Consider the following 72,089-nt stretch of genomic DNA (forward strand, 5'->3'; position numbering starts at 1 on the left):
GCATAGATAGGAGGTGAGTGGAGGGAGTGGGAAGAGAGGAGGGAGGGGAAACTGTGGTTGGTATGTAAAATAAATGAATAAATGTAATAAAAGGAAAAGAGATCGGGCTGTAGGCAAGCCTGAAGAGTATGTTCATAATTAGTGATTGATGGGGGAGGGGCCAGCCCATTGTGGGTGGAGCCATCCGTGGGCTTGTAAGAAGATAGGCAGAGTAAGCCATGAAGAGCAAGCCAGTAAACAGTACCCTCCATGGTCTCTGCATCAGCTCCTGCATCGCATCCAGGTTCCTGCTTTCTTTGACTTCCTGTCCTGACGTCCTTCAGTGATGAACAGTGATGTGGAAGTATAAGCTAAATAAACCTGTCCCTCCACAAGTTCCTTTTGATCATGGTGTTTCATCACAGAAATAGCAACCCTCAGACAGCAAGTTTATGAATTAAAACGACAAACTGGAAGGACAACCTACAGAACAGAAAAGCACATTTGTAAGTCATATATGATATGGCTTTTGTGTTCAGAGTAAACAACTGTAAAACTCAGGAAAACAGTGACCCCTACTCATCAGAAAAATGGAAATTAAAAGTTCTGTGAGACAACAGCTCACCCAGGTAGAATGGCTGTCACCCCAATAACTGACAGCAGTGCTGCAGAGAATGTGGAGAAAGAGGAACACTAGTTCACTGCTGGCGGACGTGCAAATTGATGCAGTCATTTTATAAAGCTCGTGGGAGTCCCTCACAGCATTAGAAATGCCACGTGACACAGCTATTGCACTGGGCATATACCCAGAGACCCTGTACCCCACAATAGAGATATTTGCACCCCCATGAATACTGCTGCTCTATTCAATATACAAGGAGATGGAGCCAATCTAGATGTCCATCAACAGATGAATGCATAATGGAAGTCTAGTGCACATAACAAATGAAATATTATTCGTCTCTAGAGAAACATGAAACCACAAAATTTATAGGAAAGTGGATAAACTTAGAATGTATAATGTTAAATGAAATCACCCAACATCAGGGGAAAAACACATGTTCTTTCTTGTATGTGGATCCTAGCCTATGATGTATGCATGTACACTGTAATTAAATATGCTGAGGTACAGTGCAACATTGAGGAAGGAGAACATGAAATTTTAAAGAGACAAAGCACTCCCTAATGAGTTCACATACATGCTGTACTTTGTGGGTCCTCTGAATGCTCTCTCAACATGTGCTAGGTTTAGATGTAAAGCAGGTCCTTAACAAGCAATATCCACATGTGACTCTATGCTGCCACCTTACTGGGAGGACCGTGTTTGATGTTATGGTTTTCATCCTTTAAATGTCTCTGTACAGGGCAATTCTTACAAGTACTACCAACTTAGGTGCATTGTGCACTAAACAATAATTCTAGTTATAAAAACTGTGGAGAGTGAAGGCTGTCCAAAGTATGCTTACATCATCATAATCGGGGAATTTTGGAGAACTTCTGGGAATGCCGACTTACTGGCCCTGAATCTGGATAACTAACACACTAGGAAGCTTGCACGATTTGGTTTGCTCTGATTTTTATTATATTTTATGTAATATTATTAAAGTGCGGTTTCTGGGTGGATGAATGTACTTCCCTTTAAAACTTAAAAGTCATAACAAAGCTATTTTACAGTGAGCAAAGGCCTTGGATATTCGGGTCCCTGAACGAGATGTACAGAAAGCTAATGCACACCCGGGAGAGGGGGTTCAACACCATCAGTCTTGGGGGAACTGCAGGTCAAAGTGGCTGTGAGTCTCACCTCAGCTGTTATAGTCTCTAGCAAAAGTCTACCTAGGTCCTCAAAGGCAGCTGCACACTGGGATCTTCCCTGGGAAACCTGGAACTCAGCTCCACTACAGCCTTTGGAGCTTGGCTACCATCCTTGTGACAGCCCAGACATGAGCTGCAGGTCTCTTCATGAACACCAGGGGGCAACAAGAAACCACATAATCAACAGGGAAGTTCCCTGAGACCTGAACATATTTTACAGCCTTGTCTCCATCCCAGTTCCAACAGACCTGGAGCTCCCTCGCATAATCATTTCCTGTGTCTCTGAGAACCCAACTCTACAAGGAGACCCTATGTAGTCCCCTCCCCATCACAACACCCATGAAGAAAGATGGGGAGGTCACAGGACAGTCACCAAGGAGAACAAAGGCATCCCAGAAGGGTCAGGGAGGGCATGGGCAGACCTGAATCACATTCAGACAGCACAGGGAGCTGGGGGGGAGGGGTGTCTTCCTGAGGCTCTCCATAGGGAGCTGGAACACACAGTCCTCTTTCTAGTACACAGGTCACCTCCTCCTGCATGTCGGATGTCAATCCCTGAGACAACTTGTATCAGACACCTGGCTGGTGACAGCAGTGACCATGGATCTTGTCCCTCCCCAGTCAACACTCAGACATTTTCCAGCCCCTAGAGATAACTGCCACTACTTCCTTGGAGTAACTCCCACTTTCCCTGAGCATTGAGATCACAGGACAGACTGAGCTCTGCTGGGTTTTTGTGTCACAAGGAAATACACTCTTGGCTATAGGAAATGCAGGGACAAGCCCCTGGGGTGAGCTGCTGTTCTGTAGGGGCACAGGACATTTCTCAGCCTAGGCTCCAAGCATGTTCTAGAACACTGAAAGAGAATGGAATAGAAGGATGGGGGCAGCACTGACACACAGACTCCACCCCAGGCCATGTGACTCCAGGAGGCATCCTCCTCTGAGAGGAGGCTCAGTTCTGGTAAGAATAGCAGAGCAGACACCAGGGCAGCCAGGCTTGTTAGCAGCCTGAGAGGCAAACCTCCTGTCCAGAGGAAGAGCCTAGACCACAGCAGAGACCATGGAGCTCTCCTCAGCCCCTCTCCACAAAGGGCAGCTACCCTGGAGAGGACTCCTGCTGACAGGTGAGGAGACATTCTCAGGGGTGTGGACAGCAGGGGAGCTCAGAGACTGGATGGGGTCTTCTGGGAGAGGGACTTTGTCTGAGGGGATACACCTGGTTTCTGCTTGAAGCCTGAGAGCAACAGGAAGCTCCCAGTGAATGTGAATTGGTAAGTGGGGAGGAAAACTCAGGGGTTCCCCACTGTGAGTTTATCAGCACTGGCCTCTGTACCCTGAAGACTGACTCCCACAACTGTGTCAGGGTGACTCTCCAAGTAAAACTCAAACTGGGGCCAGAAAACAGGATCATTTCATACACACGACCCTGAGGAATCCACAAATAAACCCCAGGCCCTGGGACAGTGATTTGCTCATAGGTGTCTGAACCTGTTCCAAGCAGTGGGGTTTAAACCAAAATCAAACCAGTTCTCCTGGACAGGAAGACAGAGCAGCAAGGAAATCTAGAAGTTGAAGTTGGGGTTGACAATGACTTCAGAAGAAACAGAGCTGGGAAGGTCAGAAAATGAAGGCTTTAGAGGAGGAGGTCAGAGAAGACATGCCTACACTCACCAAAGATTCTGATTGTGAGCAGGAATCTGAGAGGGTGAGGAGTTTGCTGTGCAGACACCCAAGAAAACAGTTTAATTCATTGGAAATATTCAGGAAATATTGAGGAATGGGAGTGATGTTGCTGACCTCCCGCAATACGACAATAACACACACACATACACACCAAGGCTGAGAGTTGAACACACTCAGGTCTCAATTTCTACCAAATGCAAAGAACTATTATTGATAGATTTTTCTCTCTTCCCTCTTAGCTTCACTTTTGATCTACTGGATCTCTCCCACCACAGCCCAAGTCACTGTGGAAGCAGTTCCACCCCACGTTGCTGAAGGGGCGAATGTGCTTCTACTCGTCCACAATCTGCCAAAGACACCCCGAGCCTTTTACTGGTACAAGGGAAAAAATAGAGATAGCAGTAATGAAATTGCACGATTTATAATGTCAGCTAATATAAATAGAGCAGGGCCTGCATACAGTGGCAGAGAGACAATATACCCCAATGGATCCCTGCTCTTCCAGAAAGTCACTCGGAATGACACCGGAGCCTACACATTGCAAATTCTAATGCAAAACTTTGATACTACGAAAGTATCCGTGCAGTTCCATGTACACCGTAAGTAATTCTCTGTAACCTCTGGATCATGGGTGGACTTAATCCTACTTCACACATAGAATTGTCAGTGCTGGATGACTGTGTTATGGTCCCCACATTGTGGCTCAAGCATTTAGTAAAGGACACAGAGTGGAGGAAACAGCAATAAATCAGGATCCCTAACTTGAATCCACCCTCAGAGAGAGGGGATGAGGTAACTCAGCCCAGGCATGTCAGACTCTGCCCATGGTCTTAGATGCTCATCATGAACATGGCCTTGATAAAGACCCTTCAGGACTCAGGTAGTGCCTGGGTGACGAAACCATGAGTTTTCACAGAGAAATGAACACCAGGTTTGTTCCAGATCCCCATTCCAGATTGGACCAGGAATGCTGAGAAGCTTATAGACTGGGCTGTATTTTGACCTCCTGTTGGAGCTGACAGGGGACAATGATTGATTGTAGGCTGGTAGCCTGTTGACCGTCAGCCTGTGAGAGCCATGTCTGAGGCAGGTTACCTGGGCATCTCCTCCTGAGATTCATTGTGCTCAGCATAGGTGGACGGGTATGAAAGGCAACCAGCCAGCTGTCCTGATGGTCTTCTGAGACCTCGCAGGAAGGTGGAGAGCCCTAAAGAGATGAGAGAAAAGTGTACAAATGGCAGCTCCCTGCCTCTGGGGGTCCAGCCCTGGGATTATTTCCTGCAGGCAAATAGTAAGAGACACTGCTTGGTGGAAGGTCAGGCCATTTCTCACATTTCAGGTTAACTTGCAGGCAACGTTCATTTACTCTGTGTCCTATTCTAGGGAAACTGAGACGGGAAACTCAGTCACTGAGTTAGGGTCACATAGGCCATGGGTGGCACAAGCTATCTGTCCACAGCCACATCTCCTGCCTCCCCACCTTGGAGACTCTATTAGGTACCCCTGAATCTTATATATCATTTCCTAGACTTAGGCTTCTTTTAGGGGTCCCTGATTCATGTCAATCAACATCAAACTCCTGACAAGAATGGCCCAGCTGAAGCCCAGCCTGACCTGAATGGCAGCCAGATCCTGATCTGTGTGCGATCTCTGACAGGCTGTCAGGTTCTCAGGGAAGCTCAATGGGAAGACTAATCATGACCTATCTCTAGGGAGTCCTGAGCAGCAAAGGCTTGGAGGGCGCTGGTCCTCACTGAGCAGTGGAGGTCAGGGCAGCTGGAGGGACTCGCACATTGTGTCCCAAGACACGCAATGGGTCAGTGAGGACCAGGAGATAACATGAGGTCTCTGATTCCAAGCCTCGAGTCTATCCATCACCACACACTGCAGCTCAGTTCCCTCCTGGGAAAGCCCTTGGTTCTCCCATACACAGCACAGGAGGCCGCATTGTCTCTGAGAGCTCAGCTACTCCATCTGCCTGGTTCTTTGCTTCCTTCCTGATTCTTTGAGGATCTGGGTTTGAGGGGAGATAGGAGACAATCTCTGTTGAAAGAAGCCCTGCAAGAATCAGAGGCACCACACAGGGCAACCTTCTCTCTGTTGTCTGCACACAGAGCACTGCTACCCAAGCCAAAATCACAAGCAACAATCCCAATCCCTTGGAGGGTGAGGACTCAGTAGCATTAATGTGTGATCCAAAGACTGAGAATACAACATACCTATGGAGGAGAAATGGCCAAAGCCTCTCAGTAGTTGACAGGCTGAAGTTGTCTGAGGGCAACAGGACTCTCACTTTACTCAGTGTTGTGAGGAATGACACAGGAGATTATGAGTGTGAAACCTGGAACCCAGTGAGCACCTCCCAAAGTGACCCATTCACTTTGAACATTACCTGTGAGTATTGTCTGCTTCATCCTGGCTACATCTGTCTATACAAAGGCTAGAGCTAGGAAACTGGGTGCTCTTGTGTTGATGACACAGACCCACCACACAGATGCCTAGGCTGACCAGGGCACAGCACAAGCACATGCATCCAGGCCCAGCACTGAGCTGGAATGGGCTGGAGAAACATCTACCTACAGAGGCTCAGAGTGATGGAGACAGGGGAAGTTCAGCCTCAGGCTAAGTGCACACGTGAGTGTGCAGTGGGGATGTTTGTGTGCTGTGCTCGAGGTGGATCAGGACTTGTGCCTGCTACATGAATATTCTTCTACTAATCTGCACCCAAGCTCTTGTTGGGACCTGCTCAGATGAGGTTATAGCACAGCTCAGAGATACTATGGCCTTCAGCACACCAGGATTGCCCTTCCCTCTGCTGATGTCACATGTGCCTTTGTTGTGTTTGCTCCAGATGGTCCAGATGTCCCAATCATGTTCCCCTCAAATACTCATTTCCATTCAAGGACAAACCTCAGCCTCTCCTGTCAAGCAGCCTCTAACCCACCCGCACAGTACTCTTGGTTTGCCAATGGAGAGCTCCTGTCATCCTCCCAAGAGCTCTTTATCCTCAACATCACTATTAATAATAGTGGACTCTATACCTGCTTTGTTTATAACTCTGTCCCTGGCCTCAGTAAGACCACAGTCAAGAACATTACTGTCCTTGGTAAGTGGATCTCTGAAATATCAGCGCCAGGTTTGGAGTGGAGTCTTTTGGCTTTCTGGGAAGACACAGAAGAATTTAATTTCCGGCCCTTGTCTATGAGAACAAAAACAACTCCATTCTCTCCTGAGCATTCTGCTCCATCCCTATGTCTGATCTTCTCCTGCTGCTCTGACTTCTCCTGGCTGATAGGGATGGAGCTTGGAGTGTGAGGAGGAGCTTCTCCCAGCCTTGGAAACCTCAGGTTGTGGGAGGGACTTCCCAGGGGAGGGAGAGCCTTAAGGTCACTATTTCTTTCTGTCACTAACACAAGCCTTCCTGTTCCCTCCATTTTCTTCTTATGACCTGTATGACATAGAGGAACACACAAAGCTTTACTGTGCTCACATTCCTTTCCCCCAAATGTAAGAAGAAAACTCCCTTCCCACAGACAGGGACCCTCAATTCAGAGCTCTGTTCCCAGCTCTGCTCCTGTCTCAGGGGTGACTTGCTTAGCTGACTTACACAGGAGGGGAAGGGAGGGTGGAGAAGGCACCTGGGACCCTAGTTCTGACTCAGGGTAAACCTAGTGACTAACAACTTGATGATGCTTTCTTCCTTACTCTTCTCAAGTTTTAAAAAAGAAATGTTGAGCTGGGCTGTAGTGGGCCATGCCTTTAACGCCAACCCTTGGGAGGCAGAGGCAGGCAGATCTCTGTGAGTTCAATGACAGCCTAATCTACAAGAGCTATTTCTAGGACAATTAAAACTGTTACACAGAGAAACCATGTCTAGAAAAACAAAAACAAAATCAAAAGTCCACTGAGTGTGGTGGTAAACACCCTTAATGCCAATACTAAGGAGGGAGAGGCAGGTAAACAATATGAGTTCAAGGCCAACCTGGTCTACATAGCAAATTCCAAGTCAGTCAAACCTACAAGTGAGACCATCCCTGAACAGAAAAGAAAAAGAAGAAAAGAAAGAAAAGAAAGGGAAAAAGTAAAATAAAATGTCACTGATGTACATAGAGCCCTTGAGGTCAGGAACAGGAAAGTCGAAAGGTGGCCTTCAGGTTAGTTGGCTCTGAACTGCGTCTGGCCACCAGCACACGAAGTGACTGCTGAGAACAGTGAACTGCACTTGCTTGGAGAACAGAGACTCCTCTGTCGAGTCTCCATGCAGAGGAGTACACAAGGAAAGTGTCCAGAGATATCTGTGGTGAGATCCAAGGATGTTGGATCATAGTCCTAGCATTTGGGAGATTGACACAGCTGGATCTCTTTTAGTTTAAGGTCAGCCTGGTCTACATAGAAAGTTCCAGGCTAGCAAGGACTGTAGAGTGATACCCTGTCCAAAAAAAAAAAAGTATGGAGGATTAGAGCTGCAGGCTGTGGTCAAGTCTGTGACCATTCACGTCTTCTCTGTGGTATTTAATTCATTTCCTTGCTGCAGGAAATAAATTTCTCTTCAAACAAATTATTTTATTTATTTATTATTTATTTTGTTTTTTCTTTCTTTTTCTGTTTTTCTTTTAAATTAAATCACTGCTTGGCCCATTAGCTCTAGCTTCTTATTGACTAAGTCTTATTACATCTTAATTTAACCCATTTCTATCAATCTGTGTATAACCACGTGGCAGTGGCTTACCAGCAAAGCTTTTCGATCTCTGGTGGTGGATCCATGGCATCTCTCTGACTCTTTCCTTCTCCCAGCATTCAGTTCTGTCTTCTCCACCTACCTAAGTTCTGCCCTATCATCAGGCCAAGGCAGTTTATTCATTAATGGTAATTAGAGCACACAGAAGGTACTCCCACATCACCTCCCCTCTTCTGTTTAAATAAAAAGGAAGGTTTTAACATTAACATAGTAAAATTACATATAACTAAACAGGTATCAAGCAAGAATTACAGTTTCAATATTTCTAATTACTTTATCTTTTATCACAACTAAGGAAAACTCTAAGTATAACTATCTATCTATTATTTAACTCCATCAAAGACTCCAGAAGGATATAATATTAGCTAAGTAAACAAGAAGTATATTGTAAGCAACTTCCAAAACTCTAGAAATTACAGAGACATCTCACTACCTGGACAGTCACCCAGTTCTGTATCTTTGGAGCATCCATCTTCAGCCTACAGGCCCATAGTATCCAGCAGACTTTTCCGCCAAACAGGAAATTTCAAAGACTGTTCCGCCTATACTGGCAGTTTGTCAGTCACATTTTTCTGTGTCCTACAGAATGCTAGCAGACTCTTTCTGTTCTTTATGAAGCAGGAATCCCGAAGGATCATCTCATCTTTAGGCAAGTTCAGCAGTCATCTCTCTGTGGTTCCTGCATATTCTGGTCTTGCAGTCCAGGCAAGAGCAATTTCTTGCCCAAATGGCTAAGCAGACTCTTTGATGCCCATCTTCCTCTCGAAGTAATTGGTGCTGTCAGGAGCAGATATGTCTCACGTCATGAAAAGTTATAATTTTCTAAAACATTTAAATACCAGATCCTGAAGGTTTCTGAAAGATTTGAAGAATATCCATTTAACTGAAATCTAATTCTATATGTCTAGAAAATCTAACTATTACAAGCTAACTATTGTAGATGATTATCTATTAACTTATATTTCTTAATTATACATTATATTTTTAAATGAGCTACACAAACATAATACCTTAATTAAGATCAGAAATACATATACATATAACAAAATTGACCTTAAATTTGTATTAATAAACCAAGATTCATGCCAATGCAAATCTCTATAGCATATTCCCCTTTAAATATAAACAATCATTTATGGACACTATTTGGGAATATGGGCATAGTTTTTTTCTCTCCAAACTTCTTCCTGCTGTTTATTGGGTAAAGTAATTTTTGAGGGGTGTATATTATTATTATTATTATTATTATTATTATTATTTTATTACATTAAAAATACCAATCCAAACTCCCACTCCCTCCACACACCCTCCCTTCTCTCCCTGCTCCAATCCTAAGGGAGGACAAGGCACACTGTCCCGTGGCAAGTTCAAGGCCCTCCCTAATATATCTAGGTTGAGCAAGATATGCATCCAAAGAGAATAGGATCCCCCAAACCAGTAAATGCTGTAGAGAAAAATCCCAGTGCTACTTACTGTCAGTGGCCCCTCAGTCTGCTCCAACTCTCAACCACATTCAGAGGGACTAGTTTGATCCCACGCTCATTCACTCCCAGTCTAGTTGGAGTTGTTGAGCTCCCATTAGCTCAGGCAAACTGTCTCAGTGGGTGAACCCTCACGGTCTTGACCTTCTTGCTCAAATCCTCACTCCTTCTATTCTTCAACTGGACCTTGGGAGCTCAGTCCTGTGCTCTGATGTAGGTATCTGCCTCTGTTTGCATCTGTTGTTGGATGAAGGATCTATGGTGATATTTAAGATAATCATCAGTCTGACTACAGGGAAAGGCCAAGTCAGGCACCCTCTCCTCTATTGCTTAGGGTCTTAAATGGGTTCATCCTTGTGAATTCCTGGGAATTTTTCTAGAGCCAGGTTTCCAGATAACCCCATAATGGCTTCCTCAATCAAGATATCTCTTTCCTTGCTCTCACATCTGTCTTTCCTCCATCTCGACTATCCCATTCCCTCAAGTTCTCCTCAACCCTCCTCTTCTCCCCTTCCTTTTACCCCACAACTCCCTTGCTCCTAATTTTGTCAGGCAATCTTGTCTGTTTCCGATTCCCAAGTGGGTCTATATATGTTTTATTTTGAGTTCATCTTAATACTTAGCTTCTCTAGAATTATGAACTATAGGCTCAATGTCCTTTGTTTATGGCTAGTATCCACTTATGAATGAGTGCATACCATATTCATTTTTTTGGTTCTGGGTTACCTCATTCAGGATAGTGTTTTCTAATTCTATCCATTTGCATGCAAAATTCAAGATGTCATTGTTTTTTTACCACTGAGTAGTACTCTAATGTGTAAATGTGCCACACTTTTTTTTTTTTTATCCATTCTTCAGTTGAGGGAAATCTAGGTTGTTTCCAGGTTTTGGCTATTACAAATAATGCTGCTATGAACATAGTTGAACAAATGCTTTTGTAGTACAGTTGAGCATCTTTGGGTATATTCCCAAGAGTGGTATTGCTGGATCCTGAGGTAAGTTGATTCCCAGTTTTCTGAGAAAACGCCATAATAATTTCCAAAGTGGTTGCACAAGTTTGCATTCCCACCAGCGATAGATGAGTGTTCCCCTTACTCCATATCCTCTCCAGCATAAGCTATCACGGGTGTTTTTTATGTTAGCCATTCTGACAGGTGTTAGATGGTATCTCAGAGTTGTTTTGATTTGCATTTCCCTGATAGCTCTTTTGGTCATTTGAAATTTTTCTGTTGAGAATTCTCTGTTTAGTTCAGTAAACAACTTTTTAATTGGGTTATTTTAAATTTTAAGGTCTAATTTCTTGAGTTCTTTATATATTTTGGAAATCAGACCTTTGTCTGATGTAGGGTTGGTGAAGATCTTCCATTCAGTAGGTTGCCTTTTTGTCTTATTGACTGTGTCTTTTGCATTATAGAAGCTTCTCAGAGGAGGTCTCGTTTATTTATTGTTGCTCTTATTGTTTGTGCTATTGGGGTTATATTTAGGAAGTGGTCTCCTGTGCCCATGCATTGAAGGCTACTTCCCACTTTCTGTTCTATCAGTGTGGTCAGATTTATATTGAGGTCTTTAATCCATTTGGACTTGAATTTTGTGCATGGTGATAGATATGGATCTATTTTTATTCTTCTACAGGTTGACATCCAGTTATGCCAGCACCATTTGTTGAAGATACTTTCTTTTTTCCATTGTATAACTTTAGTTTCTTTGTCAAAAATTAAGTGGAATAATATCCGGGTCTTCAGTTAGATTCCATTGGTCAATATCTCTGTTTTTATGTCAATACCAAGCTGTTTTGATTACTGTAGTTCTGTAATAGAGTTTGGTGTGAGGGATAGTAATGCGTCTGGAAGTTCCTTTATTGTTTAGGATTGTTTTGGCTATCCTGGATGTTTTGTTTTTCCATATGAAGTTGATTATTATTCTTTAGAGTTCTGTGAAGAATTTTGTTGGAATTTTAATGGGGATTGCATTGAATCTATAAATTGCTTTTGCTAGGATTGCCATTTTTACTATGTTGATCCTTCCTATCCAAGAGCATGGGAGATCTTTCCATTTTCTGGTGTCTTCTTCAATTTCTTTCTTCAAAGACCTAAAATTCTTGTCAAAAGGTCTTTCTCTTTCTTGGTTTGTGTTACCCCAAGATATTTTATGTTGTTTGTGGCTATTGTGAAAGGTAATGTTTCTCTGATTTCCATCTCAGCCTCTTTATCTTTTATGTATAGAAGGGCTATTGATTTTTTTTCGTTGATCTTGTATCCTGTCATGTCACTGAAGGAATTTATCAACTGTAGGAGTTCTCTGGTAGAGTTTATCGAGCTACTTATGTACACTATCATATCATCTGCAAATAACAAGTTTGATTTCTTCCTTTCCAATTTGAATCTCCTTGTTCTCCTTATGTTGTTTTATTTCTATTGCTAAAACTTCAAGAACTATGTTGAAGAGATATGCAGAGAGTGGAGAGCCTTGTCTTGTTTCTGATTTTAGTGGAATCACTTTGAGTTTCTCTCCATTTAATTTGATATTATCTGTATGCTTGTTGTATATTGCTTTTATTATATTTAGATATGATCCTTGTATCCCTAATCTCTTCAAGTCCTTTATCATGAAGGGGTGTTGAATTTTATCAAATGATTTTTTAGCATCTAATAAAATGATTATAAGTTTTTTTTTATTTCAGCTTATCCATATGATGAATTAAATTGATAGTTTTTTGTATGTTGAACTAGCCCTGCATCTCTAAAATGAAGCCTACTTGATCATTAAGGATGATTTTTTTTGATGTGTTCCTGGATTAAGTTTGCCAGTATTTTATTGAAAATTTTTGCATTGATGTTCATGAGTGAGATTGGTCTATAATTCTCTTTTTTGGTTGAGTCTTTGTGTGGTTTTGTTAGCAGCGTAACCGTAGCCACAAAAAAAGAGTTTGTCAAAGACCCTTCTGTTTCTATTATGTGGAACACTTTGAAAAGTATAGGTATTAGCCCTTCTTGAAAGTTCTGGTAGAATTCTGTACTAAAGCCATTCGGGCCTAGGCTTTTATTGGTTGAGAGGTTTTTGGTGACAGCTTCAATCTCCTCGTGGCTTATAGGTTATTTGAATTGTTCAACTGGTCTTGATTTAGTTTTGGTATATGGTATCTATCTAAAAAATTGTCCATTTCTTTTACATTTTCCAATTTTGTGGAGTACTGGCTTTTGTAGTAGGACCTAATGATTCTCTTAATTTCCTCAATTCAGAGGAATTGTCTGTTCTTATGTCTCCTTTTTCATTTATGATTTTATTAATGTGGATGTTCTCTGTCTGTCTTTTGATTAGTTTGGATAAGGGTTTGTCAATCTTGTTTTTTCTCAAAGAACCAGCTCCTTGCTTCATTGATTCTTTGTATTGTTTTCTGTGTTTCTATTTTGTTGATTTCAGCTCTCAATTTGACTATTTCCTATCTTGTACTCCTCCTAGGTGAGTCTGCCTCTTTTTCTTTCTAGAGCTTTCAGGTGTGTTACTAAGTCACTAATGTGAGCTTTCTCAATTTTCTTTATGTGAGCACTTAGTGCTATGAATTTTCTTAGCACTGCTTTCATCATGTCCCATAGGTTTGGATATGTTGTACCTTCATTTTCATTGTATTCAAAGAAGACTTTAATTTCTTTCTTTATTTCTTCCATGACCAGTTCAGTAGTTGATTGTTCAGTTTCCATTATTTTGTAGGCTTTCTGGGAGTAATATTGTTGTTAAATTTTAACTTTACTCAATGGTGATCCAATAAGACACAGAAGGTTACTACAATTTTTTTTTCATATCTTCGGAGGTTTGCTTTGTTATTGAATACGTGATCAATTTTAGAGAAGGTACCATGAGGTATATAAAGGTATATTCTTTTCTGTTTGGGTGGAATGTTCTATAGATGTCTGTTAAGTCTATTTGATTCATGACATCTGTTAGTTCTCTTATTTCTCTATGAAGTTTTTGTCTGGTTGACCTGGTGATAGAGGGGTGTTGAAATCTCCTAGTATTAGTGTGTGGGGTTTGATGTGAGATTTAAGTTTTAGTAATGTTTCTTTTACATATATGGGTGCTCTTATATTAGGAACATAGATATTCAGGATTGAGACTTTGTCTTCATGAATTGTTCCTGTCATGAGTATAAAGTGTCCTTCTCCATCTCTTCTGATTGGTTTTAGTTTGAAAATCAATGTTGTTAGATATTAGGAAAGCCACACCCATTTGTTTCTTAGGTCCGCTTGATTGGAAAACCTTTTCCCAAGCCTTTACTCTGAGGTAGTGTCTGTCTTTGAGGTTGAGGTGTGTTTCTTGTAAACAACAGAATGCTGAATCCTGTTTACGTATCCATTCACTTAGCCTGTGTCTTTTTATAGGTGAATTGAGTCCATTAATATTAAGCAATATTAATGACTACTGGTTGTTAACTCTGGTTATTTTTCAGTAGTAGTATTTGTGTGTTTCCCTTCTTTGAGTTATGCTGGTGGTGGTTATTGGATGTCTGTGTTATTGTGGGTATAGTTAACTTCCTTGGGTTGAGGACTTCCTTCTAGTATTTTCTGTAAGACTGGGTTTGTGGATACATGTTGTTTAAATCTGTTTTGGCATGGAATATCTTCTTTTCTCCTTCAATGGTGAATGAAAGCTTTGCTGGGTATAGTAGTCTGGGTTTGCATCCATGGTCTCTTAGTGTCTGCAGTACACCTATCCAATACCTTCTGGCTTTCATGGTTTTCATTGAGAAGTCAGGTGTAATTCTGATAGGTTTACCTTTATATGTTACTTGACCTTTTTCCTTTGCAGCTCTTAATATTCATTCTTTGTTCTGTATGTTTTGTGTTTTGATTGTTATATGGCAAGGGGATTTTTTTTTTGATCCAGTCTATTTGGTATTCTGTAAGCTTCTTGTACCTTCCTAGGGATATCCTTCTTTAGGTTGGGAAAGTTTTCTTATATGATTTTTTTGAATATATATTCTGTGCCTTTGAGCTGGAGCTCTTTTCCTTGTTCTACCCCTATTATTCTTAGGTTTTGTTTTCTCATGGTGTCCCAGATTTCCCGAATGTTTTGTGTTAAGAATTTGTTGTACTTAATGTTTTCTTTAACCAATGAATCTATTTCCTCTATAGTATCATTAGCGCCCGGAATTCTTTCTTCTATCTCTTGTATTCTGTTAGTTATACTTGTCCTTGTCATTCCTGCTCATTTACTCAGATTTTCTATATCCAGAATTCCCTTGGTTTGAGTTTTCTTTATTATCTCTATTTCAGTCTTCAAGTCTTGAACTGTTTCCATCACCTGTTTGCTTTTTTTTTTCTTTTCTTGGGTTTCTTTGAAGGATTTGTTAATTTTTTTCCAATGTTTTTTCTTCTCTTCTGTTTCTATAAGGGAGTTTTTAACTTCCTCTTTAAAGGTCTCCATCATTTTCTTTTTTTTTCGTATTCTTTTTTTTTTTATTGAAAAAAAATTTTCCACCTCCTCCCAGCCTCCCATTTCCTTCCCCTCCTCCCGCCCCTCTCCCCCTCGCCCCACTCCTCTTCTCCTCCCTCTCCAGCCCCAAGAGCAGTCAGGGTTCCCTGCCCTGTGGAAAATCCAAGGTCCTCCCCCCTCCATCCAGGTCTAGGAAGGTGAACATCCAAACTGTCTAGGCTCCCACAAAGCCAGAACATGAAGTAGGATCAAAACCCTGTGCCATTGTCCTTGGCCTCTCATCAGCTCTCATTGTCCGCCATGTTCAGAGAGTCCAGTTTTATCCCATGCTTTTTCAGTCCCAGTCCAACTGGCCTTGGTGAGCTCCTAATAGATCAGACCTACTGTCTCAGTGGGTGGGTGCACCCCTCGTGGTCCTGACTTCCTTGCTCATGTTCTCCCTCCTTCTGCTCCTCGTTAGGACCTTGGGAGCTCAGTCTGGTGCTCCAGTGTGGGCCTCTGTCTCTAACTCCATCCATCGCTAGATGAAGGTTCTATGGTGATATGCAAGATACTCATCAGTATGGCTATAGGATAGGGTCATTTCAGGTTCCCTATCCTCAGCTGCCCAAGGAAATAACTGGAGACATTGCCCTGGCACCTGGTAGCCACTCCAGGTTCAAGTCTCTTGCCAACCCTTAGGTGGCTCCCTTAACTAAGATATGTGCTTCCCTGCTCACCTATCCAACCTTCCTTTATCTCCAATCATCCCGTTTCCCCAAGTTCCCCCCATCCTCTCCTTCACACTTTTCTCTCCCCATCTCCCCTTACCCCCATCCCACCCCACCCCCAAGATTCCAATTTTTTTCCCGGCAATCTTGTCTACTTCCCATAGCCAGGAGGATAACTATATGTTTTTCCTTGGGCTCACCCTCTTATTTAGCTTCTTTAGGATCACAAATTATAGACTCAGTGGCCCCTATCCATGGCTAGAAACCAATTATGAGTGAGTACATCCCATGATCTTCTTTTTGGGTCTGGGTTACCTCGCTCAGGATAGTATTTTCTATTTCCATCCATTTGCATGCAAAATTCGAGAAGTCATTGTTTTTTACCGCAGAGTAGTACTCTAATGTATATATATTCCACACTTTCTTCATCCATTCTTCCATTGAAGGACATCTAGGTTGCTTCCAGGTTCTGCCTATTACAAATAATGCTGCTATTAACATAGTTGAACAAATGCTTTTGTCATATGATAGGGCATCTCTTGGGTATATTCCCAATCATTTTCAATAAGTTACGTTTAAAGTTGTTTTCTTCTACTTCTTCTGGGTTAGGATGATCAAGTCTTCCTTTTGTGTGTCTGATGGGTTTTGGTGTTACATGTTGCTTTTTAGGATGTTGGAGGAATTCTTGCATTGGCGCCTACCCATCTCTTCCTTCAAATGAGGCCGGCAGTGTCTTGGCATATTGGTCTAATACTTCTTATGGCTGTTTCTTAGGTCTCCTCAGTATAGGAGCAAGCTCCCAAGTACCCTCAGTATTGAATGAAGCAATCTACATTCCTGGGTTCCACTGAGCTCAAGGGGAAAAGGCAGGTGTGGGGAGGGATGGGTTTGGGGATAGCCCAGCCACAGGAATACTCCCTGCTGGCTGGCTAAGAAAGACAAGAGAGTTGGGGAGGGGCCCCTGGGTTTTGTCCCACTGGGAAAGTCCCAGAGAATGGGGCTTCTGGCTGTCCAGCCCTGTGGCTGTTGACTTACCTCCCAGCTCCCTTCAGTATTGGAGCAATCGATGTTCTAGGGTTACAATGAGCTCACAGGTGAACAGGGCAAGGGGTGTGTTTTTGAGGGGTATTCAAGGCAACATTTCAGTAGGTCTTGTTCCATGAAACCATATTGGTCTGGAAGCAATTCATAGGTTCTCATCTTGGGCAAAGCACATCTATCTCCAGCAGTGGATCCATACATGTATTTTGGTTTTTCGAGACAGGGTTTCTCTGTGAAACTTTAGTGCCTGCCTGGAACTCACTCTGTAGACCAGGCTGCACTTGAACTCACAGAGATCCACCTGCCTCTGCCTTCTGAATGCTGGGGTTAAAGGCATTTGCCACCACTGCCCAGCTCAAATAGAAATTCCTTAGTTTGGTATTTCACCAAGCCCAGAAGTGTAGGCTTCAACACCTTTAAGATTAGCTGGGCCTGTGGTGATATGCAAGATATTCATCAGTATGGCTATAGGATAGGGTCATTTCAGGTTCCCTATCCTCAGCTGCCCAAGGAACTAACTGGGTACATTGCGCTGGGCACATAGGAGCCCCTCTAGGTTCAAGTCTCTTGTCAACCCTAAGATGGCTCCCTTAATTAAGATATATACTTCCATGCTCCCATGACCACCCTTCCTTTATTCCAACCATCCCATTCCCCCAAGTTCCCCCCATCCTCCCCTTCTCACTTTTCTCTCCCCATCTCCCCTTACCCCTATTCCACCCCACCCCCACGATCCCAATTTTTTGCCCGGCAATCTTGTCTACTTCCCATATCCAGGAGGATAACTATATGGTTTTTTTTGGGGGGGGGGTTCACCTTCTTATTTAGCTTCTTTAGGATCACAAATTATAGACTCAACGCCCTTTATTTATGACTAGAAACCAATTATGAGTGAGTACATCCCATGTTCATCTTTTTGGGTCTGGGTTACTGTTGAGGGAGCTGTGGGCTGCATTCCTGCCACCCAGTTCCCGGCCACCTAGCTAGCTTATACCCCGAAATAACAACACACAAATTGTATTCTTTTAAACACTGCTTGACCCATTAGTTTTAGCCTCTTAATGGCTAATTCTTTACATCTTGCGTAAGCCATATTTAGTAATCTGTGTAGCACGAGTCTTACCAGTAAAGATTTAGCATGTCTGACCTTGCGGCTTACTTTGTCGTGTCTGCCCCAAAGAGCAGCAGCATGGCATCTCTGACCTTACTTCCCTTCTTCCCAGCATTTTATTCTGTCTACTCCACCCACCTAAGGGCTGGCCTATCAAATGGGCCAAGGCAGTTTCTTTATTAATTAACCAATGAAAGCAACAGATTAGAAAGAAGTCACTCCCACATCATTTCCCCTTTTTCTGTTTAAACAAAAGAGAAAGCTTTCATTTTAACATAGTACAATTACATATAGCAAAACAGTTATAAAGCAAGAATTACAGTTATAGTATCTATATCTATGTTATCTTTTATCATAACTAAGTATAACTATAACTATAATTAACCATTTTTTAACTCCATCAAAGACTCCAGAAGGATATAATATCACCTAAGCAAACAAGAAGTCCAAAACTCTAAAAATGACAGAGACATCTCGCTGTCTGGACAGTCACCCAAAATTCAGGCCCATTGTATTCAGCAGACTTTTCCATGAAGCAGGAAATTTTAAAGGCAGTTCAGTCACTATCTGTTGTGTCCTGCAGAATGTCTCGCAAATTCTTTTATGAAGCAGGAACCCCAAAAGACCATCTCATCTTTAAGCAAATTTAGCAGTCCTCTCTCTGAGGGTTCTTTGTGTCCAGTTTATACAACAGTCCAGGCAAGAGCAGTTTCTTGCCCAAATGGCTAAAAAACTCCATAAGGAGCCTCTCCGATGCCCATCTTCCTCTCGAAGTAGATTGGTGCTGCCAGGAACAGGTGTGTCTCATCGTCATGAAAAACCCTAATTTATTAAAACATTTAAATGCCATATTCTGTAGTCTTTGAAAGATATGAAGAATGCCTATCTAACTGAAATACATCTCTATATATCTAGAAAATCTAACTAACGTGACTACAAGCTTTACTATTATCGATGATTATCCATTAGCAACCTATATTTCCTAATTATACATTACATTTTTAAATGAACTACACAATCACAATACCTTAATCAAGATCATAAATACATATACATAAAACAAAATTGACCTTAAAATCCATACTAATGCTGTGAGGGATGCCATTTAAAAACAGGAGGCAGAAGGATGAATTGAAGGCCTCAAAAAGGAAAAGAGTGAAGAGAGTACAAAAAAAAGAGTACAAAAAGACTAAGAGTACAAAAAAAGAATAAAGAGAATACAAAAAGAATGAAAAAAAAATGACAGAGTATATCCCCAGAGACAAAGAAAAGAGTAAGTTTAAAAGAGACCATCAGACTATTACAAATAATGCTGCTATGAACATAGTTGAACAAATACTTTTGTAGTATGATAGGGCATTTCTTGGGTATATTCCCAAGAGTGGTATTGCTGGGTCCTGGGGTAGGCTGATCCAGAATTTCCTGAGAAACTGCCACACTAATTTCCAAAGTGGTTATATCTTGCATATCACCATAGAACCTTCATCTGGCAATGGATGGAGATAGAGACAGAGACCCACATTGGAGCACCGGAATGAGCTCCCAAGGTCCCAATGAGGAACAAAAGGAGGGAGAACATGAGCAAGGAAGTCAGGATTGCGAGGGGTGCACCCACCCACTGAGACAGTGGGACTGATCTATTGGGAGCTCACCAAGGCCAGCTGGACTGGGACTGAAAAAGCATGGGATAAAACCGGACTCTCTAAACATGGCGGACAATGTGGGCTGATGAGAAGCCAAGGACAATGGCACTGGGTTTTGATCCTACTTCATGTTCTGGCTTTGTGGGAGCCTAGCCAGTTTGGATGCTCACCTTCCTAGACCTGGATGGAGGGGGGAGGACCTTGGACTTTCCACAGGGCAGGGAACCCTGACTGCTTTTCGGACTGGAGAGGGAGGGGGAGAGGAGTGGGGGAAGGGAGAGAGGAGTTGGGGGTTGGGGAGGAAAATGGGAGACTGGGAGGAGGCGGAAATTTTTTTTTCAAAAAAAAATAAAAAAACTACAAAAGCATAAAAAAAGATTAGCTGGGCCATCTGAACCCCATGATATATTATTTAATAAAAAAGAAAGAGAAGGCTATTTTATAATGGAGGGACCTGACTATTCACACTCACAGAAAGTGTGAACAAGAATTTGCACAAAAATCAATGGGGAAAATATCTCCCACTATGAGATTTGTGGTCATGTGGGCTGAAGGGACTCCTAGTGTGGAACCTGCACATATACCCTGAGTGGAGGGTCACTGTGGGTGATCTGGGTAGGAAGAAGATTCAGCTCTCTCTTTACAGATTGTATCTTGAACCTAAACATGCGATCTTCCAGAGGGCCATGTCATTCTGTGGGCCCTGTGAGCTGGCTAAGATCTCTAAGGTTGAAGGACTCTCAGCTGTTCCCTCCACTGCTTATCCACAGAGTCAGTGACTACACCCTCCATCCAAGTCAGCAACACCACAATCAAAAATCAGGTCTCTGTGTTCCTGACCTGCTTCCCAAAGGACACTGGGATCTCCATCCATTGGATCTTCAATGACCAGAACCTGAGATTCACACGTAGGATGAAGCTAGATCTGAACAACAAAACTCTCGTAATATTTCCTGTCAGGAAGGAGGATTCCGGGAAGTATCAGTGTGAGGCCTCCAATCCAATTAGTTCCAAGAGGAGTGACCCCATCCAGCTGGACATAATAGGTGAGTGACCTCCCCTCCCTTCTTACCCCATAGTGTTGGGGGTGGGGCAAATTCTTTATCAGCGTTGTGCAAAATGGGTAAAAGTCATCAAAAGAAAAACATGGCTAAAGATCCAAATACATTTAGCTTAGTGATGGATACATGTTAATCTCATGATAAACACCACACAAGCTGCACGCCTTGAACCCCAGCCAGCACACCAGAGGCAGAGACAGCAGAGACAAGTGGATGTCTATGAGTTTCCACTCACCCTGGTCTTTGTAGTGAGTTCCAGGTTAGCCAGAGCTGCATAGTAAGGAGAGAGAGAGAGAGAGAGAGAGAGAGAGAGAGAGAGAGAGAGAGAGAGAGAGCATGAAGCAGGAGGAATAGGAGCACAAGGTCAGCCCAGGTTACATTTTGAGACCCTGTCAATGATAACACCAACAATAGATTGATCAATACAGCAATAGAAATTCAAAGTGATTAAGAATTTAGGGTTGCCAGGCAAAAATTGGAAACTTGGGGGTGGGGGTGGGGTGGGGGTAAGGAGAGATGAGGAGAAAAAAGTGAGAAGGGGGATGGGGAGAGCTTGGGGGAATGGGACGGTTGGGATGGAGGAAGGGTGGATATGGGAGCAGGGAAGTATATATATTAATGAAGGGAGCCATTTTAGGGTTGGCAAGAGACTTGACTCTAGAGGTGTCCCCAGGTGTCCATGGACATGTTCCCAGCTAGAACCTTGGGCAGCTGAGGAGAGGGAGCCTGAAATGGCCCTATCTTATAGCCATACTTATGAATATCTTGCATATCACCATAGAAACTTCATCTGGCCATGGATGAAGCTAGAGAGGGAGACCCACATTGGAGCACTGGACTGAGCTCCCAAGGTCCAAATGAGAAGCAGAAGGAGGGAGGACATGAGCATGAAAGTCAGGATCGCGAGGGGTGTGCCCACCCACTGAGATGGTGGGGCTGATCTAATGGGAGCTCACCAAAGCAAGTTAGACTGGGACTGATGGAGCATGTGATCAAACAAGACTCTCTGAACATGTTGGACAAGGAGGGCTGACTGAGAAGCCAAGGACAATGGCACTGGGTTTTGATCCTACTGCATGTACTCATTTGTGGGAGCCTAGTCTGTTTGGATGCTCACCTTCCTAGACCTGGATGGAGGGGGGAGGACCTTGGACTTCCCTGTAACATGAAGTGGTCAGGTCTGCTTGTTTGTTGTTGGGGTTTCTGTCCTGCCTGTACCCTAGCTGTTTAGCCCCAACAAAAAATCACACAGAGATCTCTATAAATTATAAGCTGATTGGTGCATTAGCTCTAGCCTCTCACTGGCTAACTCTCACATCTTGATTAACCCATTTTTCTTATCTATGTTAGCCATGTGGCTCAGTAACTTTTTCAGTGGAGCAGATCACATCCTGCTGTTTCAGTGATCTGGGCAGGAGTGAGAGGAATCAACTTCCACCTTCCCAGAATTCTCTTGTTCTCATTACATAATTTCTACTTCCTGTCTGGTTTTCCTGCCTGGCCAATCAGCTTTATTTATAACATGATTGACAGAATACAGACAATTCTCCTGCACCACTTTCCCCTCTTTAAAAAAAAAAAAAAGGAAAATATCCATAGTCCATGTTTTGGGAATGTAGGTGTAGTATTTCAGGCTACTTCCAGCTGGTTGGGGGTGCTGATAATCCTATGGGGACCTAAAGAAAATTTAGAATTACGATCTGACTGAAGTATCCGGTGAGTCTTGATCATGTCAGGAAGCAGTCTTGGACCTGTTCTGGATGAAGAACTCAGACATCTGGGCCATCTGTTCCTGTCGGAGATTTCTCAGGTGACCTTCCTTGATCAAATTGGATTTTTCTTAACTCTGAATAAATCCAAAGCCTCTCATTTTCTGTGGAAACAAAAGCAAAATCTCCTCTCCAAAGTAACATACCTTTTGACTTCAATTTTGAAGCCAAGGTATTTTCAAAATATCTACCTTGGATTAATTCTGCAGCATTTATAAGCAAATATCTTTTAGCAGCTGTTATTCCTTCCTCAGCATTCAAACAATTCAAAGAGAGCATAATAACATACAGTATCAAGATTCTCTGTGTATTTTCCATCTTTATGTGGTTTTATTTTAACCTCTATTTCTTTTATTTTTACTTTTAACTTTTGGCTTTTTGAGACAGGTTCTCTGTATATCTTTGTCCTGGAATTCCCTCTGTAAACCAGGCTGTCCTTGAACTCACAGAGATCCATCTGTCTCTGCCTCCCAGGATCCTTTCTTTCTTTCTTTCTTTCTTTCTTTCTTTCTTTCTTCCTTTCTTCCTTTCTGAACTTTAATCTTTAGCCTGTATATATTTTTAATACACTGTAAAACATTTAGAGGTTTTCTTACTCTTTGAATCTCTCTTTACTGTATATCTTTCTTTTTCTGACTACATGGGTCTTTAATTTGCTAAGGAATATGGAGAAGTTTTTTGCCACAACTTGATGGTGTTTTAAGGTCCTTGCCAGGAAGCAAGCTGCAACAGTGTGGAAACAAAACTGAAAAACTCCCAGGCCTGTTCATGTTATACTTCCCACAGGGCAGGGAACCCTGACTGCTCTTTGTACTGGAGAGGTAGGGGGAGAGGGATGGAAGGAGGGGGAGGGAAATGGGAGGAGGGGAGGAGGTGGAAATTTTTAAGTAAAAATAAATAAATGAAAAAAAAAGAATTTAGGGTCTAAGTCAAGCACACAGACTATCCTCAGAATGTAGTAAAATATTCATGTTACTCTACAACCCTCTCATTCATTCAAATCTTCTTTCAAGTATTTCTTACACCTAATAAGAATACTGCAGACTCTGGTCTTATTGTGTTCAGTAAGGGACAAGGACAGGAGGAAGCAATACATTTTTCACTGTAGACATATTGTTTCCAAGTACTTTGTTTCCAAGGTTTGTTTTTATCCATAAATGTAAAATCCATAGATAGCAAGGACCTGTATTAAGTGATACTATATCTGCATATTTATACATTTCGTGTGCATGTCCCACGCCCATGAGTGGAGGTCAGAAGGCAATTTGTGGAAGCCAATTCTCCAGGGACTGAGAACTGAACTAAGGTGGGTGAGCAAGTCCTTTATCTGCTAAGGCATTTCACCAGACAAAATTTGTTTGTACATTTTATTTATGTGTGGCATTTGTGAGTAGATACTCTGGGAGGGGGGAGTATGGCAGCCTCTCTTACCTGATGGTCTATCTTATTGGCCCATATACTCAGTTTCTGATCCTCATGCTGATATTTACACCATGACCTCCTTGCACAAGACTCTTTTTCTGTTAACTTTTTTTGGTGTTGCATAATATATGTGTGTGTATACATATATATGTCTCTCTCTCTAAATATATATATATACATATATACATGGATACCCATATATATGTATATGTGTGTGTGTGTGTGTCTGTGTGTGTGTACATACACACATGTGGACTGGAGAAATGACTCAACAATTAAGAGTACTAGCTGCTCTTTCAAAGGACAGGTTCAATTCCCAGCACCCACGTGGTAGCATATTACTGTCTGTAACTGAGTTCCATGGAATTCAGTACCTTCTGTTGTCTTCCTCAGGTACCAAGCATGCACATGGTGCAAAGACATACAAGGCAAAACACCCATACATAGAAACCATTTTTAATTTTTAGATATGCCATTGTAGAGTTCTGAAATGTACAGCTCAGTGGCAGAAGGTATGTTCATATTGCTGTGTAAACACCATCATTGTCCATTTATAAAACTTCTCATAATCTATCCCACCCCTACAATCTTGGATGTAGTTACTGAGTTAGCATAAGGTATATTCATATTGCTGTGTAAACACCATCATTGTCCATTTCCAAAACTTCTTGTAATATATCCCACCCCCTACAATCCTGGATTCAGTTACTGAGTTGAATGTAATTCTCTACTCTTTTGAGGAGCCACAGTGCCGTGTCTCACGGTTACATTTTACCCTCCCATTGAGTGATGCCCCAGAGCTCTAATATCTTTATATATTCCAACTCTCTTGCTTCCTGTCTGTGATTTTAATGGTATGCATCCTAAGAGATGTACGTGCTGCTTTATTGTGACTTTGATTTCCCTTTGGTCAGTGGCTGAGAAGTGAAGTGGTGCCTCTTTCCCTGTGCTTCTTGGCCATGCACACACTTTCTATCAAGTCCATACCTTCCTACTCTTGTCTTCTGTATTTCAGCTGGGTTCTTTGATAAGTATTTTCTGCTGTTCTGAAGTAGACTTTTCACTTCCTCGTATAGTTCTTTGTTTATTGTTACTAATGGCTTTTAAATTGATGTCATAACAGAATATGTTTAAGAGAAACAATATCTAGATACAGTTTGGAAGGATTAATTCAACTTAATTAACGCATCTGTTACTTCCCTTATCCTTCTGTGCTAAGACATTTGAAATTTATTGTTCACTTCTTTGCAATCCGTTATAGTGGACTATAATCTGCCTGCTGTGTCATACCTCTCAAAACTTAACCCTCTGGTCTGTCTGAAACCTTGTGCCCTTGGCCAGAAACTCCCCCATCCCTCCTGCTGCCACTCAGTCTCTGGTAACCTTCACTCTTCTCTGTTTGTCCGCAGAGATTGTGAGATTCTCCTGAAAGAGATCATCTGCCTTTCTGTGCAGGGTTTATCTCACTCAGCATCATGTACTCTAGGATCTTTCACATAACCACATTGACAGAACCACCTTCTTTTTTTTTTTTTTTTTTTTTTTTTGGTTTTTCGAGACAGGGTTTCTCTGTGGTTTTGGAGCCTGTCCTGACATTCTCTTTACTTACTCATCCATGAATAGACATTTACTGTCCTTGATTATTGTGAAAAATGCCCCAAAGACCTGCTGGGTCACATGACTGATAACATCATCTGATGCACATTTTCAATTTTGCTTAAATCCAATTTATCTATTTTGTTGCTGCCTACGCATCTGGCATCATAACAAAGAAACCAGGCCAAGCCCAGTTTCAAGATGCTTTCATCCTGTCCCTTGAAAGTCTGATGGTTTTCAGCTCTGATCCATTTTAGGTCTTTGATCCATTTAGAGTTGACTTTTATATGATGTTAGCTGAAGGCTTAACTTCACTCTTTTGCCTGGATATCCCATTTCACCAACATCGCTTGTTTAAAAGATCATTCTTCCATCATAGAACAATCTTAGCAGCCTGATCAAAACTCATCTGGTCACAGAGGTGCAGTTGGACAGTGAGAATGCCTTCCAAGTCCTGTAACTCAGCAGGACAACCCTGTGTGGCACTGACCAATTCAAAGGAGCCAGCAGAGACAAATGTCCTTAACAACTGTGAAAATGGCAAATGAAGTGATGGATGTGCCACCTGCTCGGGACTGACAACACATTATAATATATGTGCAAAAACTGTGCCCCACAAACACATTCATAGTAACAACTAATCTTTAATCTAATCATTGGCCAGTGTGCATGAGCAGTTCTGGGCTTTCCAATTCTACTTCACTGATCTGTATGTCTGCCTTTATTTTATATTTTGATTATTGAAGCTCTGTACTAAAATTATGAAATCACCAAGGATGTCCCGCGATTTTGTTCATTTTTGTCAAGATACTTTTAAGGCACTCACCTCTCACCGCAACTCTTAGGGGTAGAGACAGGTGGATGTCTGAGAGCTTGAGGTCAGCCTCGTCTATGTAGTGAGTTCCAGGATTTTCTATTTCTGTACCAGATGCTCCTAGGATTTTGATCTGATGTGCATAGAGCTGATAGACTATTTTCAGTAATATTATCATCTACTAAAAAAAAGGCTTTCAGGCAAGCTAATTCATGCTGATAATTCCAGTCACACAAGAAACTGAAGCAGGAGTTTCATAGCTCTAAGGGTGTCTAACATAGCCAATTTAAGTCCAGCCTGATTAATTTAGTGACATCCTGTTTCAAAATCAAAATTAAAAGGCATAGCTTGGACTATAGTTCAACAATAGAGCATCATTCACCATGCACAAGGCCTGGGGTTCGATCCCCAGCACTGCAAAACAGCAATAATGAGATGAAGTTTTCCCACCCGTCAACCCCACTGGCTTTCATTTCTTGTCTTCTTTCATCTTCTCTTATTGGGTAGTTTTCTGGGTGCAAGTTTTTTATCTCTTGTGGAGTCAATTCTATGTATTTTATCCTTTTTTGGTGAGCTCATAAATAAAATACTTTCTTGACTGGGGCTCTTGCTCAGTAACTGAACACTTGCCTAGCATGCATGAGGCCCTAGGTTCAAGCTCCACTACTGACAGGAAGAAAAGGAAATCTAACTGTTCACGGTCAATATTAGTATACAGAAATACAGCTCATCTGGGCACGTTTACTTTGTTGCCCAACAATTTTGCTAGTTTTGTTCATTTTAGTTCTGAGAGTTTCTATAGAAGGTTAAGGATTTTCTACAGTCAAGCTCGTGTGTTTTCAGATGTGTATTTTACCACCTTATAATCGGGCACCTTTTATTTCATTGTCTAGCCTGATGGTTCTGTGTGGTGTGTGTTCTAAGAGTCTCTTGAACAGAAGTGGTCACAGCAGCATCCTTTGTGCTTCCTGATCTCAGAGAAAAAACTGCCAGTGTTCCACAGAATATGATGCTGGCTGTGGGTTTCCACGTGTGACCTTTGTTAGACTAAGCTGGACTTCTACCCAGTGTCGGTGTTTTTGTTATTAAGTCTGTGAAATGTTGTCAAATGTTTCCATTCAATCTTGCTGATTATACAGCTATTCTATTTTGTTTCTTTCTGCCTCTAAAGCATCAGGGTTTCCAGGAATTTGTCTGTTGCATCTCAGCCACCCAACAGCTAGCTCATAACTATTGAGTACTCTTGAAATTCTTCTTATCCGTCAGAATAACAGAATGGTCTCAATTTTTAGTAATAGCCATCTCTTTTATCCAAAGTTAATGTGGGAAAGGGCTGGCAATATTGCTAAGCATTTTTGAAGAGTCAACATCTGGTGCATCATCTTTCTCTCCTGATAGCATTTGTTCATCTTCATTCTATTTTTTATTTCCCTCCCACCACTAGCTTGGGGGAGCTTTTAGGGAGGCAAGGATCTTATTATATAACCCAGACACACCTCAAACTCACAAGCCTCCTGCCTCAGCCTCTGATGCTAGGGTTCTAGGTTACATCATATTCTTCACCTGCCTTCTAGTAAGTTTTTGGTTTGGGAGGTTTATTTTACTTTATTTATTTATTTTGTTTTTCAAGATAGCATTTCTGTATAGATTTGGAGCCTGTTCTGGAACTGTCTCTTTAGACCAGGCTGGCCTCGAACTGACAGATCTGCTTACCTCCGCCTCCTGAGTGCTGGTATTTAAGGTATGTGCCACCATCATCCATCCCTCCGATTAATTTTTAAGGACTCAATATAATAATAAAATACCCTTTTAGGCAAAACATCACACACTGAGAAAGTGAAATAAATGTTAGCTGCAATTATTCCCAGCACTCGTGTTGGCCGTGAAGTCAGGTAGCCAGGTCTGTCTCTGGTCAACCATACAGATTCAAGTACTTTTTACAAACCACTGCAAGCCTCAGTTTTTTCATCCTTTAAATGGAAATAATTTCTATGTGACAGACTCATCATATAGATGAAACCAGATACAAATACATGGCTAGCCACATCATAAATGCCATACCACAATGGCCAACATTTGCATTAATAATCACATTGAGCAGACTGGTTAGAGTGGAGCCTCAAATGGTTACAACAAGGGGTAAAGAGGTGAGGAAGGTTTTATTACATGAGGGATGTGAGGAGTCACATGTTATCCAAGAAGTGAAACCCCTATAGCATGGTTACTAAATAAATATGGGAGGGAAAAAAGGAGGGGGTATCTGATGCAAAATTCCAAACCTGGTAAGTTACTGGTTTTCATCCTCCAAGATGTGGCCATGATGGGCTCAGACGAGCAAGGCATTAGTGGGGGATACACTTGTGAAGGTGAGCCTGAGATAGCCCTCAGACCACATGCAGATATGATCCCTGTGGAGGCAGAGAAGGAGGCACGTCTTAGATCGCGGTGCAGTTCCAGCAGAGTTTCTGCAAGGTTGAGACTCAGTTCCCCGCAGTCACCAAGCAGAGGGACAGGGTCTTACAGAGTCTGCCTGGCCTTCCTACCCTTGCAGAAACCATGGTCTCTGTGACGGGGAGCTGGTACACTGAGAGTCACTAGCCTGGCCTCTGTCACTTAGATCACAGCCACAAGAGACCACTTATTCACGGCTGCCACAGCTGAGACCCTGAGAAAGGATGAAAACGCTGGGAGTTTCAACACAAAATAGCAGTCGCCCTGTCTCACGTTCCCACGGCTTCACGTGATTGCCTGGATGAAATTGATGGAATCGGGGATTGGAGGGAAGAGGGAGAAACCAACTTAGAAACACAGCGAGGGTGGAGAGACACTTGCTAAGAGACCCTCAATTCAACTCACACTTCACCTTCCCACAGAAAACACATTCCCCAAGAGGGTGAACAGAAATCATCTCATGCTAAGAATTCCCTGGGCACACCACTGGAAAGCATTTTACTTCATTCCTTCTTGTCTTTTCCTTCCCTGACAGCTGCCCCAACCCAAGGGAGTTCTGGCCTCTCAGGGGGTACAATTGCCGGCATCATCGTTGGATCTGTCGCTGGGGTGACTCTGACAGCAGCCCTGGCATATTTCCATTGTTTCAAGAAGAAATAGGGTAAGACAGTCTTTCCTCTTTTGTGTTCTCCAACTCTTAGTGTAATGTTTGGGAGTGGGCAAAGACTTCTCTCCCTCTGCCTCTGAGCTGGATCTCTTTACCTCTCTGCTAACTCTCTGCTTCTCAGCACTGACCCTGTGGGTTCAACCTCCCTGTCTTCCTGCTCCCTATACTCTTGTTTCTTGGAGTCCATTCCCACATAGAAAGAGAACAGATTGAATTATACCTTTATTCTTCAGTCAAGAAGCCAAGGTCCAAGAAGAAAGGAATGTGAAGGAATCCAAGGAGCAGCCGGAAGATGCAGGTTGCATGTACAGCTGACTGCAGCAGCAGAAGGGGGAGGGTTATAGGGAGAAGGGACCCTAAGATCAAGCAACAGAAGCATTAAAGTTCTCTTGATCAAGAAAATGAATAAAAAAAGCCGGGCGGTGGTGGAACATGCCGTTAATCCCAGTGCTCAAGAGGTACAGGCAGGCAGATCTCAGTGAATTCAAGACCAGCCTGTTCTACAGAGCGAGTTCCAGGGCATCCAGGGCTACACAGAGAAACTCTGTCTCAGCCTTCACCAGCCCCCCCCCCAAAAAAAGAAAAACAGAAAGAAAGAAAGTAGGGAGAAAATTAATATAAAAAAAAACCAGAACCATCCTTACAAAATTGAACAGGGCAAGTGTTACATAGGACAGGTACAATGCATTAAAATAAGAGAGCTACCCACCAGGGGACTAGTAAAGCACCACTCCTGGGTGTGGTCGCAGCACCAGGGGACAAAGTAGAGCAGATTCAGAGTCCAGCAAAGACAAAGCACACCACTAGAAGGGATCACACCTAGATTAAGGAACAAGGACTCAGGAGGGAAGGCAGTGCCTTGGGGTAATGGAGATTCAGTGACAGCAAGGAGCCCAGGAATGAGCTGCCCACAGCGTCCTCCCTGACTCCAGGAGCAAAGGCCCCTTGTGTGGGAAGAGTGGTCACAGTGTCTGATATTTATTTAGGGGAACTGACCAGCGCGATCTCACAGAGCACAAACCCTCAGCCTCCAACCACAGTAAGTAAAGCCACTCACAGAAGGAGAACTGGCTTTCTGCCACATATCCTGCTCTGCCAGGGGATCCTGGGCTCAGAGACCACACCTTCCTTTCTGCATGTTTGCAGAAGGGATCTGCACTTCCCTGCACTGAGGATCCCATAAATCATACCCTCCCTAACTACAGAGGAGTTGCCTGAGAGAGCCCTGAGAAGCTCATTCCACCAGGCTAGGCAGGCCTAAAGAAGTCACGTTTCCAGGGGTCTCCTGACGCCTTCCTTCCTGCCTCAATTATAGACATAGACATCTCCTTTGGGGAGAGTTTCTTGGTCTTATGGAACAGCTGGGTGCTGTGGCCTCTATGTTCCCCTTGCCACTGGCGCATGCTGCTGAGAATCACCTCTGGGCATCCTGTGAACTGGGCAAACAGAAGGCTCCATCCTGCTCCTCCTCTGATACTAACACAGTGGGTCTGAGCAGCCTCTGAGGGAAACTAATTCCTGAACTGACCATGGCCACCTCCCCCTGCAACCCCTGCCACCTGCCAAAATTCAGGAAACTTTCAGTCAGCTTTGCACTTCTGTGCACTGACTCTCTCTTGCTCCCCTAGATCTGGGCCCCTCTGACAACTCTCCAAACAAGGTAAGCACTGCCACTTTCACTGACTGCTCATGGAAATGTCTCTGAAGAATGTGTGCTGTCTGTATTGTTTTGATTTGTGTGCTTGTTTGTTGAGAGAGGGTCTCAAGGAGCAGCCCTGTCTACCCTTGAGCTATATAACCCAGGCTGGCCTTGAACTCGTGACCATCCTCCTGCCTTAGCCTCTCATGTGCTGGAATGACCAATGTGCGCCACCACATCAGGCTGAGAATGAGGTATTCTTGGAGACATAACTGTGAAATTCAGTTTAGGTCTGCATTCTTTAGGGCTGCAGCAAAGATTGGTTAATGAGCCCCAAGAGTCTAATGCAAGAGTGTGTGTTTCAAAAAAATCCCTGCCCTGTGCTTAATTCCTGACCATGATTCCTAGTATTTGTGGCCCTTGACAAGGAACTTGAACGTTTTGATCCTCTGTCTTGTCACCTGTGAAACGGGCATTCTGCTCACCTCAGAAAAGAGACCCAAGGCAATAAACGAGTGGACACATGCACAGCAGTGTGCACACAGAGACAACAGCACATCTTTCTCTTCCAATCTGAACCTGCTCTGACCATAAAAAGGATGGATTCCATTCTAATGGGTCTGAGACCCTGTTTCCATCTTATATAACAATTTTACCAAAATTTTATCATTGCAGCCTTTCAACCAAGTACAGGCATAGACTGAAGAGTGCTGTAAATCATAAGGACACTTTCACAGTGTGAACTCTCGCAGGTTGACCACACTCGTAAGCAGCAGACAAGCTAAGTTACTTCACAACTACCCCCACCCCGCAAACACACTTTGCTGTCACTTTCCACAAAGAGCAGTGGCGGTCATTATGGTCCATACCCTCGCTCTCTGTTCTGTGACCCATGTGGATGTCTCTGTTGATTCCGCCTCTGTCCCCATGGCTGTCTCACCCTGTTCCTCAACCTGTCTCCTCTAGTGAGCACACATCAGACTGTCAGACAGTGAGTGACAGGTGTCCTCTCCCATGGCTCACCCGGCACAGAGTCCACAGCACAATGGGGCTAGATCACCAGCAAGGTGAGGTTCTGACCTGCGGGACTGACGTCACTGACCAACACTCATACTTTCAGGGGGATGACGTGGCATACACCGTCCTGAACATCAGTGGCCAGACACCCAAACTATCAACTTCAGCCTCCCCATCTCCCAGAGTCATAGAAACACTTTATTCAGAACTAAAAAGGAAGTGATCATGGCCTGTCATGCTGGCTACACCAATGATGGATTTCCAGAATCTCTCCCTCACTAGGAGATCTCTGTACCATGAGATGAGGGAACATGTGCACATATGCACACACACACACACACACACACACACAGCTCCAGGAGGCAGCTTCTTCTTCAGTATCAATAGAAGGAACAATGTATTCTGGAGCCTACGGGAAACCTAACCTTTCTTGGAATTCAAATTTGTTTGAGAAAAGTGCATCAAAGCTGCCCACCTCCACTCCCCTGGCCATGGCTTGTATTAAATCGACCTATTCAGAGCACAGTCATTCTCCCCAGCTCCAGCCCTGTCCTAGCACAGTCTGACTTGATTCCCATAACCCTGGACATCACCTAAGTGCTTATGCCAAAAAACAAAGGACAAGCAGTAAATGGGGTTTCCTGCGTCTTTAAAGCCTGATGTGAAGCCGTGGTACACAGGAAGATCAAGCCTGAGCCAGAGGTCTCAGGAAATCTCCACGCCGACAACTGTCATGCTTGCCTCGTGTGGCATCAGGGTCTCTGTATGTTGTGCATTTACACCTGAGCCCACCTCTGAGCCTTTCTCCAGAAAACCCACTCAAAGCAGTGAAGAAGGATGCTTAAACAAAATCCCACACTAGCTCAGAATTGAGTATAATAAAAGGTTATTTATTTAGAGGTAGACTCACAAATGACAGTCTTTTGCTCAGATTGGGAATAGCCACCGAATCTTGCAGCCAGTAAAGAGAGTCTGGCACTTGCTTTACGTTGGCATTTATAGTACAAAAGGCCACCCCCAAGTGGGTGGGTAACTTAAAGGCTGCTGCCTGAAGGAATTCCTGCAGCACCTCCCACTTTGTTTAAACAAGAAAGTTCTAAGCCTAATACAAAATTATATACAATAAGAACAAATATCAGGTATAAAAATTAGAATTACAATCAGCATAAATAATATCAAACAAGAAACATGTGATAAATGTTTCAGTAATTATGCTATTCTAAAGAGTTTAAATCTTATAAAATAAATAATTTGGCCAAGTCATGAGAGGAAAGTAACTACAACTATCTAGTCTTCAACCCCATTGAAAACCCGAGAAGGAAAATAATACTGCTTGAGTTAACAGGAGGAGCAATCAAGCAATTTCCAAAATGTGCAACAAATGACAGAGACTACTGGCTACCTGGGAAATCACCCAAAGTCTCATTTTCAACTTTCAAGCAACCAAGTTTGGCTAAGACCTAGAGTAACTGACAGACGATTTTCAGAGGCAAGAAAATTTTCAAACCATCTTCGCAAGATTTGACAGTCTTTTTTCTTGTATCCTGCTTATCTTGTTCAGGCTACATGCATTTTGTCAGTGCGTGATGCATGGGCAGTTCCTTGCCCAAAGGCCAGTTTTGCCAAGAAGAAAACAAGCTCCAAGTAGAGTGTCTTCGGTACTCAACATTCTCTCAGGAATAGATCAGTGTTGCCAGTAGTAATCATGTCTCACGTCAACAGAATCCCAAGTTATTTAAATGCCATATTCTATAGCTCTTTGAAGTGGTTGAAGATTACCTATCTATGCAGAATACAATCTCTATGTATCTAAAGAATCTGATTAGTCCAACTATGCTATGACAAACATAGATGACTATTGACCTATAAGTCTTAATACCCATATAACTTAAAGACTAAGACTTCATATTAGATTATTAAATGATCTTTAAACAACTGTGTAACAAATGAGGATAATGACCACAAAATGCAAACATTTGCAATATGACAAATATATCCTAAAATTGTATCAATATACAAACTGTCTTAAGCAGAGGTATAAGCATACATGACAAAATACCTTTGCCTAGTTATACAAATACTGTAGACCAAAATAGGAACATATTCAATACAATTTAAGTTTGTATAAATATACAAGAATCTATACCAATGTAAATTGCCTATAAATAACAGCTCACAAGTGTTTATTCTATTACTATTATTATTAGTGTGAGTAAACTCACACTAATTTATTTTGTTTTTTGTTTTTTTTTTTGTTTTTTGAGACAGGGTTTCTCTGTGGTTTTGGAGCCTGTCCTGGAACTAGCTCTTGTAGACCAGGCTGGTCTCGAACTCACAGAGATCCGCCTGTCTCTGCCTCCCGAGTGCTGGGATTAAAGGCGTGCGCCACCACCGCCCGGCCTCACACTAATTTATTAACCCATCCATTTTCCCTCTTTTTATTAAAAAGAGATCCCTGATTTACAAAATTTTCTCCCAATTCCCAAGCCTATAACAATTATAATCAACCCCTAAATGATGTCACTAACCCTGAGGACAAACATTGTTGGGAGAGGGGACATCATCTTCTAGACTTACTTCCAGCTGTCATGGGTGAAATGTTCTTTCTATGGGATCCTATGAAATTGACATGATGTTCCAAGATTACTGTCTGGTATAGTTGCGAATAGTCTCTCAATATTCAATAGGGTTTTTCTGAGGTTTCTATTTGGAGGTCTGGCCAGAACATTGTAAAAAAGTACACCATTTTAGCGAACAAAGTTGGAAACATCTTGAGCAGCCTGTACCAAAAACAGGTCTTATAGTAGTGCTATCAGCATCATAATGTCATATCAACCAGGTAGAGTTGTTGTTGTGGGGCCCCATCTTCTTCCTGGAAATTTCAAATTTTACTGTAGGAAAATTCATTGCTCATTGTGGAAAACTTAGACATTTATACAGATATATACAAACATATATATTCTGATATGGGAGTCCCCTCTGTGTGTTGCTTGTATTGGTTAATGAATAAAGAAACTGCCTTGGCCAGATAGGGCAGAACTTAGGTAGTCAGAGAAGACAGAACTGAATTCTGGGAGGAAGAAAGCAGAGTGAAGAGACACCATGCACCCGCAATCAGAGACAGATGTGGTGAGACTTTGCTGGTAGGCCACAGCCTCGTGATAATATACAGATTAATAGAAATGGGTTAAATTAATATATAAGAGTTAGCCAATAAGAAGTCAGAGCTAGTGGGCCAAGCAGTGATTTAACTAATACAGTTTCTGTGTGGTTATTTCGGGGCTAAGCTAGCCGGATGGCTGGGAAGAACAAGTAGCCTGGTTCTACTTGGAACAATTGGCACCAACATGATGGACTAAATCCACTTTAAAACCTGAGAGAATTTAATTTTAAACACAAAAATACAGAGTTTAACACAGTTTTTTGCTGTTTGCTGGCGGCATGCCACAGCTCCTTTAAGAGAGGTTTTCCTGACTCAGCCATAGCAAAAGAAAGAGTCACACCATTTTAAAATGTCAGATTTCTGGGCTATGCTGCTAGAGTCACTTCTGGCTCTTGAGGGAGAAAGAGCATTTGGATGGGGTTTGTGAGTAAAGTGCTATGGCTTGCTTGATGGAAATGTGGACTTGCTGTGTGCCTGGAAATGGGGCAGTGTGCATGGCTCCGAGGCACAAGCAGCTCCACTATGCTGAACTGTGCAGAATACTGAGCAGGAACTACCATATTGATCATAGTAACAGTGCAGCTTAAGTTTTAGATTGGGCAGGCAAACAGGAAGCACCGTATTATCCCTACTAATGGTATAACTTAAGTTTTTAAGAAGCACTTAGCATTTTAAGAAGTGCCCCTGGATAGTAAAGAATTACAGATTCACAATAGGACATTTATACAGATATATACAGACATATATACTCTGATGTGGGAGTCCCCTCTATCCATTGCTTGTACTCGTTAATGAATAAAGAAACTGCCTTGGCCTGGAAGGGCAGAACTTAGGTAGGCAGAGAAGACAGAATTGAATTCTGGGAAGAAGAAACAGAGTGGGGAGATGCCATGGACCCGCCACCAGAGATAAATGTGCTGAAACTTTGCTGGTAGGCTACGACCTTGTGGTGATACACAGATTAATAGAAATATAAATGTTAAATTTATATATAAGAGTTAGCCAATAAGAAGTTAGAGCTAATGGGCCAAGCAGTGATTTAATTAATACAGTGTCTATGTGATTATTTTAGGGCTAATCAGCCAGGAACCAACAAGTGGCTCTCTCCTCCTACAGGGTATTTTCCATCCCTTTCTGTTTGTTTGTCATATCCTTTGTAGTTCAATTTGATCTTTCTATAACTGCCTAACTTGTAGGATTGTGTGGTATACCTGCAATGTGCTTGATATTATAATAAACAAACCACTGCTTCATTTTCTTAGAGATATATGTTGGACTATCATCTGTCTTTATTTGTGCAGGTATATCCATAATGGTCATAATTCTAATAAATGTGCGATTACTGAATCAACCATTTCTGAGCTCAAAGCATTTGCCCATTGAAAAGCTGAATAAGTGTCAATGGTATGGTGTAAATATTTTAATTTTCCAAATTCTGCAAAGTGAAACACATCCATCTGCCAGACTTCATTCCTTTGAGTACCCTTTGGGTTAATCCCTGCAGGTACCAATGTTTGGATATAGAAAGAACAAGTAGGACATCTCTATATAATCTCCTTTGCTTTTGCCATGTAATAGAAAACTTTTTCTCTAAACCTTTGCTATGGATATGATGTTTCTTATAGAATTCTGAGCTAGAAAAATCTTTTGGCAGCACCCACAGGACATTGCTAAAACAGAGGGCAGGTGCAAAGACAGCATCTCTAGTCTCTACCAGGAAGGTGTCCAGAAAAGCAGGGCTGGTGACTTTGAATTGATAGTTTCCTGGAAACTGAAAAGAGAACAGAAAGATACCCTACATGGAGCACTGAGATTGTTTTAAAGGAAGCCACATTTGGAGGTACTACTATTTGAATTTTTGTAACTGCTGACTTGGCTCAGTGTGTGAGCTGATAGATCTGCCTTAGGGGCAAGAAGCCACTGCACCTCTGGCTCCCTTGGCCAGGATCAAAAGGCCTCTCAAGCCCTTTTAATCAAGAGTTCCAAACCTGATGGAGGAGTTACTTTCATTTAATAAAGAAACTGCCTTGGCCCATTTATAGGCCAGCCCTTAGGTGGGTGGAGTAAACAGACAGGATGCTGGGAAAAAGAAGCTGAGTCAGGAGTTGCCATGATTCTCCCACTCCAGACAGACGCAGGTTAAGATCTTTCCTGGTAAGCCAGCTCGTGGTACTACACAGAATATTAGAAATGGGTTAGATCAATATGTAAGAGCTAGCCAATAAGAAGCTGGAACTAATGGGCCAGGCAGTGATTAAAAGAATACAGTTTCCGTGTAATTATTTTGGTTCATAAGCTAGCCATGTGGGCGGCTGGGTGCCGGGGACGCAGCCCCGCCGCTTTTATTACAACAGAGTGGCTACCAACGTGCTAATGAACTCCACGTAAAACCTGAGAGGGCTTAAAAAGGAGAGAGAGAGAATTTAAGACAGCTTTTTGCTGTTTGTGGGTTGCGTGCGGCAAAGAAATTGTCCTGATTCAGCAACAGGAAAAAACTGGCTGTTTTAAAATGCTGGCTTTCTGGGCTGTGCCGCCATCGCGATCTCTGTCTGGCTCCTGCTGGAGACAGAGCTTTTGAATGGAGCATTTGGAGTAAAGTGCTACGGCTTGCTTGATGACAATTTGGACTGCTGTGTGCCTGGAACTGTGTGTGACTCAGGGGCACCAAATGGTTCTGATACAGGAGCAGCTCAGCTCCGCCTTGCGGAACTCTGCTGGTCTCAGGCAGGAACTACCGTAATTACTGTAATAACAGCGCAGTTAAGGTTTGGACTGAGCCAGACACAGGCGGTACCGTATTATCTGTACATGGTGCAACTTAAGTTTTTAAGAAGTGCTTAACATTTTAAGAAATGCTCCTGGATAGTAAAAAAATTACAGATTCACAATAGTACAGATTCAGACACTGTTGGATGAATGTACGTAGGCTTGAGAGAGAGAAAAATATATATATAAAGAATAAAGTTAATGTCTTAAAAAAAAGGGTAAAGTCTTTAAAGAGACAGAGTACAGATAGTTATAGATTAAAAGAAATAAAGAAAAATAAGCCACGTAAAAATGAAAAATTCACAGAGAGACTGGATTCTTTGTATTATTGTGTTTTCTTTAAAATTTTTGACTGTGAAGGAGCTAAGTACAGAGAGACATTTCATTATATGGGCTGCCAAGCTAAATCAGAATGGATACAAGGGTATTATGATTTCAGAATATGGGTCTAAGGATATGATGCTTTGGAGAGGGTCTTCTTTTGTTTTCACAGAGGATGAGACGCTGTGGATTGCGTCTATACCAATATGGTATGATAGACCACGCCCTCCTGAAAGGTTGCTGTGAACACCTTTAGAAAATTACTTTGCTCAACTGCCTACTGAGATGAACCTAGCAGACAGGTTATCCCATAAAAGACCTGAATAACAGCGCCCCCATTCAGCAGGAAGCAGTTTAGAGAGAAATAACTACGTCCATATTCCCAAATATTGTTTATAAATGTTCTTTTACATTTAAAGGGGGAGATGATATAGATGTGAATAATTTGCATTGATATGAATCTTGGTTTACTGATATTAATTTAAGGTCAATTTTATTATATGTGTATGTATTTCTGATATTGGTTAAGGTATTGTGATTGTGTAGTTCGCTTAAAAATGTAATGTATATAGGTTGTTAATGGATAATTATCAATAATAGTCAAGCTTGTAATCATGTTAGATTTTCTAGATGTACATAGATATATTTTAGATAGGCATTCTTCATATCTTTCAAAGATTATAAAATAGGGCATTTTAAGTGTTTTAATAACTTAGGGTTTTTCATAACAATGAGACATGTCTGCTCCTGGCAGCACCAATCTACTTTCAGAAGAAGATGGGCATCAAAGAGGATCCTTATGGAGTTTGATAGCCATTTGGGCAAGAAACTGCTCTTGCCTGGACTATTGTATAAACTGGACATAGAGAACCCGCAGAGAGAGGACTGCTGAACTTGCGTAAAGGTGAGATGATCTTTCGGGGTTCCTGATTCATGAAAGAGTCTGCGAGACCTTCTGCAGGACATAGCAGATAGTGACTGAACTGACTTTGAAATTTCCTGCTTCATGGAAATGTGTGCTGGAAACTATGGGCCTTTAGGCCGAAGATGGATGCCCCAACGGTACAGAGAAACTTTGGGTGACTGTCAAGGCAGCGAGATGTCTCTGTCATTTCTAGAGTTTAGAAGTTGCTTATTTCTTGTTTGCTTAGGTAATATTATATCCTTCTGGAGTCTTTGATAGAGTTGAAGAATAGATAGATAGTTATAGTTTTCTTTAGTTATGATAAAGATAAAATAGATGTAAATATTGTAACTGTAATTCTTACTTGATAACTGTTTTGCTATATGTAATTTTGCTATGTTAGAGCCTTTCCTTTTTGTTTAAACAGAAAAAGGGGAAATGATGGAGGAAGGTCATTGGCTAATAAAGAAACTGCCTTGGCCCATCTGATAGGGCAGAATTTAGATAGGTGGAGTAAACAGAATAGAATGCTGGGAGGAAGAGGAAGTGAGCTCAGACTCGACAGCTCTGCTCTCTGGAGCAGACGCCATGCTCCCCTCTCCCCGGCAGATGCGATGAAGCTCCGACCCAGGATGGACGTAGGCTAGAATCTTCCCGGTAAGCGCTCCTTGGGGTGCTACACACATGAATAGAAATGGGCCAAGCAGTGTTTAAAAGAATACAATGCGTGTGTTGTTATTTCGGGTATAAAGCTAACCATGCGGGAGCCAGGCAGGACGAAAAGCAGGCCCTCAGCTCCCTACTACACAAACAAAAATGAATAAATGAATAACAAGGCAACTCACTTGCAGAAACACTGCCTAGTGTCAAGCTAAGCCTCCTACTTCCTTGAATTCCTCAGAAAAGCCTGACATTTCCTTTCTCCATGTCTTCACCTTTATTGTTGGGCACTGGCCAGAGCCTACACAATATTTCTCTGACAGTCTGGGCTTCCTTACTCTCTCCCTGAAGCTCTCCCGCCTCCACCCTGTGCAGGCCACTAGTTGAACTCCTGCCTGACTCAAAGGCCAGTCATTCCTCCTCCACTCCAACACCTATCCAGGCTTATGCTGAGATTTCCAGCTTGTCTGCCTTGCTGTTTTGCTTTTTAAATCTAACTAAATGTGCTCATCTTCAAAAACGAACAACAGGCTTTTGTCATTCGCATCCCGCTTCTGGAGATCCGGGACCAGCCTCCAGTGTTTCTGCCTGTGCATTGTTTGCCCTTTCTTTGGCTTCTCTTTAGGATTGTTTTTTTTGGATACAGAGTTTTAGTAATGTGCAAAACAATCCTGTAACATGATGGGCCAGGCCTACTTGTTGGGGTTTTCTGTCCTACCCAGTTCCCCACAACTGTTTAGCCCCAAAGAAAATCACACATAGATCTCTATAAGTTATAAAGCTTGTTGGCCCATTAGCTCTAGCCTCTCATTGGCTAACTCTCACATCTTGATTAACCCATTTTTCTGACCTATGTTAGCCATGTGGCTCAGTACTTTTTTCAGTGGGGCAGATCACATCTTGCTGCTTTGGTGGTCTGCGCAGGAGTGGGAGGAATCAACTTCCTCCTTCCCAGAATTCTCCTGTTCTCATTACATCATTTTTACTTCCTGTCTGGTTTTCCCACCTATACTTCCTGCCAGGCCAATCAGCATATATTTATAACATGATTTACAGAATACAGACAATTCTCCCTCACAATCCCACACCAGTTTGGATTCAAAGGGGTATTTATTTTAGGGGAAAAACTTACAGAACACCGACATCCAGAAAAGGAGTCTGGTTGCTGGAGCAACGAGCAGAGGGTTACTGCTCTTTTTTTTTTAAAGAGAAATAGACCACGCCCAGTGGGCTGGTATCTCAGTGGCTATTGGCTGAAAGAGTGGAAGGCACTCCCGCAGCACCTCCCCCTTTTGTTTAAGTAAACCTATTACAAAATTATATACAATAAGAACAAATATCTTATCCTAACTAGATTAAGTCTTGTACAAAAAATAACTTGGCCAAGTCATGAGAGGAAAGTAGCTACATTTATCTAGTCTTCAACCCCATTGAAGATCTGAGAAGGAAAATAATGTTACCTGAGTTATTAGGAAGTGCAATCAAACAACTTCCAAAACATGCAGCAAATCACAGAGACAACTGGCTACCTGGTCAATGACTCAAAGTCATGTTTGCAGCATTGAAGCAACCAACTTTGGCTAAGGCCTAGAATAACTGACAGATTATTTTTAACAGGCAAGAAAATTTTCAAAACCATCTTACCCTGTCTTGGCAAGATTTGACAGTTCTGCTTATCCATTTCCAGATACTATGTATTTTGTCAGTAGTTGAGGTATGGGCAGTTTCTTGTTCAGAGGATGGTTTTGCCAAGAAGACAAGCTCCAAGTGGAGTGTCTTTGGTACTCAGCCATCTCTTGGGAATAGATCGGTGTTGCCAGGAGCAATTGTGTCTCACTACCGCAGAACTCTAAGATTAAATTAAATGCCATTTTCTACAGCTTTTTGAAGAGGTGGAAGATTATTTATACAGAATATAATCTCTCTCTATCTAAAGAACCTGATTGGTCTAACTATAAATATGACAGACATAGATGACATTGATCTACAATTCTTTTTTTTCAGAATAAAAATTCTCGTATTTTTATTACCCATGTATGATCACATAAAAATTTACCTGGATATCTTACATTTCGAAATGCTCAAGTGGATAAATTAGTAGCTTTTTCCTCTGCTCAAGAAGAACATGAACATTTACATACTAATGCTAATCATCTACATGTCCAGTATAAAATTCCATTTCTACAAGCTAAACAAATTATTCTAAATTGTCCAATTTGTCGTCCGTTATATATACATTCTATTCCTCAGGTGGTTAATCCTTGAGGATCTCAATCAAATGAAATTTGGCAAATGGATGTTACTCATATTCCAGAATTTGGACATTTATCTTTCCTTCATGTGACCGTAGATACTTTTTCATCATTATATGGGCTACTTCTTTGGCTGGAGAATGCACAAATCACGTTATACAACATTTATTAGAAGTTTTTTCCATCATGGGTGTTCCCTCTCTTATTAAAACAGATAATGGACTTCCAAAAAATTTGCTAAGTTCTGTGAATGGTATAACATTGCTCATGTTACAGGTATTGAATATAATCCACAAGGACAAGCTATTGTTAAACGTGCCCATCATACTTTAAAACCACAAATTAAAAAAGAGGAAAAAGGAAGATTATGGTATGAAATTAATGTGGGATTTTCAGAATAATGTGAGAGCCATTTTACTTCAAGCATTATTCATATTAAATTTCTTAAATCTGCCCAAAGGGGATATTTTAACTAGAGCAGAGAAACATTTTGTAAACACCCCAAATGCTAAACTGACAGAAAAAATTTGGGCCAAAATTGCCATAGATGCTGAATGGCAGCCTGCATTGCTAATGGTGAAAGGGAGAGGATATGGTCTTGTCTCTCTGCAGGATGGGCAACAATTATGGCTCTGTGGACACTGGATCAGGGCTCAGAAAGGAGCAGAAACTGAAGACAGGAGTGCAACGTCATCATGATGGCACTCTGGTCAAAGAAGACATTCCAGTATTGGCCATGGCACAATTATCTCTATGGAAGCAATATCATTTAGGGGTTGATTATAATTAGTATATGGTTAAGGGTTGGTGGAGGAATTTTATAAGCTCAGGGATCTTTTTGGAAAAAAAGAGGGAAAAATTGGATGATGGTATAATAGATTGGTATTGGTGAATCATTGTTTATAGATAATTACATTGGCATAGATTTTTGTATATGGATACAAAGTAAAATTATATTGAATATTATATGCATGCATGCTTCTACCTCTGTTTAAAACATTTTTATGTATATATTGCATTAATATATATCTACCATATCGCAGTGTACATTTCTACCTCTGATTAAGATATATATTATTTATGTATTGATATACATTGTTTACATTTGGAGGTCATTGTCCTCATTTATTGCACAGTTGTTTATTCTCTTAGTCTTTTAGTTAGATAGGTATTGACAATCATAACAACTAATTCCAGTAGTGAAATTGATTCTTTCAACTAAAAATACATATGGTAATGGTACACAAGCAGTAACATTAGTACTTTTAAACAGGGTAAATTTATAAGTAGATGCGGATACTGCTGTTCCAACAAATGATCCATTAAAAAGCTGAAGAAATTATCATCATTGTGGATGAGCTGTCATTTCTCCTATCCAAGAGGTTTCTCCTCTTCAAATCGAAACTTTATTAATTTTGATGGTATCGATAATTTTTCTTATGGAAACAAGAGCAAAACTCCTTCCCCAACGTAGCACATCTCCTGGCTTCCATTGAGAGGTCAGCACATCCTTGAAATAAACCGGTTGATTTAGTTCAGCAGAATTTTCTATTATCCAATGTCTTTCTGCCACTGTTGTTCCTTTCTCATTAGTGTTAAGAAAATTCAAGGTTAATAATGAATTATGTAATCTATTTCTGGGGAAATTTTCCACCCCTTTCTGTTTATTTAACATATCCTTTATAGTTCGATTTGATCTTTCTATGACTGCTTGACCTATAGGATTGTATGGTATACCTATAACATGCTTAATATTATCATAAGCAAAAATCCATTTCATTTTTCTAGAGACATAAGCTGGACAATTATCTGTTTTTATTTGAGCAGGTATACCCATGATGGCCATAACTTCTAATGAATATGTGATTACTGAGTCAGCTTTTTCTGAACTTAAAGCAGTTGCCCATTGAAAGCCTGAATAAGTGTCAATGGTGTGATGTTGTGGAAGATCCTTCCGCTCCTCCAGCCAATAGCTGCTGAGATACCAGCCCATTGGGGTGTGGTCTCTCTCTTTAAAAAAGCGGTCACTTCCCTCCTCGCTCTCTTACTTCCTGCTCCACTTCCAGCAACTAGACTCCCTTCCTGATTGCACACAGGGGTTTGTCTGGGATGGTGATCTGTTTTTTCCCCTTTAAATAAATAACCATTCTATTAATCATAATTCCAAACAGGTGTGGGATTGTTTGTGACTTACGCCTTCGCCTTCATCTGACACCAAACATTTGGTTTTAGGACCCATCCTTCCCCCGCTCAGCTGCCTGCCGCCAGCTCGGCTTGGCATGAGCCCTCCCTCCCTCAGCCGCTGCCTGTGCCTTGCGGCCTGTGCCTTGTGCGTGGAGCCAGCAGATTAACATAAATTATCACTCAGTGACTTTTCTTGCTGCAGTTCTTTATATTTTCCCTTTAGACACCTCAGATTGACTTCAAGTCCCCACGCACCCTATCATTTGCCTCCCCACGTGGATTTAAACTCCATAGGCCAGGGTAGTCTCTGCCCTGGCATGGTTTGCTCTTTTATGAGTCGTTTTTAAATCGGCCTTGCAAGTGCAGCTCTTAACTGGCGCGAACCAGACCGCGGTTGCTGGTTGCCGAAAGCTGCAACCCCTCGGGGCGACTCTGTCACATGGAAGCTTACACAGCTTCTGGGTTACTCTTCTCTACCCATGGATTCTGGGTTTATGGTTCTGTGTACGGAATTGATTTAATTACATTTACTTTGTTGAGCAACTTGCATTTCCCAGTTTTTAACAAATATTAGGCGGACACTGAAACACGACCCTGTTTTTATCGCGACTTGGTAACAGCGCCACCTGCTGGATAATAGGTAATTTGGCAGTTTTCATTTCCAACACAAATTTTACTGTTTTGTTTACTAATACAATGGGTTATATCATGCAAGGTTTATATGACTATGGGGATAACTTAATTTACTGGTTACTAGGTTTCAGTATTCTTTTGAATATTCTATCATTTAGGAAGATTATGGCACTCCTAAGAACCATACAATCTTTACTAGAAACTCATGCAGGTCAGGAGATTCAGGATTCAAAAGAGACAACAATAAAAAGACTTGAAATGATTGAAGGAATTATTGGAGCTGGTGAACAGAGTAAGAAGGCACAAGGACAGAATACAATGCCGCCACCAGAAATTAGAGCTGGCTTACCCAGGGTTTTAGTGACATACCCTGTAATTTATTCTGACAAAGCGTCAACTTCTAAAGGCTCAAAGGGAGTCAGAGAAGCTAGATGGACGCCAATAGCAATGAATGATCAAAAGGAAATTAAGCAAGCTATTGTTAATTATGGCTTGCACTCTACATATGTTAAGGAAATGATAAGGACTTGGGCTTCTAATGCTAGAGCTACCCCCTATGATTTCCATCAGTTAGTGTCTGCAGTTTTAGATGATGGACCTTCTTTGATGTTTGGAATCTATTTCAGAGAAGAATCCAAACATATGGAACAGTGAGGAAGAGCAAAAGGTGTGGAGGTTTCCCAAGATCAAATTCTTGGTGCAGGAGAATATGCTGATCCACAGGTCCAAGCTCTTTATGACAATGAAGTACTGTGTCTCTGTCACCAAGCAGCTTTAAATGCTTGGAATAGGATACAAGATCCAGCAAAAAGGGTTGAATCATATACCAGGATTAGGCAGGGACAGAGAGAACCCTTTATTGACTTTTTGCAAAGATTAATTAAGACTCTGGATATAGGGGTAACAGACCCAGAAGCTAGACAAATACTTCTTGAATCTCTAGCTTTCAAAAATGCAAACATAGATTGCAAAAAGATAATTGGGCCTTTAAGGTCTAGATCAGCACCTATGGATGAACGGATTCAGCATACGATGAATGTTGAGACATTCAGCTATAATGATGAATCTTGGTTAGGAGAAGCGATTTCCAAAGCAATGAGGAGACATCAAACTGCCAGGTGTTTTATTTTTAGTTATTTATTTATTTATTTATTTATTTATTTATTTATGTTTTTTGGATTTTTGGAGACAGGGTTTCTCCGTAGCTTTTGGTTCCTGTCCTGGAACTAGCTCTTGTAGACCAGGCTGGTCTTGAACTCACAGAGATCTGCCTGCCTCTGCCTCCCGAGTGCTGGGATTAAAGGCGTGTGCCACCACCACGCAGCCAGGTGTTTTAATTGTGGTAAATTAGGACATCTGAAAAGGAACTGCAGGCAAAGAATTTCTAGGAATAATATCTCCTCTGGGAAAGACAGAAATAGGAGACCTTGGCCTTCAGGTATATGTAGGGGATGCGGTAAAGGTCGACATTGGTCCAACAAATGCAGGTCAACAACAGACAGGCAAGGCAACCCAATACCATCAGGAAACAAGCCAACAGTGGCCCAGTCATTCCAAGTCACAGTGGAGAACGTGCCTCACCAAGAAAATTAAAAGCTCCAATTTCTGCTGTAAAAAGTAATACTGGTCTAAATGATGAATTACGTATGGAGGATGAGTCAAAAAGCCCAGTAGAACAGAGTAAATGTATATTTTGGCAGACTTCTATTAATGATCAAAGACCAAAGCTAAGAGTCTGTATAAATGGCACTTTTATTAAAGGCTTATTAAACACAGGTGCGGATGTAAGTATCATTACTCCAGAATCTTGGCATCCGAATTGGCCTCTTCAAGAGGTAGATGTTCAGTTCCTGGGAATTTGAACCCTATCTCGTAGAAAACAAAGCACAGGATGGATTGAATGCATAGGGCCCAAAGGGCAAATAGGAAGACTAAGGCCATATATAGACAATATTGCAATAAATTTATGGGGCCAAGATCTGATAGAGCAATGGAATACCCAGATTAACATTCCTGTAGTTTCACGAACTCATAATTCTGGGAAGGATATGATGAGGTATTATGGAAAAAGGTCACCAGCCATTCAGGCTGTACAAGAACATACAGCAAATACCAAACATTTAGAGGTACCAACAGCCCTACCTTTAAAATGGCTAACTGAGAAGCCAATATGGATCAAACAGTGGCCTCTAGCTGAAGATAAATTACAGGCATTGGAACAGCTGGTGCAAGAGCAACTAGATGCTCACCATATTGAAGAATCAATCAGCCCTTGGAATTCTCCTGTGTTTGTTGTAAAAAAGAAATCTGGTAAATGGAGAATGGTGACAGATTTAAGAGTTGTCAACAAGGTAATTCAACCTATGGGCCCACTACAGTCTGGAATTCCTTTGCCTTCTCTATTACCAAAAGGATGGCCTCTTATAGTTATTGATTTGAAAGATGGTTTTTTCACTATACCGTTACAAGAAAAGGATAGAGAAAAATTTGCCTTCACAGTGCCTACTTATAATAATTCTCAGCCTAATAGGAGATATCAATGCACTATCCTCCCACAGGGTATGCTAAATAGTCCTACATTGTGCCAATATTTTGTAAGTAAGCCATTGGAAATAATTCATAAGCAATTCCCCAAGTCCATAATTTATCATTACATGGATGACATCTTGTTATCTGATTCAAATAAAGATACTTTAGAAAGGATGTTTGAAGAAGTAAAGAAAGTCTTGCCTAGGTGGGGATTACAAATTGCCTCTGAAAAGATTCAAAGAGGAAATTCTATTAATTACCTAGGTTACAGAATAGGGTTAGAGAAAATTAAAATGCAAAAGGCAAAAAATAGGAGAGACAGGTTAAAGACTCTTAATTACTTCCAAAGATGGTTAGGAGACATTTCCAGTCTACAACCAGCTGTTGGAATAACACCTGATCTAATAGTTCATTTAAACAAAACCTTAGAATGGTGATAAAGATTTGAATAGTCCAAGAAAACTGACAGCTGAAGCAAAAAAGGAACTGACAATGATTGAGGAAAAATTACAGGAGGCACATGTGGATAGGGTGAACTCAAATCTTAGCTGCATCCTAGTCATATTGCCTTCCAGAATTTCTCCTACAGGGATTCTAATGCAGAGGGAAGATATTATCTTAGAGTGGATATTGATACCTAATAAACCAAGTAAAAAATTAAAAACTTATGTGAAAAAAGTCTCAGAATTAACTATAAAAGGTAAGCTGATGAGAATTTGTTGGCCTTGCTGTTTTCTTTGATCAGCGTGTTTATTTTCTCTATGGTATCTTCAGAATCTGAGATTCTTTCTTCTATCTCTTGTATTCTGTTGGTTATGCTTGCTTCTGTAGTCTCTATTCGTTTACCTAGATTTTCCCTGTCCAGCTGGCCTTCTGTTTGTGTTTTCTTCTTTGCCTCCATTTCAGTTTTTAAGTCTTGAACTGTTTCCATTATCTGTTTGATTGTTTTTCCTTGGTTTCCTAGGGTATCATTCACTGATTTACTCAATTCTTCAAACTTTCTGTTATACTTCTCATCCATTTCTATAAGGGTATTTTTTACATGCTGTTTAAGGGTGTCAATCACTTTCATAAAGTCAATTTTATCTACTTCTTCATGATTAAGGTGTTCATGTCCTCCTGTTGTGAGGTCACTGGGTTCTGGTGGTTTCATATAGTTTTTCAGATTGTTGGGTGAATTCTTGCATTGGCGCATGCCCATCTCTTTCTCCGAATGCTCCCCTATGGATCTTCTTTTACCGGATCAGGTCTCCTTGCCTACTGATGTACCTTCCCAGTGATGGCACTCTGCAGTGATAGCTCTCCTGGTGCTCCAGTGATGTCTCTCCTGGTACCAATATCAGATCTCCGTGCCCAAAGACGGCTCTCCTGGTACCCAGATTAGCTCTCCCACTGATGGCTCTCCTGGTGCCAAGATCAAATATCCCTGCAGGTTGGGTAGTTCGTAAACAAAGCCCCTACCTTGCTTGTTGCAGGCAGGCCGGTGAAACAAAGGAAGTCTCGCCTGCCTACTTGCCCTGAGGATTTGCCCCCAGCGCCAGACAGACTGAGCTGGATGGTGTTATGTGCCCAAAGAGGAAAGGGGGCAGAAGGAAGAAGGGTTCTGGATGCAAGCTGGGTGGGACAAGAAGAGAGAGGCAATATGCGGGGTGTAGAGCCCCTGCAGGGAGCCCAGGGAGTATAGGGTGGGGGATGAGGAACTTCAGAGTTCCCTGTCCAGGGCTGCTTCCGCCGCCAGTCACAAACTCACCCCGCTGCTGTCTCTCCTGGTGCAGAGATCAGATCTCCGTGCAGGTTGGGTAGTTCGTAAACAAAGCGCCTACCTTGCTTGGTGCAGGCAGGCCAGTGAAACAAAGGAAGTCTCGCCTGCCTACTTGCCCTGAGGATTTGCCCCCAGCGCCAGACAGACTGAGCTGGATGGTGTTATGTGCCCAAAGAGGAAAGGGGGCAGAAGGAAGAAGGGTTCTGGATGCAAGCTGGGTGGGACAAGAAGAGAGAGGCAGTATGTGGGGTGTAGAGCCCCTGCAGGGAGCCCAGGGAGTATAGGGTGGGGGATGAGGAACTTCAGAGTTCCCTGTCCAGGGCTGCTTCCGCCGCCAGTCACAAACTCACCCCACTCTCTTCTCCACTTCTTTACAGCAGTTTTTCGCATCCTGTTTAAGGTCCTCTATCATTTTCATAATGTTACGATTAAAATTGATATCTTTTGCTTCTTCTGGAATGGGTTGTTCAAGTCTTCTTGTTGCATGATCCCTAGAATCTGGTGTTGTCATGTTGCCTTTCAGGTTGTTGGAAAAATTCTTGCATTGATTCCTGACCATTTATTCCTTCAAATTGAGCCAGGACAGTCTTGGTGTCTTGGTCCAATCTATGCTGTGACTGACTCTGGGTGGATCTCCTCAGTGCAGGAGCAGGAACTATTCCCCTTTGAGTGGATAGCCTCAGTGCAGGAGTAGGCACTGTTTTTGGGCCAATGACCTTGCAGCCAATAGGGCAGGCTTGGGGAAGGTGGGCAGGGATGTGTGGAACAAAGAAGCCCCTGCAGCAGGAGCTGAATGGGCCCAGTGCTCCTTCCTGGATGTTCCACCCCACCCTGAGATGGCACCCACTCGTCAGTCTGAAAGGTTGTCCTCAGAACAGGGACAGGACTCTTGGAGGTTGAAGGAGCCCCACAGACAAAAGAGCAAACTTGGGGGGGAAGGTTGTGCAGAGCCAAGAAGCTCCTGCAGCAGGAGCTGGAGGTGCCTTGCACTCTCCTCTAGCCAGGCAGATAAACACTCACCCCTCTGGGTGGGTAGCCTCAGTGCAGGAGCAGGAACTGTTCCTGGGCCAAGGACCTTGTAGACAATCGGGCAGGCTTGCGGGGGGGGGGGGGGGGAGTCATGGATGTGAGAAACAAAGAAGCCAGTTAGCATTTCTTTAGGGTAACAACTTTCAGTACTGAGGGAGACAGCTTGGTCTGTAAAGTGCCTGCCATGCACACATGAGGTCCTGAATTCAGATCCCATGCACCTGTGACCTTGGCAGGAGGGAGGGAAGGAGGCAGAGACAGGCAGATCCGAGGGACCCACTGGCCAGACAATCTGACTAAAACAGTGACCTCTGTGTTCACTGAAAGACCCTGTGTGTAAGGTGGAGGAGCTGGAGAGATGCTATACCTGGCCTGGCTCCAGAGTTTTCACTCAGCCCCTATCCATATTTTGTGTTACCTTTTCTTGCCCTTTGTGACTCTTGTCTGTGAGTTTCCCATGGATACAACTCACATACAAAATTTGGTTTAGAGGAAAGCCAGAAAACTGATTTGCACCTGGCATTGTATATTTGGCAACCTCATTCAGCTTGTTTTGAGATATGGAAATCTACTAGCTAAAGTGTAAAGACAGGAAAAAATAAAGACTCCAAGAGGCATGGGAAAGTGCTTCAGTTCACAGAGGCTGAGCCCCCTGCAGCCACAGAGGCTAAGTTAGTTCTCATGTGCCTCTAAGTCTTCATTTCACAAACCCATGTGAATCCATACACTCGTGGCGAGTTACACATGATAGATGGTCCATAGTAAAAGCACTTATTACTTAGCAGAGGACCAGGTTTGACTCCCAGTCCTCATATGGTAGCTCATAACCATCTACCTCTCCAGTTTCAGGGATAATGATGCCCTCTTCTGACCTCTGCAAGCACCAGGCATGCATGTGATACACATGCAGACATGCAGGGGAAACATGCATGCACATGCAAATAAAAATAAACCTTTATAAACACTTTAAGGTGTAGAAAGACACCCAGGCCAATCTTTGGCCTACACACACACACACACACACACACACAGAGAGAGAGAGAGAGAGAGAGAGAGAGAGAGAGAGAGAAAGAGAGAGAGAGACCATATAAACACACAACAGAAAGAGAAGAAAGAAGGCAAGAAGGACTCCTTTCCTGTCACCCTGTGAAAAGATCTGATAAAAATGCCCTCTAGGGAAGATCAAGACACTGTTTGCAGCAAGCATTTAAACTAACCCTGAAAAACTAAAGCTGTAAGAGGTTGAAAGGCATCCTGGGGATAGGGCACTCACTTAGCAAGACAAAGACTTAAGTTTGGCCCACATCACCCCAACAAACACAAAAAAAGAGGAGCTCAGTGATAGCTCAGTGAGTGAGTACCACTTGCCATGCAGGCATGGGGACCCGAGGTTGTTCTCACATCAAAAGCTGGACATTAGTGACTGTGATAACTCTGCTAGGAGAGGTAGAGACAGGCGAATTGCAGGTCTCACTGATCAGTCAGTCTAGGGGTACAGGCTAGTTCCAAGTTCAAGGAGAGATCCTGTCTCAATAAAAAAAATAAGAAGAAAGAAAAATGGAGGGAGAGAGAGAAAGGGAGGGAGAAAGGGAAAGAAAAGAGGAAGGAAGGAAGGAAGGGAAGGAGGGAGGGAGAGAGGGAGGGAGGAGAGAAGAGAGGGGAGGGGAGGGAAGGGGAGGACGTCTCTATGAGTTCAAGCCCAGCCTGGTCTATTGGAGAGAGTTCCAGGCCAACTAGAGAGATCCTGTCTCAAAAACAAAAGGTGAGAGAATAGAAAGTGATGGCTGTGTTTTCATCAAAGAGTTCCAATACATCACCCAGTCTTACAATCTTATCTTCCATGACATCTATAGGATTCTTATGAACAACCTTCTCCCTGAGAAATTCTGGTGAGTCTGGGAAGAGGCTAGAGCACATACAGATGAGATCCACCAAACTAACACTGCCCACCTAACCTGGGTTGAGGTGGTCCTCTAGCAGGATCCCAATTAGAGCTATAACACCTCAGGGGTATCCTAGCTAGAGATCAGTTCATGACCTGTCTCCTGGTTGGTCTCATTAAGGCTGCCCTTAAAGCACTAAACTATGAAAAAAACAAGAGGTTGTCCAAGACAGACATGAAAACTGGTCTCAATTCCTGGAGTGCCTTACCAAGGCTGTCTTACGATATGCCGCTTAGGACCTCATCACCACGGATGGAAAACAGCTCCTCATGAGCTACTTCTTTTCCCAGGGTTTCCCCAACATTAGAGTCAAACTTAGAAGTTTAGAGGGGGGACTCCTAATCCACAAGCAAGAAACACTGGCACTGGCCTTCCAAATGTACCATGGGAAAGATGAGAGAGCCAGAAAACAAAATACCACATGCTGGTTAAAGCCTTCCAGCTGCCACAGCGACTGCCTGTGCTCCTTAGCCTCCCAAACTCTGGGGACTGCCTGGTCCCTGTTTCTAATGCAGTCAAGAGGGTCACTGACCCTGCCTTAACCCTCACAAACACTCTGACTATGTCAAAAGTGTCATTAAGGGGAATACTGAACTATCAGCTGTCCCTGTGTCCCTTGCAGCACAGGGACATCAGGCCCAGACTGCCCTCTGGCTGACCTAGGTCTAGGAATGGATGCCTGAGGGGACACAGGCTCTCTTTACACTATCACTGCATCTCTGACAGGGAGCCTGGGTAGTCACCATGGTGTCAAGGTTACCCATTGTCCTTCCTCTGGAATACCAGGGCTACATACTAAGTCCTGATGGAGATTCATGACCTACCTCTATTTCTCACTTCCCTATTGTCAGGGTGGGGGAACAGCCTTACAAACCTCTCCAAACCCCCACTCAGTTACATCTTTAAGGGTATCCCTCTTACTCATCCTTTCCTAGTGGACCAGCATGTCCCATTGTCTTACTGGAAAGGGACCTTCTAGCTAACGTGGGAGCTGCTATTTTCTTCACACCCCCAATTTGTTTGACCCCAGGTGAGCCAGTTATCCCCCTCCTCTCCAGGTCACACAAACCAACACACCATGTCCCTTACCAGTGAAAGACCCTCGGTTTCAAGGGCGTGTGGAGATACCCCCAGACTCAATAAACCAGGCCAGTGGATGCAATCAGCAAAAGGCTTCTTTATTATTTACAAGCGCTTGTGGGTGACTCAGCGGCTCCTCCCGCTAGCTGAGCACCTTGAGCAAGCTCTCCAACCAGCATTTATAGGATTTTACAGGTTACATGATAGGGGAGCATAGCAACAGCAATTTCATTGGTCCTTTAAATGGCAGGCTTAGGTCATCCTGGGGACAGCATTGGGGAGCATACCAATCTGACAGTTTTGATAAGGTACCCTAGGGGCTGAATGTTTTCTCATGACCAGATGCAACCCACAGATATCCTGTTCTGACGCCAGTTGTCCATAATGGAGACAGTGTCTTACCCAAAGGTCACATGTCTCTGTCTCCTAAAGCTTAACTCAGTTCACATCTGTCGTTTATCAGGGATGGCCAGGACACCATTCTCAATTTTCATGGGGAAGCTCTGGTCTTGTAAATAAAACAGCCAGTTGTAAAATGACCTAAGCTTCCCAAACACCTGAGAAAATAGCTCACTGTGAATAAATGATCTTCATCTGCTGAGAAAGCTGATGAAAGTCTGTTCTCATTCTCCTCTACATTCTTATTTTTGGAATCTATATTTTTATTTTCTTATTCTTGGACTCTTCACCAGTTTCTCAGGTAGGTCCCCAGGTCTGGGATACCCAAAACCTGTCTATAGCCAAGTGTCACCCCCCAACATCCAATTACAAAATCTTTCCTGGTACATCACCCTAGCCCAATAACCTCTCTTACTGCAAACAATCAAGACACCTCGAGGGAACTCTGAAGTTCCTCATCCCCCACCCTATACTCCCTGGGCTCCCTGCAGGGGCTCTACACCCCGCATACTGCCTCTCTCTTCTTGTCCCACCCAGCTTGCATCCAGAACCCTTCTTCCTTCTGCCCCCTTTCCTCTTTGGGCACATAACACCATCCAGCTCAGTCTGTCTGGCGCTGGGGGCAAATCCTCAGGGCAAGTAGGCAGGCGAGACTTCCTTTGTTTCACTGGCCTGCCTGCACCAAGCAAGGTAGGCGCTTTGTTTATGAACTACCCAACCTGCACGGAGATCTGATCTCGACACCAGGAGAGTGGGGTGAGTTTGTGACTGGCGGCGGAAGCAGCCCTGGACAGGGAACTCTGAAGTTCCTCATCCCCCACCCTATACTCCCTGGGCTCCCTGCAGGGGCTCTACACCCCGCATACTGCCTCTCTCTTCTTGTCCCACCCAGCTTGCATCCAGAACCCTTCTCCCCTCTGCCCCCTTTCCTCTTTGGGCACATAACACCATCCAGCTCAGTCTGTCTGGCGCTGGGGGCAAATCCTCAGGGCAAGTAGGCAGGCGAGACTTCCTTTGTTTCACTGGCCTGCCTGCACCAAGCAAGGTAGGCGCTTTGTTTACAAACTACCCAACCTGCAGGGATATTTGATCTTGGCACCAGGAGAGCCATCAGTGGGAGAGCTAATCTGGGTACCAGGAGAGCCGTCTTTGAGCACGGAGATCTGATATTGGTACCAGGAGAGACATCACTGGAGCACCAGGAGAGCTATCACTGCAGAGTGCCATCACTGGGAAGGTACATCAGTAGGCAAGGAGACCTGATCCGGTAAAAGAAGATCCATAGGGGAGCATTTGGAGAAAGAGATGGGCAGGCACCAATGCAAGAATTCACCCAACAATCTGAAAAACTATATGAAACCACCAGAACCCAACGACCTCACAACAGGAGGACATGAACACCTTAATCATGAAGAAGTAGATAAAATTGACTTTATGAAAGTGATTGACGCCCTTAAACAGCATGTAAAAAATGCCCTTATAGAAATGGATGAGAAGTATAACAGAAAGTTCGAAGAATTGAGCAAATCAGTGAATGATACCCTAGGAAACCAAGGAAAAACAATCAAACAGATAATGGAAACAGTTCAAGACTTAAAAACTGAAATGGAGGCAAAGAAGAAAACACAAACAGAAGGCCAGCTGGACAGGGAAAATCTAGGTAAACGAATAGAGACTACAGAAGCAAGCATAACCAACAGAATACAAGAGATAGAAGAATCTCAGATTCTGAAGATACCATAGAGAAAATAAACACGCTGATCAAAGAAAACAGCAAGGCCAACAAATTCTCATCACAAAACATTCAGGAAATATGGGACACAATAAAAAGACCAAACCTAAGAATAATAGGAATAGAAGAAGGAGAAGAAGCGCAGCTCAACGGTCCAGAAAATATATTTAATAAAATTATAGAAGAAAACTTTCCCAACCTAAAGAAAGATATACCTATGAAGGTTCAAGAAGCATACAGAACACCGAATAGGCTGGATCAAAAAAAAAAACATCCTCTTGCCATATAATAATCAAAACACAAAGCATACAGAATAAAGAAAGAATACTAAGAGCAGCAAAGGAAAAAGGCCAAGTTACTTATAAAGGTAAACCTATCAGACTTCCACCTGACTTCTCTACGGAAACCATGAAAGCCAGAAGGTCCTGGATAGATGTACTGCAGAAACTAAGAGACCATGGATGCAAGCCCAGACTACTATACCCAGCCAAGCTTTCGTTCACTATAAATGGAGAAAACAAAATTTTCCAGGATAAAAACAAATTTAAACAATACGTAGCCACAAATCCAGCCTTACAGAAAGTAATAGAAGGAAAATCACTAATCAAGGAGTCCAACAGTGACCACAATAACTCAGACATCTAGAGACCCTTTACCAGCGCAACTCAAAGAAGGGAAACACACAAAATCTACTACTAAAAAAGTGATCGGAGTTAACAACCACTGGTCATTAATATCACTTAATGTCAATGGACTCAACTCACCTATAAAAAGGCACAGACTAAGAGATTGGATATGAAAACAGGATCCAACATTCTGCTGTTTACAAGAAACACACCTCAACCACAATGACAGGCACCTACTCAGAGTAAAGGGTTGGGATAAGGCTTATCAAGTAAATGGACCTAAGAAACAAGCAGGTGTGGCCATACTAATTTCTAACAAAGTTGACTTCAAACTTAAATCAATCAGAAGAGATGGAGAGGGACATTTTCTACTCATAACAGGAATCCTGAATATCTATGCCCCTAATATAAAAGCACCCACGTACGTAAAAGAAACATTGTTAAAACTCAAGGCAGCCATCAAACCGCACACATTAATAGTAGGAGACTTTAATACTCCTCTCTCACCAATGGACAGGTCAATTAGACAGAAACCTAACAGAGAAATAAGAGAATTGATGGAGGTAATGAATCAAATGGACTTAACAGACATCTATAGAATATTCCACCCAAATAGGAAAGAATATACCTTCTTCTCTGCAGCTCATGGAACCTTCTCAAAAATCGACCACATACTCGGTAACAAAGCAAACATCCACAGTTACAAAAAATATTAATAACCACCTGTATCTTATCAGATCACCATGGATTAAAGCTAGAATTCAGCAACAATACTACCCCCAGAAAGCCTACAAACTCATCGAAACTGAATAGTCAACTACTGAACCATACCTGGATTAAGGAAGAAATAAAGAAAGAAAGAAATTAAAGTCTTCCTTGAAGACAATGAAAATAAAGAAACAACATACTCAAACCTATGGGACACTATGAAAGCAGTCCTGAGAGGAAAGTTCATAGCACTAACTGCCCACTTAAAGAAAACAGAGAAAGCACACATTGGAAACTTAACAGCCCACCTGAAAGCTCTAGAAAAAAAGGAAGCAGACTCACCTAGAAGGGGTAGAAGACTGGAAATAATCAAACTGAGGGCTGAAATCAACAAAATAGAAACACAGAAAACAATTGAAAGAATCAATGAATCAAAAAGCTGGTTCCTCGAGAAAATCAACAAGATTGATAAACCCCTATCCAAACTAATCAAACGGCAGAGAGAGAATTTGCAAATTAATAAGATCAGAAATGAAAACGGGGACATAACCACAGACACAGAGGAAATTCAGAGAATCATTAGATCTTACTACAAAAGCCTGTATGCCACAAAACTGGAAAATGTAAAAGAAATGGACACTTTTTTAGATAAATACCATATACCAAAGTTAAACCAGGACCAGGTGAACAACCTAAATAGACCTGTTAGTCATGAAGAATTAGAAGCTGTTATCAAAAACCTCCCTTCCAGAAAAAGTCCAGGACCAGATGGTTTCAATGCGGAATTCTACCAGAACTTCCAAGAAGACCTAATGCCTATACTCCTTAATGTATTTCACAATATAGAAACAGAAGAGTCATTGCCAAATTCCTTTTATGAAGCTACGGTAACTCTGATACCAAAACCACACAAAGACCCAACCAAGAAAGAGAATTACAGGCCAATCTCACTCATGAACATCGACACAAAAATCCTCAACAAAATTCTGGCAAACCGAATCCAAGAACACATTAGAAAAATTATCCATTATGATCAAGTAGGCTTCATACCAGAGATGCAGGGCTGGTTTAACATACGCAAATCTATCAATGTAATCCATCATATAAATAAACTGAAAGAAAAAAACCATATGATCGTTCATTAGATGCTGAAAAAGTATTTGACAAAATTCAACATCCCTTTATGATAAAAGTCTTGGAGAGATTAGGGATACAAGGGTCATACCTAAATTTAATTAAAGCTATATACAGCAAGCCGACAGCTAATATCAAATTAAATGGAGAGAAACTTAAAGCCATCCCACTAAAATCAGGAATGTCCACTCTCTCCATACCTCTTCAATATAGTTCTCGAAGTTTTAGCAATAGCAATAAGACAACATAAGGGGATAAAGGGGATTCAAATTGGAAAAAAAGAAGTTAAACTTGCATTATTTGCAGATGATATGATAGTGTACATGAGCGACCCCAAAAACTCCACCAAAGAACTCCTACAGCTGATAAACGCCTTTAGTAATGTGGCAGGATACAAGATCAACTCCAAAAAATCAGTCGCCCTCTTATACACAAAGGATATGGAAGCAGAGAGGGAAATAAGAGAATCATCACCTTTCACGATAGCCACAAAAAGCATAAAATATCTTGGGGTAACTCTAACCAAGGAAGTGAAAGATCTATTTGACAAGAACTTTAAGGCATTGAAGAAAGAAATTGAAGAGGACACCAGAAAATGGAAGGATCTCCCTTGCTCTTGGATTGGGAGGATCAACATAGTAAAAATGGCAATCTACCAAGGGCAATTTATAGATTCAATGCAATCCCCATTAAAATCCCATCAAAATTCTTCACAGATCTTGAAAGGACAATAATCAACTTTATATGGAGAAACAAAAAACCCAGGATAGCCAAAACAATCTTATACAATAAAGGAACTTCTGGAGGCATTACCATCCCTGACTTCAAACTCTATTACAGAGCTACAGTAATGAAAACAGCATGGTACTGGCATAAAAACAGAGAAGTCGACCAATGGAATCATATAGAAGACCCGGATTTTAACCCACAAACCTATGAGCAACTGATTTTCGATAAAGGAGCTAAAAGTATACAATGGAAGAAAGAAAGCATCTTCAACAAATGGTGCTGGCACAATTGGATGTCAACCTGTAGAAGAATGAAAATAGACCCATATCTATCACCATGCACAAAACTCAAGTCCAAATGGATCAAAGACCTCATTATCAATCTGAACACACTGAACCTGATAGAAGAGAAAATGGGAAGTACCCTACAACATATGGGCACAGGAGATTGCTTCCTATATATAACCCCAGCAGCACAGACATTAAGGGCAACATTGAATAAATGGGACCTCCTGAAACTGAGAAGCTTCTGTAAAGCAAAGGACACTGTCATTAAGACAAAAAGGCAGCCTACTGACTGGGAGAAGATCTTCACCAACCCTGCAACAGACAAAGGTCTGATCTCCAAAATATATAAAGAACTCAAGAAACTAGACTTTAAAATGATAATTAACCCAATTAAAAAATGGGGCACTGAACTGAACAGAGAATTCTCAACAGAAGAAGTTAAAATGGCCAAAAGATACTTAAGGTCATGCTCAACCTCCTTAGCGATCAGAGAAATGCAAATCAAAACAACTTTGAGATATCATCTTACACCTGTCAGAATGGCTAAAATCAAAAACACCAAGGATAGCCTTTGCTGGAGAGGTTGTGGAGAAAGGGGTACCCTCATCCATTGCTGGTGGGACTGCAAACTTGTGCAACCACTTTGGAAATCAGTGTTGCGGTTTCTCAGAAAAATTGGGATCAACCTACCCCTGGACCCAGCAATACCACTCTTGGGAATATACCCAAGAGATGCCCTAGCATATGACAAAAGCATTTGTCCAACTATGTTCATAGCAGCATTATTTGTAATAGCCAGAACCTGGAAGCAACCTAGATGCCCTTCAATGGAAGAATGGATGAAGAAAGTGTGGAATATATACACATTAGAGTACTACTCTGCGGTAAAAAACAATGACTTCTCAAATTTTGCATGCAAGTGGATGGAAATAGAAAATACGATCCTGAGTGAGGTTTCCCAAACCCAAAAAGAAGATCATGGGATGTACTCACTCATAATTGGTTTCTAGCCATGGATAGGGGCCACTGAGTCTATAATTTGTGATCCTAAAGAAGCTAAACAAGAGGGTAAACCCAAGGAAAAACATATAGATATCCTCCCAGCTATGGGAAATAGACAAGATTGATGGGCAAAAAATTGGAATCTTGGGGGTGGGGTGGGATGGGGATGAGGGGTGATGGGGAGAGAAAAGTGTGAAGGAGAAGATGAGTGGAACTGGGGGAATCGGGGTGATTGGGGATAAAGGAAGGTGGGATAGGGGAGCAGGGAAACTCATATCTTAGTTAAGGGAGCCACCTAAGGGTTGGCAAGAGACTTGAACTTGGAATGGCTACCAGATGCCCATGGCAATGTCCCCAGTTAGTTCATTGGGGCACCTGAGGATAGGGAACCTGAAATGAACCTATCCTATAATCATACTGATGAATATCTTGCATATCGCCATAGAACCTTCATCTAGCGATGGATGGAGATAGAGACAGAGACCCACACTGGAGCACCGGACTGAGCTCCCAAGGTTATAATGAGGAGCAGAAGGAGAGAGAACATGAACAAGGAAGTCAGGACCATGAGGGGTGCACCCAACCACTGAGACAGTGGGGCCGATCTATTGGGAGCTCACCAAGGCCAGCTGGACTGCTACTGAAAAAACATGGGATAAAACCGGACTCTCTGAATGTGGCAGACAATGAGAGCTGACGAGAGGCCAAGGAGAATGGCACGGGAACTTTCATCTGGCGATGGATCGAGAGAGAGACAGAGACCCAATTTGGATCAACCGTCTGAGCTCTTAAGGTCCAAATGAGTAGCAGAAGGAGGGAGAACATGAGCAAGGAAATCAGGACCACGAGGCGTGCACCCACCCACTGTGACAGTGGAACTGATCTATTGGGAGCTCTCCAAGGCCAGCTGGACTGGGACTGAATAAGCATGGGTTGAAACTGGACTCTCTCTGAACATGGCGGACAATGAAGGCTGGTGAGAAGCCAAGGACAATGCACTAGGTTTCGATCCTAATACATGAACTGGCTTTGTGGGAGCTTAGCCTTTTTGGATGCTCACCTTCCTGGACCTAGATAGAAGTGGGAGGACCTTGGTCTTCCTGTAGGGCAGGGAATTTGGACTGCTCTTCAGTATCAAGAGGGAGGGGGAATGGACTGGGGGGAGGAGAAGAGGAGTGGGTATAGAGGGAGGGGAGAGGGGGAGGAGGCAATATGTGGGAGGAGGGGGAGGGAAATGGGAAACGGGGAGCAGTTGGAAATTTTAATTAAAAAAGAATTAAAAAAATGAAAAAAAAAAGACTCCTAGCAAGAGTGGAGAGGGTGCCTGAAATGGCCTTCTGTTATCAGATTAGTGACTACCCTGACAGTCATCACAGAACTGATATAAGCTGATGCAGAGATCCACAGTCAAGCAGTGGCCCGAGCTTTGGAAATCTAGTTGAAGAGAGGAAGGAGGGATTGCTCAAGCATGAAGGGTCAAAATCATGCTGGAGGAACCCACAGAGACAGCTGACCTGAGCTAGTGGTAGCTCATAGACCCTGGACTGACAGCTAGGGAGCCTGCATGGGACCCACCTAGGCCTTCTGCATGTGTGTGACAGTTATGTGGCTTGGTCTGTTTGTGGTGTCCCTAGTGGTGGGGCCAGAGTCTGTACTAGAACATGGACTGGCTTTTTGGAACCCATTCACCATGCTGAGATGCCTCACAGAGCCTTGGTGCAAGGGGAGGAGCTTGGTCCTGCCTCAATTTAATATGCCAATGTTTGTTGACTCACATGGGAAGCCTGCCCAATTCTGAGTGGAGGAGGCATAAATAGGAGGTGAGTGGAGGCAGTGGGAAGAGAGGAGGGGGGGGCAAACTGTGGTTGGTATGTAAAATAAATGAATAAATGTAATAAAAGGAAAAGAGATCAGGCTGTAGGCAAGCCTGAAGAGTATTTTCTTAATTAGTGATTGATGGGAGAGGGGCCAGTCCATTGTGGGTGGAGCCATCTGTGGGCTTGTAAGAAGATAGGCAGAGTAAGCCATGAGGAGCAAGCCAGTAAACAGTACCCTCCATGGTCTCTGCATCAGCTCCTGCATCGCATCCAGGTTCCTGCTTTCTTTGACTTCCTGTCCTGACGTCCTTCAGTGATGAACAGTGATGTGGAAGTATAAGCTAAATAAACCTGTCCCTCCACAAGTTCCTTTTGATCACGGTGTTTCATCACAGCAATAGCAACCCTCAGACAGCAAGTTTATGAATTAAAACGACAAACTGGAAGGACAACCTACAGAACAGAAAAGCACATTTGTAAGTCATATATGATATGGCTTTTGTGTTCAGAGTAAACAACTGTAAAACCCAGGAAAACAGTGACCCCTGCTCATCAGGGAAATGGAAATTAAAAGTTCTGTGAGACAACAGCTCACCCAGGTAGAATGGCTGTCACCCCAATAACTGACAGCAGAGCTGCAGAGGATGTGGAGAAAGAGGAACACTAGTTCACTGCAGGCAGGGGTGCAAATTGATGCAGTCATTCTATAAAGCTCGTGGGAGTCCCTCACAGCATTAGAAATGACACGTGACACAGCTATTGCACTGGGCATGTAACCAGAGACCCTGTACCCACAACAGAGATATTTGCACCCCATGAATACTGCTGCTCTATTCAATATACAAGGAGATGGAGCCAATCTAGATGTCAATCAACAGACAAATGCATAATGGAAGACTAGTGCATATACCAAATGAAATATTATTCATCTCTAGAGAAAAATGAAACCACAAAATTTATAGGAAAGTGGATAAACTTAGAATGTATAATGTTAAATGAGATCACCCAATATCAGGGGAAAAACACATGTTCTTTCTTGTATATGGATCCTAGCCTATGATGTATGCATGTACACTGTAATTTAATATGCCGAGGTATGGTACAACATTGAGGAAGGAGAACATGAAATTTTAAAGAGACAAAGCACTCCCTAATGAGTTAACATACATGCTGTACTTTGTGGGTCCTCTGAATGCTCTCTCAACATGTGCACGGTTTAGATGTAAAACAGGCCCTTAACAAGCAATATCCACATGTGACTCTATGCTGCCACCTTACTGGGAGGACCATGTTTGAAGGTATGGTTTTCATCATTGAAATGTTCTGCCAACTTGGAGTACACTATTCTTTAAACAAGAATTCCAGCTATAAAAATTATGGAAAGTGAAGGCTGTCCAAGTTATGTTTAAATCATCATAATTGGGGAATTTTTAAAAATTCCTGGAAATGCTGACTTACTGTCTCTGAATCTCAAGGCTAGGAATTACCCACACTGAGAGGATGCAGGGTTTGGTTTGGATTGTTTTCATTTTATGTTATAATTCTAAAATGTATTATTATTGTTAGTGAGTGAATATAGTTTGATTTAAAACTTAAAAGTCATAAAAAAAGCTCTTTTAGAGTGAGCAAAGGACTTGATATTCCTGTCCCTGAAAGAGATGTACAAAAAGCTAATGAACACCCAGGAAAGGGGGTTCAACCATCAGCCTTCGGGTAACTGCAGATCAAAGTGGCAGTGAGTCTCACCTCAGCTGTTATAGTCTCCAACAAAGTCAACCTAGGTCCTCGAAAACAGCTGCACACTGGGACCTTCCCTGGGAAACTTGGTGCCCAGCTCCACTACAGCCTTTGGAACTTGTGACAGCCCAGACATGAGCTGCAGGTCTCCTCATGGGCACCAGGGGGGGACAAGAAACCACATAATCAAGAGGGAAGCTCCCTGAGGCCTGAACAAGTCTTGCAGCCTTGTCTCCATCCCAATTCCAACAGACCTGGAGCTCCCTCACATAATCATTTCCTGTGTCTCTGAGAACTCAACTCTACAAGGAGACCCTATGTAGTTCCCTCCCCCTCACAACACCCATGAGGAAAGATGGGGAGGTCACAGGGCAGTCACCAAAGAGAGCAAAGACATCCCAGAAGGGTCAGGAAGGACATGGGAGACCTGATTCACATTCAGACAGCACAGGAAGCTGCGGGGAGGGGTGTCTCCCTGGGACTCTCCATAGGAAGCTGGAGCACAAAGTCCTCTTTTTAGGACACAGAGGTCACCTTCTCCTGCACACCGGCATGTGAACCCCTGAAATAACTTGTATCCCTGGATCAGACACCTGACTGGTGACAGCAGTGACCATGGACCTCAGCCCCACAGTCATCACTCAGCTTGAGTTTTTCCAGCCCCTAGAGACAACTGCCACTTCCTGCTGGAGTAACTAACACCTTCCCAGAGCATTGAGATCACATGGCAAACTGAGCTCTGCTGAGTTTTTGTGCCACAAGACCATTGGGTACAGGAAATTCAGGGACAAAGCTCTGGTGTGAGCTGGTGTTCTCTCAAGACACATATGGACAATTCTTCGCCTTCTGTCTCAAAGTATGTTCTAGAACACTGAACCAGAAAGAAATAGGATGGGAGGCAGCACTGACACACAGACTCTACCACCAGCCCATGTGACTCCAGGAGGCTTCCTCCTCAGGTTCAGGGGGCTCAGGTCTGTGAATAAAAGCAGAACAGATGCCAGAGCAGCCAGGCTTGGCAGTAGCCTGCTAAGAAAACCCCCTCTCCAGATCCCACAGCAAAGACCATGGAGCTCTCCTCAGCCCCTCTCCACAAAGCTGGTCCCCTGAAGTGGACACCTACTAGCAGGTGGAGAACAGAAGAGCTCAGAGTCTGGATTGGGGTCTTCTGGGAGAGGGAAAAACCTGAGAGGAACAGTTGACTTCTGCTTCTAGCCTGAGAACCATAGGAAGCTGGCAGTAAATTTGAACTGGTAAGTAGGGAGAGAAAACTCAAGTCTCCCCCATTGTAAGTTTATGAGCTAAGGAAGACTTTTAAGGGCTTCTTAAGGGCTGGCACCTTAAAGCCAGGGTCTTCTAGGGTCCGAAGAAGCGCTACAATAAGCGAGCAAATTCTATGGGATCTGAGGACGGGAGTAAATCAGTCCACAGCGTGCTCTTTCAGAGCATGTCTCTTTATTCTTCTGTTGTTCTCTATGTTCTCTCTGCTCTTCTGTTTGAGTCACCAAAGTTTTCAGTTTATATACATGTACAGTCAACAATTCTCTGGGCAAAGAAATGTCACAAGGCTTGAATTTTCCCAGGGTCATAAAAACAAGGCACCAGGCAGTGGTAGCACACGCCTTTAATCCCAGCACTTGGGAGGCAGAGGCAGGCCGATCTCTGTGAGTTTGAGGCCAGCCTGGTCTACAAGAGCTAGTTGCAGGACAGGATTCAAAGCTACAGAGAAACCCTGTCTCCAAAAGAGCTTTAAACAAGGCAGTGACTGTTAGCTTTCTTTATGACTCAGGGTGGGAGTGAGTTACAAAAAATTCCTTGGTGAACTCTTAAAGGGAACGGAGTCCATTAAAGGGAAAGACCTTAAATCACTAGGGAAATATAAGAAGGGAAAGGGGATATTCGTGTGCTACGCTACATTCCTAAGTGTGACTAGATAATAAGCTAGAAACAATCACACATCAATAAACCGAGGTGGAAGTTAGTACAAGGGGCTAAGGATTTGTTTGAATTTAGTGCTAGCTTAGGCCAGCTGTTCCCTATCTGCTGCCAGGGTGAGCCCAGGGCTTGCTTACTCCCTATCTGCCTGAGGACTATGAATCAACACAGACATGCTGTCCGTGGGCCTGTCTTGTGAAGACTGCAGTTGTGATCTATGTGTGTAGATACTTTTTTTCTGAGCAAACACCGTGCCCTAAGGACAATTGCAGGAGAGCAGACTTCTAGGTTTATATTGGGGAATGGAGCAGAGATCTGGCAGTGAAAACAACGGATTTGACTGTATGATTTACTTCTCACACAATGCAGGGTGAAGTAAATAATTATGCCCAACAAACAATTAATGCACTGCCAAGGCTTTGGGAGGAGTCTCAAAGCTGTTATAGGAGGGAGAGAGCAATGGTTTCCCAAGAATGTCTACAGAAAGAAACAGATAATTCATTGAAAGGGCAATAGCTACAACACGGCCTGCATTCTGGATTTAATTCTTCTTCTGAGTCAAGGATTCTGATGATTGACTTTGTAAGTAATGACTGAAGTTTCATGGCATAATCATGAGACTTGTGGCAATGAGCACTGGCCACGGTATCCTGAAGACTGATGTGCACAACTCGGTCAGGGTGACTCTGCAAGTAATAATCAAACCGGGGCCAGTAAGGAGTGTAAATACATGTGACCCAAGAAATCTTCAAATAAACCCCAGGCTCTGGTACACTGATTTGCTCACAGGATCTGAACTTGTTCCAGGCAGTGGGATTTAAGCCAAAATCAAACCAGTTCTCCTCACAGAGTCCGATAATACTGGGCACGAAGACAGCAGTAAGGACATCTAGAAGGTGGGGTTGGGGTTGACAAGCACTTCAGAAGAAACAGAGCAGGGAAAGGCCAGAAAATGAAGGTTTTAGAGGAAGATGTCAGAGAAGACATACCTACACTCACCAGATTCTCAGTGTGAGCAGGGATCTGAGGGAGTGAGGGGTGAGCTGTGTGGACACCCGAGAAGACAGTTTCATTCAGTGGAAAGATTCAGGGGTACTGAGGAATGGGGGTGATGCTGTTGACCTCCCTGAAATATGACAATACAACACACACACGCACGCACACACACACACACACACACCAATGCTGAAAGTTGAACACACTCAGGTCTCAATTTCTACCAAATGCAAAAATCTAATATTGATAGATTTTTCTCTCTTCCCTCTTAGCCTCACTTTTGATCTACTGGATCTCTCCCACCACGGCCCAAGTCACTGTGGAAGCAGTTCCGCCCCACGTTGTGAAAGGGGAGGAAGTTCTTCTACTTGTTCACAGTCTGCCAGGGAGCTTCATAGAATTTTTCTGGAAGAATGAAAATCATGAGAATCCATTTGAAATTGTACAATTTATAAAATCTGAAAGAAAATTTTTAGTAGGGGATACAGACAGTGGCACACCAAAATTTTACCCCAATGGATCCCTACTCTTCCAGAACATCACTCGGTGTCAAGGAGGACTCTACAGACTATGGATGAAAATAAACCCCCCAAAAATGGAGAAGAGAAGTGTTCAGGTCCATGTCCACTGTAAGTAATGCTCTGTTACCTCTGGGTAGTGGTGGACCTAATCCTACTTCACACATAGAATTGTCAGTGCTAGATGACTGTGTTATGGTCTTTACATTGTGGTTCAAGCATTTAGTAAAGGACACATAGTGGAGAAAATAGTAACAAATCAGGATCCCTCACTTGAATCCACCCTCAGAGAGAGGGGGTGAGGTAACTCAGCCCAGGCATGTCAGACTCTGCCCAGTGTCTTAGATGCTCATCATGAACATGGCCTTGAGAAAGACCCTTCAGGACTCAAGCAGGGCCTGACTGAGGAAATCATGATATTTTCACAGAGACATGCACACCCAAAGCTTTGCTTCAGACCTCCATCCCAGACTGGTCCATGTAAGAGGCAGGTCACCTGGGCATCTCTTTCCTGAGACTCAGTGTACTCAGCATAGGTGGAGGGGTATGAAAGGCAACCAGCCAGCTGTTCTGATGGTCTTCTGAGATCTTATAAGGTGCCCTTCCATCTTCTAGATTATTTCATAGACTCTGGCTTAACTTAGGGATCCCTGATTCACGTCAATTAACATCAAACACCTGACAAAAATAGCTAGACTGTGGTCAAGCCAGATCCTGATCTGTGTGCGATCTCTGACAGGCTGTCAGGTTCTCAGGGAAGCTCAATGGGAAGACTAATCATGACCTATCTGTAGAGAGCCCTGGGCAGCAAAGGCTTGGAGGGCGCTGGTCCTCACTGAGCAGTGGAGGTCAGGGCAGCTGGAGGGATTCGCACATTGTGTCCCAAGACATGCAATGTGTCAGTGAGGACCAGGAGATAACATGAGGCCTCTGATTCCAAGTCTCGAGTCTGTCCATCACCACACACTGCAGCTCAGTTCCCTCCTGGGAAAGCCCTTGCTTCTCCCATACACAACACTGGAGGCCACACTGTCTCTAAGAGCTCAGCTACTCCATCTGCCTGTAATTTGTTTCCTGCCTGATTCTTTGAGGTTCTGAGTTGGAGGGGAGATTGGAGACTAGCTCTGTTGAAAGAGGCCCTTGCAAGAATCAGAGGCACCAAACAGGGCAAACTTCTCTCTGTTGTCGGCACACACAGAATGGCTACCAGAGCCCAAAATCACAAGCAACAATTCCAATCCCATGAAAGGTGAGGACTCAGTAGCATTAATGTGTGAGCCTGAGACTGAGAATATAAGCTACCTGTGGAGGAGAAATGGCCAAAGCCTCTCGGAAGGTGACAGGCTAAAGCTGTCTGAGGGCAACAGGACTCTCACTTTACTCAGTGTTGTGAGGAATGATACAAGAGCCTATGAGTGTGAAACCTGGAACCCAGTGAGCACTTCCTGAAGTGACCCATTCACTCTGAACATTACCTGTGAGTATTGTCTGCTTTATCTTGGCTACATCTGCCTAAATACTGAGGGCAAGAGCTAGGACCCTTGGTCCCCTTGGTTTCAGAACACAGACCAACCACACATGTATGTAGGCTGGTCAGAGCCTCCTGGCCTAGCCAAGCACATGCAGCCAGGCTCAGCACTGAGCTGGAATGGGCTGGAGGGACTTCTCCTACCTAAAGAGACTCAGGGTGATGGAGACAGGGGACAGCACAGACTCAGGCTCAGTGCACACGTGAGTGTACAGTGAGGATGTTTGTGTGCTGTGCTTGTGATGGATCAGGACTTGTGCCTGCTGCATGAATACTCTTCTACTAATCTGCACCCCTGCTTTTGTTGGGACCTGCTCAGCTGAAGTTATAGCACAGCTAAGAGAGATACTATGGCCTTCTGTAGACTAGGATTGCTCTTCCCTCTGCTGACAATACATGTGCCTTTGTTCTGTTTTTTTTCCAGATGATCCAGAAGACCCAATCATATCCCCCTCAGATATTCATTTCCATTCTAGGACAAACCTCAGCCTCTCCTATCAAGCAGCCTCTAACCCACCTGCACTGTACTCTTGGTTTGTCAATGGAGAGCTCCTACCACACACTCTATGACCAAAATAAAGACTGATGATAGCAGATCCTATACCTGCCTCGTCTGTAACTCTGTCACTGGAGTCACAAAGACCACAGTCAAGAACATTACAGTCCTTGGTAAGTGGATCTCTGAATTATCATCACCAGGTATGGAGTAGAGACCTCTGACTTTCTGGAAAGACATAGAAGAATTTCATTTCCAGCCCATTGTCTATGGGAACAAGCAAAGCTCAAAACTACCCTAAGCGTCTTGCTCCATCCCTGTGTCTGATCTTCTCCTAAGGCTCTGACTTCTTCTGGCTCATAGGGATGGAGCTTGGAGTGTGAGGAGGAGCTTCTCCCAGCCTTGGAAACCTCAGGTTGTGTGAGAGACTTCCCAGGGGAGGGAGAACCTTAAGGTCAAGATTTTTTTCTGTCACTAACACAAACACAGGCCTTCCTGTCTCCTCCATTTTCTTCTTATGACCTCCATGACATAGAGGAACACCCAGAGCTTTACTGTGCTCACATTCTTTTTCTCTAAATGTGAGGAGAAAACTGCATCCTCACAGTTGACAACCAGCACTTCAGAGCTCTGTTCCTGTCTCAGGGGTGACTGGCTGAGCTCTGACTCCATGGGAGGGGAAGAGAGGGGAAGAGAGGGAGCCCCGTTATGACTCAGGGTAAACCATGTCATTAAAGCCTTGATGATGCTCTCTCCCTTATTCTTTTCAAGGTTTAAAAAACAAATGTTGGCCAAGTGTGGTGGTGTGTGCCTTTAAGATCAGCACTAAAGAGGAAGAGGCAGGGAGATAGTGGGAGTTTGAGGCCGGTCTGGTCTACATAGCAAGTTCCAGGCTAGTCAGAACTGTAGAGTGAGACCTTGTCTCAAAAAAAAAAATCAGTATATAGGATTAGAGTGGCAGACTGTTGTCAACACTGTGACCATTCACTTCTTCTCTGTGGTATTTAATTCATATCCATGGTGCAGGAATAAAAGTTTTCTTCGAACAAAAATTCTTCAGTTTGGGATTTCTGCCTGTCCTGAGGTCCAGGCTTTAACACCTCTGAAATTAGCTGGACCATCTTAATCCCATGACAAATTATTTAATGAAAAAGAAACAGAAGGCTATTTTATAATGTTCACACTCACAGAAAATGTGAGCAAGACTTTGAACAAAAATCAATGGAAAAAAATTCCCACAATGAGATTTCTGGGTACGTGGGCTAAAGATGCTCCAAGTGTAGAAGCTACACAAATATCCTGAGTCAGGGTCACTGTAGGTGATCTGGGTAGGAGGAAGATTCAGCTCTCTCCTTAAAAAATGTATCTTGCACCCAAACATGTGATCTTCCAGGGGGCCATGTCATTCTGTGGGCTCTGTGAGCTGGCTGAGATCTCTGAGGATGAAGGACTCTCAGTTGTCCCCTCCACTGTTTATCCACAGAGCCAGTGACTACACCCTCCATCCAAGTCAGCAACACCACAGTCAAAGAACTGGACTCTGTGTTCCTGAACTGCTCCTCAAACGACACTGGGATCTCCATCCATTGGCTCTTCAATGGCCAGAGTCTGGGGCTCATGGATAGAATGAAGCTGTCTCTGAATAACAACAGCCTCAGCATTGACCCTGTCATGAGGGAGGATGCCGGGCAGTATCAGTGTGAGGTCTCCAATCCAGTCAGTTCTAAGAGGAGTGACCCCATCCAGCTGACCATAACAGGTGAGTGACCTTCCCTCCCTTCTTACTCTGCAGTGTTGGAGTGAGAAAAATTCTTTATCAACAGTGTGTTAAATGTGGAAAAGTCGCCAGGAGAAAAACACTCAAGGTACAAATCCAGGTCGCTTGGTGATGGATGCATGCTAATCTTGTGATAAAACACCAAGTAATCTGTGCACAGTGCTGCCTGCCTTTAACACAAGCACCCCAGAAGCAGAGACAGGAGGATGTCTATTAGTTCACAACCATGCTGCTTTTTATTTATCAGCACTGGTCAGTGATGGAGGAAGGTCATTGGCTAATAAAGAAACTGCCTTGGCCCATTTATAGGCCAGCCCTTAGGTGGGTGGAGTAAACAGACAGAATGCTGGGAGAAAGAAGCCGAGTAAGGGAGTCGCCATGATTCTCCTACTCCAGACAGACGCAGGTTAAGATCTTCCCTGGTAAGCCAGCTCATGGTGCTACATAGAATATTAAAAATGGGTTAGATCAATATATAAAAGCTAGCCAATGAGAGGCTGGAGCTAATGGGCCAAACAGTGTTTAAAAAAATACAGTTTCCATGTAATTATTTCGGGACATAAGCTAGCCATGTGGGCAGCTGGGTGTCGGGGACGCAGCCCCGCCGCCCCTATTACTACAGGTCAGTGTATTCTGAAGTTTGACATTCACACTCTGTCAGGGTGACTCTCCAAGTAAAACTCAAACTGGGGCCATTAAGTAGTGTCCTTGCATATGACCCTGAGGAATCTGCACATAAACCCCAGGTTCTGGGACACTGATTTGCTCACAGGTGTCTGAGCCTGTTCCAGGCAGTGGGGTTTAAACCAAAATCAAACCAGTTCTCCTCACAGAGTCCTAGTGCTACTGGGCAGGAAGACAGAGCAGCAAGGACATCTAGAAGGTGGGGTTGGGGTTGACAAGGACTTCAGAAGAAACAGAGCTGGGAAGGTCAGAAAATGAAGGCATGGAGTCTTTAGAGGAGGAGGTCAGAGAAGACATGCCTACACTAACCAAAGATTCTGAGTGTGAGCAGGGATCTGAAGGAGTGAGGGGTGCACTGTGCAGACACCAGAGAAGACAGTTTCATTCAGTGGAAAGATTCAGGGGGTACTGAGGAATGGGGGTGATGCTGCTGACCTCCACCAAACAGGATACACACACCAAGGCTGAGAGTTGAATACATTCAGGATTCATATTTCTACCAAATACAATTGATAGATTTTTCTCTCTTCCCTCTTAGCCTCTCCCATCCCTACCCAAGTTACTGTAGAAGCATTTCTGCCCTACACTGCTGAAGGTCAGAACATTCTTCTACATGTCCATAATCTGCCAGTGACTGCCCGAGTCTTTTCCTGGTACAAGGGAAAAACTGTGGTTAATAGGAATGAAATTG

At 42.9% G+C, this 72,089-nt stretch overlaps 1 protein-coding gene and 1 pseudogene across 2 annotated transcripts; both read left to right on the forward strand.

The window, feature by feature from the left end:
* Positions 1–2,854: 2,854 nt before the first annotated feature.
* On the forward strand, positions 2,855–32,290 carry LOC130864577 (carcinoembryonic antigen-related cell adhesion molecule 1-like). Of its 2 annotated transcripts, XM_057755172.1 has the most exons (10): positions 2,855–2,918; positions 3,717–4,076; positions 5,608–5,871; positions 6,329–6,583; positions 20,402–20,677; positions 29,280–29,387; positions 29,733–29,748; positions 30,398–30,450; positions 31,040–31,071; positions 32,171–32,290. In XM_057755172.1, exons 1-10 carry the CDS (start codon positions 2,855–2,857, stop codon positions 32,288–32,290), a joined length of 1,548 nt encoding a protein of 515 aa, XP_057611155.1. The 2 variants fall into 2 exon arrangements, with proteins under 2 accessions (XP_057611155.1, XP_057611163.1); XM_057755180.1 differs by lacking the exons at positions 29,280–29,387; positions 29,733–29,748; positions 30,398–30,450; positions 31,040–31,071; positions 32,171–32,290 and adding an exon at positions 4,520–4,530 and having other exon boundaries at positions 3,717–4,080; positions 20,402–20,685.
* Positions 32,291–64,079: 31,789 nt separating this feature from the next.
* The window catches only part of LOC130868930 (carcinoembryonic antigen-related cell adhesion molecule 1-like), an 8,409-nt pseudogene continuing 399 nt past the window's right edge, over positions 64,080–72,089 (forward strand).

Source organism: Chionomys nivalis, chromosome 2, assembly GCF_950005125.1.
Source record: "Chionomys nivalis chromosome 2, mChiNiv1.1, whole genome shotgun sequence".
NCBI classification, from domain to species: domain Eukaryota; kingdom Metazoa; phylum Chordata; class Mammalia; order Rodentia; family Cricetidae; genus Chionomys; species Chionomys nivalis.

Coding starts and splice junctions, on each gene's coding strand:
- LOC130864577 (XM_057755172.1), top strand. CDS start 2,855: ATGGAGCTCTCCTCAGCCCCTCTCCACAAAGGGCAGCTACCCTGGAGA. Junction 6,584..20,401: donor CAAGAACATTACTGTCCTTG/GTAAGTGGATCT, acceptor GCTTATCCACAG/AGTCAGTGACTACACCCTCC. Junction 20,678..29,279: donor CATCCAGCTGGACATAATAG/GTGAGTGACCTC, acceptor CTTCCCTGACAG/CTGCCCCAACCCAAGGGAGT.